General features: G+C 35.6%; 4 protein-coding genes and 5 long non-coding RNA genes across 9 annotated transcripts in view; 7 read left to right on the forward strand and 2 right to left on the reverse strand.

The window, feature by feature from the left end:
- Positions 1-3200: 3200 nt before the first annotated feature.
- On the forward strand, positions 3201-16631 carry hnf1bb (HNF1 homeobox Bb). The gene is made up of 9 exons (XM_046867491.1): positions 3201-3658; positions 8260-8459; positions 8668-8929; positions 9115-9329; positions 10684-10829; positions 12026-12146; positions 13846-13989; positions 14109-14206; positions 14919-16631. Exons 1-9 carry the CDS (start codon positions 3300-3302, stop codon positions 14937-14939), a joined length of 1566 nt encoding a protein of 521 aa, XP_046723447.1. The 5' UTR covers positions 3201-3299; the 3' UTR covers positions 14940-16631.
- Positions 16632-16810: 179 nt separating this feature from the next.
- Positions 16811-20734, reverse strand: tlr22 (toll-like receptor 22). Its single transcript, XM_046867489.1, has 2 exons — positions 20691-20734; positions 16811-20397 (listed from the first exon to the last, which is right to left on the reverse strand). The coding sequence occupies exon 2, from the start codon at positions 20283-20285 to the stop codon at positions 17412-17414; it is 2874 nt and encodes a 957-aa protein (XP_046723445.1). The 5' UTR covers positions 20286-20397; positions 20691-20734; the 3' UTR covers positions 16811-17411.
- Positions 20735-23490: 2756 nt separating this feature from the next.
- On the forward strand, positions 23491-32132 carry ddx52 (DEAD (Asp-Glu-Ala-Asp) box polypeptide 52). The gene is made up of 15 exons (XM_046867490.1): positions 23491-23640; positions 24798-25044; positions 25127-25269; positions 25585-25770; positions 26351-26494; positions 26598-26709; positions 26803-26875; positions 26952-27155; positions 27406-27496; positions 28555-28677; positions 29805-29955; positions 30582-30657; positions 30763-30834; positions 31059-31157; positions 32000-32132. The coding sequence occupies exons 1-15, from the start codon at positions 23554-23556 to the stop codon at positions 32067-32069; spliced, it is 1878 nt and encodes a 625-aa protein (XP_046723446.1). The 5' UTR covers positions 23491-23553; the 3' UTR covers positions 32070-32132.
- Positions 32133-32785: 653 nt separating this feature from the next.
- Positions 32786-38014, forward strand: LOC124397595. Its single transcript, XR_006927939.1, has 4 exons — positions 32786-33003; positions 34973-35050; positions 35212-35304; positions 36252-38014. It is a non-coding gene; the product is annotated as an uncharacterized LOC124397595 (long non-coding RNA).
- A 169-nt stretch (positions 38015-38183) lies between these two features.
- LOC124397640 lies at positions 38184-44286 on the forward strand. Its single transcript, XR_006927943.1, has 5 exons — positions 38184-38967; positions 39093-39900; positions 41498-41578; positions 41752-41841; positions 41954-44286. It is a non-coding gene; the product is annotated as an uncharacterized LOC124397640 (long non-coding RNA).
- A 4321-nt stretch (positions 44287-48607) lies between these two features.
- On the forward strand, positions 48608-52065 carry LOC124397657. The gene is made up of 3 exons (XR_006927945.1): positions 48608-49075; positions 51283-51574; positions 51890-52065. It is a non-coding gene; the product is annotated as an uncharacterized LOC124397657 (long non-coding RNA).
- A 3861-nt stretch (positions 52066-55926) lies between these two features.
- LOC124398096 lies at positions 55927-60405 on the forward strand. The gene is made up of 4 exons (XR_006928016.1): positions 55927-56379; positions 58691-58771; positions 58944-59033; positions 59753-60405. It is a non-coding gene; the product is annotated as an uncharacterized LOC124398096 (long non-coding RNA).
- Positions 60406-67362: 6957 nt separating this feature from the next.
- The window catches only part of traf4b (tnf receptor-associated factor 4b), a 19578-nt gene continuing 14851 nt past the window's right edge, over positions 67363-72089 (reverse strand). The window contains exon 8 of the mRNA XM_046868285.1: positions 67363-68658. The gene's annotated coding sequence lies outside the window, so the exon portion shown is untranslated. The remainder of the gene's footprint in view (positions 68659-72089) is intronic.
- The window catches only part of LOC124398204, a 3602-nt gene continuing 53 nt past the window's right edge, over positions 68541-72089 (forward strand). The window contains exons 1-4 of the long non-coding RNA XR_006928031.1: positions 68541-68676; positions 70612-70692; positions 70809-70898; positions 71234-72089. The exon at positions 71234-72089 is cut by the window's right edge and continues 53 nt beyond it. This is a non-coding gene — a long non-coding RNA (uncharacterized LOC124398204). The remainder of the gene's footprint in view (positions 68677-70611; positions 70693-70808; positions 70899-71233) is intronic.

Genomic DNA, 72089 nt, shown 5'->3' on the forward strand with positions numbered 1-72089 from the left:
GAAGTGTGCACCCATTTTGAAGTTAAATATTTCTGGCCAATTATGTCAACCATAATGAATGAATGACCAGGACAGCTCCATCCAGCCAGATTATGCATTAAATGAACCAGCGTTCACTCCAATCGAACGTTTGCTCAGTATATCCATTATAACTCGGACAGGAAGATTTGTTTAGGGACACAACCATAGGTTTTTTTCCCCATTATACCATCTTATTTACCTCATGTACCTGAAGTGAAAAAAGAACCTTAACAAATCATTGATCCAGGACCGCTACGCTTCGCCGGGCCCTTTCACAATCAGCTTAGTTTCACATCCTGGAAAAAAAAAATATGTAATTTTGTTGAGTTTGTTATTAACTACTGTTAATCATTGAGCATTAGCATCTCATTGCCAGAATATGTGAGAAAGGTACGTTCGGATGAGCGGTCTGAGCTGCAAGATCACAGCAAGATGGTTTTCAGTAAGTGATCGATCTAAAGGAGCTAAGATGACACTTCTGTACGGATTTCCTTAAAAAATATTCCGCTGTGTTCACGCAGAATCGAAGCAAAAGGAGATTTTGGTTTTGTGGTGCCTTAATACCATAGTAGATCATTATTGTGGTCTAATAGTTACTATAAAACTTGTGTTGTTAATACTAGATCACTCACTTATTACTAAATAGAAATAAAATTGAGTTGTTGAGTAACAAATAATTTCGGTTCTCTGTTAGAATTTGTAAATTTTGTAAAATTTGTAAACGTTTACGGTTTACAGTTTACGGTTTATGGTTTACGGTGTAACTAATTCTTATCAATGAATGTGTCTAAGCGACACAATTAAATCCGAACAGACTGTGCCTGTAAGTTCACATTCGTTAACTCGCATAATTTTCATATTATACATTAAACTGGTGTTAGTATTATTTCTGATGTCTATTTAATGTAATTATGTACGGCTGAAAAAAACGCAAAATAAATGTAAAAAAAAAAAGTGCAATTTAATATTAGTACAAAAGTACAATATTAGTATTACTGCTGTTATGGTTTTTATGACATATTTGACTTAAAAAATTTATGGTTCAAGATGTAAGTATGTCCAATTGATTAAAAATGCTCTTTTTATTTGGAATGAAAAAGCCATGTAGATCGGGCAGTATAAGGCTTTTTGCATCCAGGACCCATTTAAATGTAAGAAAAAAAAATTGTATAGTACTGACCATAAAGATTTATGAACCTAAATCTCAAAATCCCAAATCATTATTGTAGCCAATCCAACTACTACTACTAGGAGGTTGGAGGAAACCAGAGATCCTGGAGGAAAGCCCACACTGACTTGGGGAGAACATACAAAACCATACACTGGAATTAACCTGAGCTTATCATCAAACCCAGAGTGATTTTCAGAACAATTAACTAAACAAAAGAATGCTTCACTTATTGTTCTAAAAAACCTGAATCTTATTTAGTGCTTGGTGAACGGATATGTCCTGACTTGCTAAATATTCAGAACATGGAACGGTACACACTCACCCCTCACAACTATATAAGCTTATTGAACATCCCATTCTAGATGTAGTCCCCGTTGTTCTTATAATAAGTTCCATAGGTTTTGGAGTGTGACGTTCACGATTTGGGATCATTAAGCTACAAGATAACTAGTAAAATGTAGGGAAGAGGTAGCTCACTGGTAAAGATGTTGAACTCCTGCTCAGAAGGTCATGAGTCCAAATCCCAGCACCACCACGCTGCAACTGCTGGGCATTTGAGCAACCCTCAACTGCTCAGTTCTGTTAATATGGCAATTGTAAACACATCTGTCAGACGCAGTAAACGTAATGCCATGCGATCATGCACTGATACTGGGTGAGAATTGAATGGAAGCTCTGTGGAAAACTCTTCTTCAAGGGGCTCACTTTGTGCACAGGTGCATTGTCATGCTGGAACAGGTTTTCTGTTCATGTCCCAGTGCATACGCATATAATTTATAAATTTCTAGGCTTATTTTTATATCTCATTCTTAGTCTGAGACTAGACCTTTGTAAGGGTAAATTTGTTGGCCAAATGTCGTACATGTCACACAAAGGGATTGAGAAGTTCTTTGGTTTAAGCTCTGGTTTACTACTATGGATGGTCAGGGGTTCAAGCCACAGCTTTGCCAAACTGCCATTCCTGGGCCCTTGACCAAGTCCCTAAACCTTCTGTGCAGGCACTCAATCTGTTTCCTAACTCTGCTGGATATGAGAAGAAAGGTTTTCACTGTACTGTAATGTACAAGTGAGAAGTATAAAAAGAAACACCCCACATGTAAATGTATTGTGTGATGTTAATGTTATTGTATAAACTTTGCAGGTTTTAATGTCTGTGTAGTGTTTTGTGATTACTGTAGGACTGGAGTATGAAATTTGCGCCTTTGTGCAGACATGGCAAAAGTACAAATATCCTTCACTCAAGTAGAAGTACAGATGTAGAAGCTAAAGTACTGACTACAATTTTTTATTCAAGTTAAAGTAAAGAAGTTTGGGCTTTGAACTTCACAGAAGTACAAACGATGGTAACTGGACCTCATATATAGAGAATATCAAAGGTTGTTATCTAATGAATGTTTCCAGGCTGAAGATCTGCCATATAGAACACAAGCAGAGAAAAGATCATGATGATTGAGGTGATCAGGAATGTCTCTGCTCTCAGTTATGTTTACAGCTGTTTCCCTCTGTCTCATCCACGTTAACCCCAGACTTCTTGTTGCCTTCTGCCGCGCTCGTTGTTAGCTTCGTAAACTAACCTACTTCTGTGGTGCGTGTTAGGCAGAAAATAATAAACTTGTGGATGGTTAAAAAAGATGCGTAATGACAGGGATCAGTTTGAGATGCTGAAAATAATAAAAAAAAGGAAAAAGAAAAAAATATTGATGATGTCACCAAATAGATCAAAATTAAAGTAACGAGGTTTAAAAATGTAAGAAGTAGAAAGTACAGATAGTCATATTAAAAAATGCAATAAGTAAAAGTAAAAAAAGTCCGAAAAAATAAATAGTCAAGTAAAATACAGAAAACAGAAAATCTACTTAAGTACATTAACCGAGTATTTGTACATTACTTTCAATCTCTGTCTGTGCGTAAGCCCCGCCCACCACACCAGCCACCCCGCCCACCACACCAGCTGCCCCGCCCCCTCGACAGGTGCGTTATGACTTTACAGTGCTGTTCCTCCTGAGAAGTTGATAACACAGTCCACAGCAGTGTGATCAGAGGAACCAGCTACAACTCTAGCCACATTTCCACCAGAGCTGCGAGGACCCTCCTCGCCACCGGCTTCATGTTTGCTGACATGGTGTCGCAGTTGACGTCTCTTCAGCAGGAGTTACTGAGCGCCTTGTTGGACTCGGGACTGACCAAGGATGAGCTCGTGCAGGCGCTACACGAGCTAGAGCCGCGTCCATCAGGCTTCGCGATCAAAACCGAGAAACCCTTATCCCCGGCCAGTGCGAACGGGGCCAGCGATACGGATTCCAAACCGGTCTACATGACCCTGCAAGCCAGAGGGAGTAAAGCGTCCGGGGATGAAGGCTCAGAGTCCGGGGAGGACTTCGACACACCGCCCATCCTCAGAGAACTGCAGGCGCTGAACACCGAGGAGGCGAACGAGCAGCGCGCCATCGTGGAGCGCATGCTGGCGTGAGCGCGCATTCATTAACTTCAACACACTTACAGCTCACCTCACATCAGCTACCAACACTAAACTACACTACAAACTCCAACAAATAAACTCCTCTACCTCTTATTTACTTACCAAACACTTCAAAGTGAATAAATATAGGTGCTAAATAATGTCCGGTTTTTTGCGTAATTTGTTTATTTATCACGTATCGCTGCAGGTCTACACACCAGTCAATGTTTAATTAGTTATTAGTTAGGAAATAATAATAAGGTAAAATTAAATTTATAATATTTAACAATTTATTATATAATATTATATTATATGAATTACCTAATTTAATGCTTAATAATTTAATAAACTCCGCTTACTGACAGTGTAGAGGTTTATATGTCCTCCTCGTGTCTGTAGGAGTTTTCAGCAGGTTTTCTGGTTTCCTCCATCAGCATAGCAATAGAAAGAAATGATGAACAAAGAAAATGTAATGGAAGTCAAGCTATTATTATACTCGTTATAATTATTTAATTAAGGGTAATAATTTATATTTTCAGTGCAAAACATTTCCATTATAATGACACTAAGAAGAAAAGTTTTTCTTTTAAAAAGAATTTGCTGAAAGCTTCTTTTGGGGAATCAGATTTTCGTCTTTGAGTAAAGAAAAGTTTAATAAATCACTAATATTTGAATGTTTTGTTCTGAATTAGAATTATAGTTATTACTAAACTACCCCCCCCCCAAACAAACAAACAAACAAACAAACAAACAAACATTTATAATTCTGAGTAATAAGATGCAAATGTATATTATTCGTAACTTGTTTTATAATAAAGTGTTTATTTGGTAGGATAACAGTTAATAATGCAGTAATTCATTGTAACCTGTGTAGCAATTCATAGTCGTTATGTTTAAAGTGTATAAAAAATACACATAATAATAAATGGTTTACAAATGTCCAATAACAATTTAATACTATTTCAGTTAACCCCTTATGTATGTTCATCAAAGTAAAATGTTACCCATAATTAGCCTAAAAAACACACATTTGTTTGAACACATAGAAAACAATACATTTAGAATGAATACTGAATAAAATAAACATTTTAATATTATAGCCCATAATCAAGGGTTATATTGTTGTTAATACATGCATCTGGCATATATTATCTATCTATCTATCTATCTATCTATCTATCTATCTATCTATCTATCTATCTATCTATCTATCTATCTACAGACAGACAGAAAGGTATACAGCTGAAGTGACCTCAGATTAGCAGATCTAATTAAAGCAGGAAGGTAGTAGTCTAATTACGTCTGAATATGTATTCTACATGAAGCAAGTAATAAACATAAACCATAAAGTAGTAGAGTAATATAATTGTAGTATCATGGTCCAGACTTTGATTACCGTTTATGTGTCATATAAAAGAAAATGGTAGTAACACGCTAAAGCAAAATAGATCAGTGTAGAGTTTTCAGAAATGTTGTAATGAATCCTATTATTATTATTATTGTTAGTAGTAGTAGTATTAGTATTTAAAACAAATTTTAATTAATGTTAGTGTATGAGTGATTAACAACCATATACCAAGTTTATCTTGTGTATTTATTACCTATGAATAATACATACATTTATTAATTAATTTAACTTAAATAACTAAAGGTGAGCGAGTTGCAAGGCGCTTTTTACTGTTGGATATATGCCTGTAATCATTTTACCAGCCCAACGGTCGACTCATTAGAAGTTTATTTTAGGATGCTTTAATGCTTTTTTGAAGATAAAACAAACAAACAAACAAACAAATAAATAAATAAAGCAAATCCACACAATTTTACTTACAAAAATAATAGTTCACAGTATTCTATCTAAATCACTATTCTGTAATTTTTTTAAATTTTTATTTATTTATTTATTTATTTATTTTTACAAAAGTAGCTAACAAAAATATTAAAATTTGTTATGGATCAAAACATTTTAAATAAACTAATAATAATAATAATAACAATAATAATAATAATAATAATATTTATATATATATATATATATATATATATATATATATATATATATATATATATATATATATATATATATATAAAATTTCGTTTTTATCAATTTAATAAAAATACACAATTTTAACATCGCATCAACTGCTTCCAGTCAGTTTGTATATAGAAATATAATATTGTTTTTAAATATGATTACATCATCAAATTATGTCACAAAACACTTATACTCCAAATATATGAATTATCGTGAAAATTAAATGATGAATTATTAAATTATAACTTAAAATGATAAAAATGTTTTAATTTTAATAGAAGACTTGATGATACAAAAAGTAATCTAATAAAAGTTTATGTATTTTAATTTCATGAGTAAGGATGACATAATATTGCTGTGATTATTTTATTGAAAAAAAAATCTTTATTTCTAGAAACAATGACCTAAAACCACTGTGACCCATATCAAATCATTCACTAAAGATAAATGAGCGAGTGTACTACACGTGGCCCCTGTGCCTGTGTATCACCATGGCCTTTCTTCATCCTGTGAGTTTCATCTGCCCACCCGCCCCTGCGCATAAAAATAAAAACACTCTGCTCATGGGATGTTTTCACTTTGATTTCTGCAGGATTTAAGTCTCGAAGCCACTCTGTAGAAAAGGCTGTCAGTGTAACTGCAGTCTGTGGCTCCAAGAAGCACCACGTGCAGTTGTTTCTATAAAAAAACATAAACATCCTTCTGATTAGAGAGAAAAGACGTCTAGTTATTCATTATATGAAGCTATTGACGTTAATCAGGATTCTTTGAAGCGTGATTCCTTAAACAAATAAACGTCTGAGTCGAAGTGAAGTGTCCATACTGACCCTCCAGATTTCAGATTCCATTATAAATGTCACCATCACAATACTTTCCACACACACACACACACACACACACACACACACACACTTGAAATATTAGTAGGTGTGTTTTTCAGTAACAGCGAATCTGAGAAAAATAGATTTCCAGAAAGTGGACTGAGTAACCAGGAAACCAGATGAATTTAATTTAATGATTGCAAAAGGTCTGTTTTTGATTATTATATCCATTCCCATTATTTAAGGTTTTATTTTTGTTTTAGTTTTTTTTCAACATGAACAGTAAGTAAGTTTTTATAGAGTTTTAGCCTTTCCCTTATTGTACTGTACGCCCCCCCAAAAGAATGAATGTATTATTAAACGAAAAACAATATAAGCTACAAAATAAACAATAAAAAATCTATTAATTAATTTAACATGCAAATAAATAAACAACAAGTACGTAAGTCAATAAACGTCAAAATCGGGGAGAAGAACACAGAGATGTCAATCAGAGCGTCTCATTCTTCTTTTTATAATACGTTCTCAAAAAGGGACACTCACGTCTTTATATACCGATCATGATGTCCTGAAGTGTTGGATATAACACATTTATATTAAGGAATACTCGACATGAGTTCTGTCTCTTCATTATATGAGGAAGGCTTGTCTGAAATCCACTGTCTCAAAATGAATTTACCTGCAAAAAGCTTAGCTAGAAGCCACCGTAGCATTTGCTGCCGAGCTTTACACACATACTGGGGTATAATCCATTGGCATTATTTTTAATAAAAAATTTTATTGAACGCTCCTAGTTCTAGAGATGATGTGGAACGTTGTGACCATATATTGTGTAAATATTGTGTTATAAATGTACTTTACACAGATATTTTTTTAAGTTTTTATACCAATTTACATGATAGTGAACAAATATGCTTGCTTACTGCAAATATGTTTATTACAGCAATGCAGCATATGCTGAAAGCATAAGATTGCAAACTCAAACAAAAACAAATGGCCATATTCACCTGAATGTCACATCACTTAGTATTACTAATACAGTATAGTGTCAAACTTTACACCTGTAAGCATTAACTAATCATCTCTTGTATTATAAAGCAGCTCAACAACAAAATGATGCATCACAACATTAGGCACATTGTAGAAGTGCATTGGTCAACTAAAGATTATTCCCTGGATCATTCACACTTAAAGCAAATAATCTCACACTATGAAATTGTGTCTACAAGGTAGAAAATAAAGGCTCAGAAAACATATGACCTTCTGCTAAGTGAGATCAAAACAGGATGATACAAAATAAATCTATATATATATAAAATCCTCTTATATAATAGCATATATTATATATATATTTATGTATATTGGTATATTGTGACTTAAGTTTATCACTGTAGCTTAAATATCATATATATCTTATAATAATAAGAAATGTTAAGAAGCTTGTTCAACATTATTTATGCAAAATATATAATGAACAGTGTGGAGGATACAATCAGAAACCACCAGCCATTGTGTAAAACACCCTTTATCCTCTTATAGACTATGGGTACTGTATCATATTTTTTTACATTAACACACAAATTTGTAATAATTATGTAGACACGTGTTTGCAATAATGTGCTCTGAAAATACTTCTACTACGAATTATAAAAATTGTTATCACACATAATCAATGTAATATTATTATTATTATTAGTAGTAGTAGCAGTAGTGTATCGTTTATGACTGATATCTTGTGCTCTGTGTTTGATGGCAGTGAGGATCCGTGGCGTTCAGCTCGCACTATTAAAAGCTACATGCAGCAGCACAACATTCCTCAGCGTGAGGTGGTGGACGTGACAGGACTAAATCAGTCTCACCTCTCGCAGCACCTGAACAAAGGAACACCCATGAAAACGACTAAACGAGCCTCACTGTATGCCTGGTACGTCCAGAAACAGCGAGAGATAGACCGGCGTAAGTCAGTCATTATTATTATTATTATATGTGATATATATATATATATATATATATATATATATATATATATATATAATTATTATATTTATTTATAAATATATGTACATATACATATTAATGTGTATATATTCATAATGCGTATATACTAGAATGTGCTGTTTTATTTTTTTCTACCATATGATATCTTATTTACTTATTTTCACAGAATTTGACCGTGTTCAGGGATCCAGTGACTCAAGCAGTCAGGATCAGGTCCTGTTTTTTTTCCCAGAATTCCACCACAGTGGGCAGAACACCAGCTCTGCGTCTGGGACGGTCGCCGACGAAGGTGCGTCGTGCTCAAAAAGACTGAGGCGGAACCGCTTCAAATGGGGCCCGGCGTCTCAGGAGATCTTGTACAAGGCCTACGATAGACAAAAGAACCCGAGTAAAGAGGAGAGAGAAGCGCTGGTGGAGGAATGCAACAGGTACGAATCTGTTTCATGTCAAATATATTTGAAGTGTCCAAGAGGATGTAATTGCATGATATGTAGGTAGGTAATTTTTCAGTTTGAAAGATCTAGCTTTGATAGAAAGAATTGAATTAATATAAATGATAGAAATTAGGTATTAAGATGCTGTTGAGATTTGATGGTTTGTTTTCTCTACTCAGGGCTGAGTGTGTACAGAGAGGTGTGTCCCCCTCTAAAGCTCACGGTCTCGGCTCCAACCTGGTCACAGAAGTCCGTGTCTATAACTGGTTCGCTAACCGACGCAAAGAAGAGGCTTTTCGACAGAAGCTGGCTATGGACACGTATCCCGTTCACAGCTTGAACCCTTTACTGCCCCCGACACACAGTCAGCACCACCACAGCAGCCCAGATACCAGTAAGGTTCACCAACACGGTCAGCTTGTTGTAAAAGCAGAGCGCACACACAGGACATTCATAATACCATGATATCAATAAAAATTATACAAAATACACATTTTTTTAAATAATAAATTTTATCTTTTCACATTGGTTGAATATTATAGTGAGTTTTAAGAAGGGTGAGATTTCATATTCTTATTATTATATTACACCTTATAAACAGCTGGAATTTAATCCAGGAATATGGCATCCTCCGTATGGCATTTGAACTCAAACACACATGTATTTGACATGTAATATTCAACAACACATCGGTTGAATATTTACTCAGCTCCAGATTTTTTAGAATTATTTGCATCCTTAGTAAGAATATCTCTACATATATACACTGTATAAACCCTAGGGGTATATGTATGATTTTGTACACGCACACACACACACACACACACACACACACACACACACACACACACACATACATACACACACACACACACACACACACACTGTGACATTAATTCTTCCCCTCTGGGTCAACTTCACACAGCAAGTTCACCTGGAGAAGATTTTTCAGTTTGAGTCCATGAACCACCAAGACGTTTTTACCCTTGTCAAGGGTGCAAATAATTCTCGAGCCGAATGCATGACCTAATGCAGGGTAAACTTAAAAATGCGAAAAGGGGAAGGAAAGACGAGCCTGAGAGCTGACTGAATGGCGCATGTGTATCAGTGTGTATTCTTAAAAATTCCTCTCTTTGTTAACACACAAAGCCACACCTTTATGCACCTTTAAGTGCGGAACACATAAAAGTCTTGCCTCATGCTTGGGGTCAGACTTCGGTTAACTCGGGAATCAGGGCTTGGCTGATACGAGTCAACACACACACACACACACACACACACACACACAGTTCAACTCTCAGCGTTCAGACTCTACAGCTCTGATATATGGCGAATTTTGTTTAATGTTTGAAGTTGGATTGTGTGTTACGTCAGAAGTGTGTAAGTCAGAGGGATCAGTATTTATTTACACTGTGCATTCAGCAGTTTTTTGGATCGCATGTTTTGCATGGCCAACTGATCAGAGTAACGGAAGTAACGTTTCTCCGAGAAATGAAATTGAGAATGAGAGAACGTTTATATGAAAGAACAGAAAGAAACTGAAAGTAGGTGGAACGTTGGAACAGACACAGCGGTGTGTTTGTTTAGTGCTGGCTCTGATTGATTAGCTGATAGTAAGGCATGCCACAAGCAAAAGGTAAAGTACATCAGATCATGAGTCCGTGTGTGAAGACTTTGCCGTATTCTTGTTGACTCCTATTTTTGTTTTCGTCTCAGTACAGCAACTGACTTTACCTCTCTTAATGTAGAATTTAGATACAGCCATCAGGGATCCAGTGATGTCACTTCCTCAACGGGGATCGTTCACCATGGAAACAGCCAGTCCATGTTACAGCAAGTGTCTCCGCCTGGCCTGGACCCCTGCCACAGCCTGTTGTCCCCTGAAGCCAAGATGGTGAATATAGTTTTATAATTCAAACGCCAAAATACACTCAGGTCTCCACTCAGGTTTATCTAGCTGATCAGGAAAAAATAGGTGAGAGGAATTTTTTTGGAGTCATGTACTATATAATTTAAACTCCACAAATGTCAGCGTGAGCTCACCTGCAGAAAAACCTTCGTTTAGGCCTTTCAAATGAACCTGTTATTATCGTAGCTCGTTTTTTGTCCATCCCTAAAAATAAAACAAAAACAATGGCATATTGTTTGCAGTTATTTTGTAACAAAACTCAATTCGATGTCCACAGTGAATCGTAAAAAGTCATAGCTAACAGATGTAACAGTAGAGTGTTAATGGAATAATATTTACATTGAAATTTACAGAATCTGGCAGACGCCCTTATCCAGAGCGACTATTATCTCATTCATACAACTGAGCAGTTAAGAGTTAAGGTCCTTGCTCAAGGGCCCAGCAGTGGTCGCTTAGTGGTGGTGAAATTTGAACTGAAAAAATCCAACATCTTGACCAGTGAGCCACCCCTTCCTCATAAAATGATGTAGTAACTCCAAATATACACGTTTCAATAGCTGGTTTTTAGCCTCAGACGCTGCAAGCTGACTAATAACACTTGTGATTGGTCTAAATCTGTGACATCACTATTTATACTTCACTTTTCCTACATAAATTGTATGTATGCAGTAAAAGTCTTCCTGCTCAGTCAGGACACCCTTACAGAGGTAAAAAAAAAAAGTATGTATAAGCCACGCTATGCCCGCTATTGAACCACACCCACGTCTAGCAAATGATTAGGCTTGCGAGCCGTGCTGTAACGCGATATATTAACTCAGGTGTTTTTTCATATGTATATGACTGACAAGCACAATCATATGATCAGTCAATTTTATTTCTTAGACAATGCCATGCGTCTCGTTTAATGCACCGCAGGTTGAACTGTAATACTGAGAATAGAACAAAATGCGTGGGCAGAGACTATAATGCCATAATATCATTACTCAGCTTTATGGCTGTTGTATGGTCCCTGTAATAAACATGACTCACTGCTCAGCTCCTACTTCCTCAACTATGCACATAAGCCCTGCGCTTGAAGATACATACACCGTTTGTTGGGAACCCAAGCATTATTCTTGCTTTATATGTATTTAATTTTTCATTTTATATATATATATGTGTGTGTGTGTGTTTGTTTTCAGATTTCAGCCTCAGGTGGAGTCCTGCCTCCTGTGAGCACTCTGACTAACATCCACAGTTTGTCGCATTCGTCTCATCATCACCAGCAGGCTCAGAGTCTCATCATGACCCTCGCTGCTCAGAGTCAGTATTACACCATTTCACCTCTTGTTCATTATTGTTTATTCATCTTTTTATTTCTAAATAAGCTTTGGCTCTTGTTGAGCTATTAATAGACAGATTCCTTTGCAATGTAGATTAAAGATGAAAGTGTCTGTGCGATGAAGTTGTTCATTTCATTTGAGAATCTACTAAACTATCTCTACTAGAGCAACAGGAAGTAGCTCTGTAACCTTAATGACATTATAAATGGCAGAATCTATACATATGTTGTTGTGCAAAGTACAGAGCCAGCTAAATGTAAATTGTGGCAAAACAGGACTTGAACCAGAAGTACAATAGCAATTTTTAATATGCATGTATACAAATTATGACCCGATTTCGATTTGATTCAACACAATGCAATTCAAAGCAATATGGTACAGATGGTTCACTTTTATTTCTATGGTTCAGACAGGCAGCAAATCAATTTACTGAAGTGCCTTCTGACTTCTAACGCATGGCCCTTTCACAAACACGCCTTTGTAGTGCAAAAAAAAAGAAGGATTAAATAAAAATCCTTTTGTGTCTCTATGGAGATGCAGATCTACCTCTGCCATGTTAACCTATAGTCTATGTGACTGTCAGGACACGCCTCGGTCTCCATAGTGTTGCGATACGCCATAATCATGCAGCAGCAGTGCTGAGAAAAGATGCTTGGAAAGTTTATTTACCAGAATTTAATCTACTAATAATATATTGGTCACAAATTATTGCCCATGTTATAAATAATCGAAGTAAAGTAAAAAGATTTATAAATAAATCTTTTTAATTTTTTTTTTTTTTACTGATGCACATATGTTAAGAACGATAAATCATGATACAAATGCCAACTTGTACCCGATGCACACTTTTTTAAATCAGTGTATCATATCATTAACTTTTATGCTGATGCACCGATGCAGTGAATCTTATCATCCCTAATGTACAGTATACAAAGAATATTCTGTTGTGTAAAAAGTGCAGGTATGCAGTAGTGAGTAGAGACCATCCCAGTGCATATGACAGTGTGCAAATATAGAAGTGTATTATGCAGGGAAAATAGGTAAAAAAGTCCAGCGAACATTTTTATATATACATGCATGGATATACACTTGGGAAATACCCCGTGTCAACCTTGATATTTGCAGCACTTTCTATCAAATGCCTAGAAATGTTCTGTTTCTGTACCACTATGCTTTTTGAATACAATATAAAAATCTAAAAATATTTTAACCATGATTTTTTTTTTTGCAACATATTGCCTATTTCAAGTGTCAAGTTTGTGCTTTCCAGAACATGAAATAAATCCTGAATTTTCAACACAAGCCGTCAGCTGTTTAATAATAAACAGATTGTGCGTGTGGTTCGTATTTACAAAAGTATAATCACTGATTTTTTCTGAAAGAAGATGTTTGTTTCATTTTAATGGAAGATATGCAGTTGAAGAAATGTGTGATTATAGCTGTTGGAGCTGTTGGAGTAAACACTTAAACACGTAAAAGGAGTAAACACTTCATCAAATAATAATCCAATAATTAACGTAAAACACTTCACAATGTCCGATCTTCAAAAACCACCAACAACCATCCAGGAGAAGATTTATTTTAACTTAAAAGAGCACAGTTTTCAGACGCTACATAATAATACTGTGCACACTGTCTTTCTATCTTTCTACTATCTTACACTATCTTTCTCTCCACAGGCCTGAGCGCTCCTCAATCTCAGAACGTACCCATCATTAACAGCGTGTCTGGCCTGACAGCGTTGCAGCCCATGCAGTTCTCACACAGCCCCAGCCTCACTCCATTAACTACTGCACACTCCTCTCAGCAGGCCTACACACACAGTACGTACACTACACTCAAGTAGCTTGAATCACTAATACGCTGATGAAGGTTATAAATTCCCAGTGATGATGATTATGCTGGTGATAATGACACGTTTTTTTTTTGGTGCCTTCCCCAGTGTACTCTTCCAAGCAGGAGCCTCCTCAGTACTCTCATCCTCCTCGATTCTCCTCCATGGACACAAGTGCTCTCTCTCATCTGGGTTCCAGCAAGCAGGTAATTATTTATACACTCGCTGCTAAAAAAACATACCTCTCCAAACTTCTAAATAAGCTGAAACAAAACAGCTGGATCATCTGCTTAAATACATGAAAGACAATACAACTGAGCTGTCAAAGGGATTTGAACTCACAATCTTCTGATCTCGTAAGTGTAAATGAATGCTGATCCAGCAGTTGCACAATATTGGTTATGATTCGACCACTTTTACTGTTACAATCTCACTGAAAGACAGATTTAAGTGTTTACTAGTATGTACATTTACTTTAGCGAGGGTTTGTGTTCAATGCTGGCAGAACCCAAGGAAGTAAAATAAATTAAAGTAAAGTAAAGTAAAGTAAAGTAAAGTAAAGTAAAGTAAAGTAAAGTAAAGTAAAGTAAAGTAAAGACGTATTTATGCTTACCTAAAATAGTCACTAAATTAAATGCCACTAAATGTTTTTCTGATATTCACACTGACTTTTAACACACTTCTGTCTAAAATGTTGACTATTATTCTATGTGTCGCATTTTTATTTATTTATCAATTTTCTGGTTATCCTGTGCTCTACGGCGCTTTTAATGTAATGCTATTAACTATATTGTCACAAGGCAACTTTACAGAAATTTTTAAATGCAATAAAAATATATGCCAATATTTCTGGATTCATTATGTTTTAATGCAACACATTCTCTAGATTGTTCTAATACATGCTTTTCCTTACTTTAGTGCCCTTTGCAGGCTTGGTGAGGTTCTACAGGAGGGAAAACTAGCTACTTCCTCGGCAGCTAAGCGACAAGAGTGCCTTATCCCAACAGCCTTGATGACTTCGAAAGCCAAAGAACCACTAAGAAGAGCTCTGTGACCACAATAAACCACTAAAGAACACCGAATCGTTGTTTCAAATGACATGAGAGTGATGCCGGATGTTTGGAGGACTGTCTCTGTGGCGTAATAAACGCTGGTAACGAGCTCCCAACGCAGCATCAAAGCATTTCCTGTCCATAATGTGAACACCAGAATGAGCAACCTCTGCACTGATTCGTTGTCTGCTGAACTACTGAACGTATACCTACACCTGGTTTCAACGGGTTTCCGGCAAAATCCTTTCACTTAACCAATGCTGCATCAGTCACCTCAGTGTAAATAGTGTAAAATGTTCCAATAATTTCAGGTCGAAGGTGAAATATGGACTGAGATGGAGCATGAGCTCATGCAGAAGAGATTAATAGCAGTAAGACTGTGTGGTAGTACAAATTTAACACTGTCGAGACGATGAGTTCTGTATACTGAAATTTTGTTTATTTTATTGCAGTGGATCAGTTTATTTTTCAGTCAGTCCTTTTGCATATAGTGAACATCAGAAGGAAAAACAAAGTGACACTCAGGGAATGATTTTCTATACGGTATATATATAAACACTATATGGAATAATGTTTCTGAATCCCTGACCATAAATTGGTATGTATACCTTTTTGAACATCCCATTCCACATTTAGTAAACCTTTACTCTTCTTCCACTCTTCTGGGAAAACTTCCACTCTTCTGGGAAGATGCTTGTGGAGATCAGCATTCACATTCACCCCAAAGGTCTCCAGTGGGGCTGAGGTCAGAGTTCTATAGCATGAGATCTTCCACTCCCCACCATGTACACCATACGGTAAAGATGGTGGCTCAGCGGTTAAGGAATTAGACTCTGAATCTGAAGGTCACAAGTTCATATTCCAGTACCACCAAGCTGCCACTGCTGGAACCTTTAACAAGGTCCTTATCCCTCAAGTTGGTGTAAAGGTAATATGTAAATACTGGCTTTGCGCACAGGGGCATTGCTGGAAGAGGTTTGGGTCTCCTAGTACAACTAAAGGGAAAATTTGATGCTCCAAAGACAGTTTGCTAACAGTTTGGGGGAGAAGAACATATGGCTGGAAAATTTAGTTGTCCCAATACTTTTTTTTCCCATATAGAATGTATATATGTACATTACCCATCCTACTGGAGTGATTCGATTTCCCAGGATTTCCAGCCTGGGGCCATTTGTGAGAAAGTGTGAAGTGTAGGGAGGGATGTTTGTTTTAGATTCACCCCATTAATTCTATTTCCCGCGACTCTGACCCGGCTCTCTGCTCAACCGGTGTGAAAAATCACTTGAGCGGTCACTCCAAGGAAATGAGCAAATTAAGTCATTATACTTTTTTTCTCTCTTTTGACCTTTCCAGACTGTGATTAAAATAATAAGGTAACCTGGAAAAAACCATCCACTGCAGGTATAAAAGGATATGGACTGAATATGATGACTTTGATCATTTTTTATAGAAAATGACACATTTTAGTGTTTTATTTTCACTGAAACAATTGTAGTATGTTCATTAGACACAAGGACAAGCGAATGATGTGTGTAATATAAAAGCTTTAATAAGATTATTTTTTTTCTTTTTACAAATGATTTTTGAGAAGGTACATTTTACAATTATTTCACAATATGCATTAAATTGTATTTAAGTTTTTTTTTTTATAAATTCTCCTTTTTTATTCATTACTTATTATTAATTTATACATTACATATAAAAAAAACTGGTTTAAGACCACAATGGGTATTCACACAGTCACCAGTAAGGGGCACACTCAGTGTGTGTGTGTGTGTGTGTGTGTGTGTGTTTATTCTTCTAATGCTATATAACCGTCAGTGGCTTTTCTCATGACAGGATCGAGGTAAGTAAGATGGGACATGGGGTTACATGGGGTTTTCTGTACAATCAGAAGAAAAAGTCTTCAGGATTATTTATACGTATTTGAGTAATTCTGCTTTACATCTCCAACCCAGCTGTTGGATATTTTTCCATAAAAGCTCACAGCTCACCTCGGCTGTTCTCTATAAAGAGTATGAGGTCATAACAGTCTCCTGTGCATAGGGCAGGACTCCTGCTGGGGGTACAGAAGGGGACAAAGTGGAGACAGAAGCCACAGAAACGTGACGTTCAGCACTACTCTGAATAATGAGTACTAAGTCAGCACGTACTGTGCCCACTTTAGGTGCAAAGGTCAGATGTAGAGGAGCTGCTGACATGGTTCCTGTATTTTGTCACTGCTTTAATCACCATTCCTTTATATCTAAAACAATGAGACAGTGTTTGAAAATGGAAAGCAATGAAGTTAAATTTAATTCATGGAACAAAAAAATAAGACAATGCATAAATGATGAACTATAGAGTTTTCTTCAAAATGTTATCCCTCTTGTCCACTGAGAAGAGCTTTCTCCTCTTCTGGACCTTCTTTCGTTTCTAAAGCCATTCTGAGTTTCTGCCAGAAGACCCTCGTGTCTTCTCCACGTTTAGGCCATTTAAGATAAGTCTTCTTCTTTACCAGCTTACGTATCCGATAATACGGAGACAGCTGGTGGGTAGGAATGTCCTCCAGGAAAATGAGGATTAAGACATCTTTCTGCTCATCGAATAGTCTGAAGTTAGCCATCTGGATTTCTTTGGAACACCAAGTGCTCTTTAAATAATTATACGTGATCAAGCAAATGGTCTTACGGCTGCTGTATATTCCGTCCATTATGTTGTCTATGATGGATCTTCCTGGCTCAAAGTCCCTATGATGAAGACAAAGTCTCCAACCCTGCTCATCTTCCAAATTAGGGAGCAGCTCTTTTACAACCCAAGGTTCATCTTGGGCATTGTAGGAAATGAAGGCATCGTATGTGAATCCGTGTTGCTGTTTCTTTTTGCTGTCGTACAGGAAGGCGATGAATAGGTAGTACGCATATAAAACATGCCAGTGCAAGAACTGATAAACGAATGAGACCAGAAGGGTAAGCATCACAACGATTAAGCTGCACAGAAACATGATGAAGTCTAGGTTCACGTTACATGATTCTGTATTAAGGTCTAAAATACTTTTGCTTCTCAGTGACAGTGGGTAGCTGCAGGTATATGTGTTCAGGTAAATAACCTGAGTGTAGTTACTTTGCAGAGCCCAGTTAATAAAAAACCAATTGTTGCAGTCACAAGTGAAAGTGTTTTTCTTCAAGTCAAAGAATTTCAGCCGAGGGAGAGACTGAATCAACGTCTGGTTGATGACATCTAGGGTATTCTCAGATGCTCTCAAGACCGACAGCCTGGTGAGGTTTGCATTGATTAAGAAATTCAGAGAATGAATCTGAGATCTGGAGATGATAAGCTTGGATAGCTTTGGGATCGGATGGAAAACCTCTGCGGTTATGGATCCGTCGTCTGCGAACGCGTTCTTCGAGAGTTCCAGAAACCAGAGTTTCGGAGTGGATGTGAACGTATCAGGATGGAGATAATTCAGATTCATGCTTCCACCGTAAAACATTTTCAGTGAGGTTAAACCTTGAAGCAGGTTTGAGGGCATTTTTTCAATCCCTCGTCTTTGACTATGAATTGTCAAAATCTCCAGTGAACCTAAATTTCCAAAAGGGGGCATTTGTAGCACATCTTCAACAAAGGAAATGACGTTGCTGTATAGTTCTAGTGATTTAAGATTAGGCATTCCCGAGAACACTGCTGGGTCTCTTATAGTTTTGTCAGTGATCCTATTTGAGGAAAGCTTTAACTCAGTTAGATTCTGCAGTTCTGAAAATGCATATGCTTCAATCTCAAAGATCTGGTTGTCTCCAAGGTCGAGGGTCCTTAGATTAGACAAACCACTGAAGCTCTTTTTGTAAATTTTGCTTAACTTATTATAAGTCAATTGCAAAACCTTCAAAGAAGGAAGTTTGTTTTTAAAAGCCATGCCTAGTGTCAATATTTTATTCGACCCCAGCCTTAAATTTTCCAGATTATTCAAATCTTTGAATATGCATGGAGGAAGTTTGGAAATTGTGTTGCTGTACAAATACAGCGAAATCAATTGCGTCAAATTGGCAAAATCTGAACAGGTTAGCGTGCTAATCCTGTTTCTACTGAGGTCTAAAAATTCAAGCATCGGAAGATCCCGGAACGCATTTTCCACTTTGGTCAGTTTATTTATTTGTAGGTGGAGAACTCTCAGCTGTGTTAATTCTTTGAGTGCAGAAATCTGAGATATTTCGTTATCTCCAAAGTCCAGCTCTGTCAAGTTCGAGCATGGAGCGAGCATTTGAGCTGTCACATTGGAGATTTTGTTGCGCTGCAGACGAAGCACCTTGAGCCCAGGCAAGCATGCGTACTGTGTAAGAGTCTCTGCCTTTATCCATTTCAATTCACTTATTCTGAGTTTATTCAAGGAATCCCAGGAGGTGTTGTGAAGCACAGTGGTGATGCTCTCCTCAGGAATCTGCACTGCGGTCAAATTCAGTGCTGTTACTGAATTCAAAAAAGCCTTATCTGTAATATTCCATAGCATTCTCCTGTTTTGGCCACAATGCGATATATCAAGAAATGTTAGATTTGGGAATATGTTTTCACTTATTTCGAACTTGGTCAAGGGATTCTGTGAGAAAACTATTTTTTTCAGTGACAAGGCTGTCCTTGACAGGTCGGACGAGGTAAAAACGTCCAAGTTGTTTTTTCCGATGAACAGTTCCTCCAACCCGGCTGACAAAAGCACCGGTTTAACGTTTGCAATCTGTTGGAGGTTATTTTTCGAAAGGTTCAGCACCTTAATTTTCTGTAGACTGTCAAAAGCATACGTGTCGATGCTTTCAATTCGATTTCCATCAAGACGCAACACTTGCAGGTTGACCAGACCATTCAGTAGCCCCTCCGACACTCTTTTCAACTTATTGTTGGCCAGATTGAAGTTGATCAAGTTGGGAAAATGCTCAGCCGTACCTTCTTGTATCCATGAGACGTTGCTGTTAGATAGGTTGAGATATCTTAAGTTCCACAGGTCCTCGAAATCTTCAACTTTGATGTTTGAAATTAAGTTGAAGGAGATGTCTAGATATCTGACCTTCCTGGGTATGGGTGACGGAACTGTACGGAAGCCCATCTTGTAGCAAAAAACTTTCAGGTTCTGCATGGAATTCAGAGCACCAGAAACGGTACAGTTTGTTAATGAAAATGTACTCACTTCGAAAACCGAGATGCACATGCAGAGAAGAGCCAGTGACATGGATGCCTTTGAGCAGAGTTTTTTCAGATTTGAAGTCATTCTTAAATAAAATGGATCAGTCAATATCACATGACTTCCTCTTTCGCAAGAGCTGTGGCGCTCAATCACACCAATCCCTCAGATTTATTTCAGTGGGAAGAGATTTTACCTGCTTTAAAAAAGAAATCAAGTGTTGTACAAAGTTATACAAGAATAATAGTTGTTTTGTAAATCAGGTAGACATGCAAACACAGTTTTGTTTTGGCTTCACAGGATGAAGCTGACAAATGATCGGAAATATATCACAAAATGAAACCGTGTGCAAATGTTCAATTATTTATTTCGGAATAAAACAGATAATCTAATAATAATTCTGCTCTGAAAACATTTAGTTTAATAAGATTGTTTACTTTTTAAAATCTACAGTCTTAAAAATATCGCTTGTCATATGAAAAAATCACATACCTCTCATACAAAATTTTCATGCTTCTGACAACACGTGATTAACAATGAGGAAGTATGTAAAAACAGAAGTATGACGGATTTTACCAAAGACAGAAGTGACGTAGTCTGTTCTCATGCCTGATCATATTTTCAAACCGAAAATAAATATTCGGTATAGATCTTTAATAATATCACTAATTACACACACACACACACACACACACACACACACACACACACACACACACACTTTGGACAGCCACTTGAGGTTCTCTTAAAGATAACATGTGCATGGTGAGCTGTTTTCCTCGCTGAAGTGATCATTCAAGGTAGTTTTTTCAAGGTAACAATTTGTCTTGAAATGGACAAACAGGAGGAATCAGACACTCTTGCCAGACTCTTGAAAAATGATGGCAGATTGTGGTGGCCTGTATTTTTGAACCCCTGCAAGGAAGCTACCCATAGAGACCAACACATTCAATGAGGACTTGCTGCCATCTAGCAGTCCAAGAAGTAAGGTACATATTTTAGAAACACTGTGGATCTAGTTTTTTATCATTCACTGAACAGCTTTAATGGAAAAGCCTTAGTTTGCTATTTGCTCTAATAAAGAGGATTAGTCTCCAAAGGACCAATATATACATTTGAATTGGACGGAGACGCATCTCTATTTGTGGCACTTGTGGTCCAGCTAGTCATGGGTTGTAGCGAGACATTTCACAAGAGAGTAAAATGCAATCTAGCGAGTGAAATACTAAACTATATAATCCATTAAAATTATTTACACAATATGGCGCCCCCTATCGGTGTACATAAGTATAAATTATTTGTTGTCTAGCACATAAACCCAAAACATTATGCTACATCATAATGTATCGTAGTGCTACAGGTTCAGTGTCATTAATTAAATGTAGTTAATAAGCAAATACAATCATATAACGCAGAAAATATAATATTTTTTACTCAACTTCCTGCACAATGTTACACCAATAAACAATGATCTCAGTATTATAATCATTCAAGCTAGATTTTCTTTCAGTAAAATATTTAGAATTTCATGCAGCAAGACAATCTATAAACAATCCATAAAATTAATATAATCCTGTGATAACAAGTAATAACCTCTAAGAGTTAAGAGTTAATTTGTGACATATCTTGCCTACTTAATGTGCTTCAACCCATCAGATGTCTTGTGCAAAAGGAAGGTTACTTTAAGAAATGAAGGTCATAAATAAAAAGTCAAAAGTGAAGTCACCAAGGGCGCTAATTTGAAATCCCCATGAAAACCAAAAATGCAGAGAGAAAATGCACAAAGATGTATGGAAAACCCCAGGTTCATTTTATCAGTTAAATATCGAGGCTTCTGCTAGAAATGTATGCGAGTGGTGCAGCTGTGGCTGCAGTGAAAGGAGAATTGTAGCATTGTGTTCATTGGGTTTCTTGCTTTATTAATGCCATTCATTCTCACTGCATGTGATTCCTGTCTGTGATGCAGTGCTCTGTTAGACTGCAATTCTGTATAGTATTGATGGTCTCCATATCCATGGTGTCATAACGATGGTATTAAGAGATGGATTGATTCAGGCAGGACAGCACTGAAGGTCTAGGTGTGAAATGCATTGCCCTCTGGTGACAGATAGTTCATGAACTATTCGTTCATTTTGAACAAATCTTTAATGTGACTCAGAAGAACGAGTTGTCTCAAAGAGGGATTCATTCATTTTATAATGAGCAAGGCATCGTAAAATCTCTGTAGGTTATGTACAGGAAACATAATTGAGTAGTTCATCTCACGAGTCCTCTGGTCCAAGTTGTTTGTTCTTTTGTCACGTGACTTTTATAGACACTACATAATAGATCAGGGTTTTCTTGGTCCGAATCTTGACATGATTGAGACAATAATTATGGGAGTCATGTAACAAAAGAACTAATGACACGGACTAAAATATATGAGAGGTGAAGCTACTCATTCTGTTGATCATAATTTGTTTTTAGCTGCATTTTCAGATTTTTATTATTGGCCCTATAGGCAAAGTTTGTGTATGTAGACGTGTTGGTTATCTGCTTATAGTAAATGTAACATTTTATTTTCATTCTGATCAAAGGAACTAATGAATGAATGTACTCAATATAGATTTGTTTATTTTGATAAATGAGATTCAAAGAACCGAGTCCATAAAATCCTCCTCTCCACTGCTTCTACTTCACTACCCATCCTGAGACATCCTGGGGTTGCACCAGCTCCAGTTTTGTCCCACTATATGGAGATTATGGACCTTCAAAGAAGTAGATGCCGACTCAGCGAACACCCCGAACCATCTAGGGACGTACCAGCGTTATTTGTATTCAACTTTATGTAGAGTTTGGACATTGGACCTTTTTAAATGTTTAAAGGCTCTTGCATGGAGGAGTTGGTGTTGGACCTATGATCTAAAATGTTGAGCTATTTTATGAGTTGCTCAGTAGCTCCTAGTTCTGTAATCTTAAATGACTGTAAACGACTGTAGAAAGATCATTACTCATAATCTCACACTCTTGATAAAATGAACTCCGGAGTGATAAACCACAGTTTTAATAAGGGGGCAAACACTTTTTCACACAGGGCTATGTAGTTTTGGATTTTGTTTTCCCTCAATAATAAAAACCATTTAAAAACTGCACTTGTGTTATCTTTTACTAATATTTATATATATGATCTGAAACATTAAAGTGTGACAAACATGCAAAAAAAAAGAAGAAATCAGGAAGGGGGGCCAACACTTTTTCACACCACTGTAGTGATAGTGTGAACACCCGCTCAATCGATCGCCGAGCTGCTCACCATCGAAAGCTCTGTATTCGATTAGTAATCCTCTCCTCTACAGCTCTGTGCTCGACTCCAGTAATGGACTCTGTGGAGTTGTTCCGGAGGCTTGGTGCCGGCGCAAAGTTCGACTGGAAACGATTCGGCAGAGATGCGGAAAGGTTTAAGGTGATGCCTGGATATATTTTACAGAAGCGCTGGTATTTAACCGGTGTTTTTCCCCTTTTCTGTTAGCCAAGCCGTTTAGCCGCGGCTAATTAGCCCATGTGACTGCGTGGTGTTTACATGCCCACATGGCTAGCATGCTAACACAGCTGCACAGGGAGGAGTGAATCATAGGTTCTGCAGTTCATATGCAAAACGAATATCAGTTATATTTAGAAATATTGCTCAAATATTATGTTTATTCTCTCTCTCTCTCTCTCTCTCTCTCTCTCTCTCTTTGTGTATATAGCTATATCTATATTCAATTTAGTTTTATTTATATAGCACTTTTTTTTACATTTTTATAAGCAGCATTACAGACATAATAAAGAGGTAATAAAATTGGAATGTATATGTTACTGCCTATAAGTTTCTCTTTAATGAACAATCCAGTGGAGACTGTGGCAAGAAAAAATTCCAATGATGGCATTAGGAGGAAAACCTTGAGCGGAACCAGACACTAAAAGGCATCGAATGTCCATTCATTACAGTTTAATCAGTGTTGAGGTGTTTGGTGATAAGCGCTTAAATGCAGAAATCTTAATGCAAACTGTGGTCCTGAGCCTTTGTATCAGGCTGATATTAATTACAGTCCAAATCCATCCTCATGGTTTTTGAGTTGCTCAGTAGAGCAGATCCGAGGAGAAGAAAAAGGAACAGGAACACTGGCCACTGGGACCTCAGGAGAATGTTTAACTTGAGGTGGAGGAAGGAGAGTAGAGGGGTGACAGGGAGAGAGAAATAAGATGATCAGGTATTCTTATTGTTACATGAAAATTAAAGACACTATACAATATATATCAGTATCTATCTATCTATCTATCTATCTATCTATCTATCTATCTATCTATCCAGCAACAAGTCTAAAGCCTGTATAGATCTGAGCTGAGTTCTCATTTTATAAAGTCTTTATTTTTGTTTTAAATATATGGTTATAAATGAAAATTCTCAGACCTTAAATCCTCTTATTTCTATCTACCCAGGTTTATAGAAGGAAAAGGAACCTTAGTTTTCTTCTTCAGCTTCTCTGTGATACTCCTGTACATGCTCTTTACTGGCAGTAAAGTCTTCGTCTCAGATCTCTCAACCATCTCTCTCTTTTTCCTGCTTCTGTGAAACAGGTGGTGAGGTCTCAGAACAAAGAGATCTCAAAACCTTTGAATGAAATAAGTTTCTTTGGGAAAACCAGAGAGGAGCCAGGTGAAGAGTCCAGATGTGCTGCTGATGACGATGATGATGATGCTGATGCTGATGATGGTGATGATGGTGGTAAAGAACAGGAGTCGGAGGAAGATCAACCCCCTACTCTGGATGAACCCTTGAGCAAGCTGAAGAAAAAAAAGAAAGGGAACAAAAGAAAAACTCAGGGTAAAGACAAATTCGAACAGTTTCTTTATACTTTTATGAACGAAGTCATTAAAGTCCGCGCTCCTTTTTTATTAATGCACAGGTTCAGAAAATGAAAGCGATGATGATTCAGAGCAGACGGGGATACAGTGGATGTCTTCGCAAGACAAGACGGTGAAAAAACAGAAGAAGGCGGCTGCAGAAGGACCATCGATAAAGAGATTAAAGCAGCTTCACAAAGAGAAGGTTGGAGAAGAATCTAACGTTGTACTGTTCTCTGCAAGCTAAATATTTGTGAAAGGTTTTTCAATGCAAAACAGAAGTACTGTGTGTGTGTGTGTGTGTGTGTGTATGTATATATATGTGTGTGTGTGTGTGTATATATATATATATATATATATACACACACACACAAACAATGTACTTCTGTTTTGCTTTGAAAAACCTTATTTAGCTTGGACATATTTAGAATGGACATCTGCCTATGTTACAGAAATAAGTATCGCATTAACAATATTAACACTCAGAATCTCAAGCACGTGTTTTGTCTGAATGTCTCAGCTCAATCGGATCCGGCATCAGAACAGGATTAACGTGCACGGCACAGACGTCCCCGACCCTCTCGGCACGTTTGAAGAGCTACAACAGGAATATGAGCTGGATTCCCGAATCATTCAGAACATCAGAGCAGCGGGCTTTCAGACCCCTACGCCTATTCAGATGCAGTCCATCCCTCTGATGATGCACGTAAGTCAGCGTCAGCATCTTCTGTATGCACTGGATGGGTCTTGAGGCAGAGTGACTTATATTTTATTGTATTTAACACGCATTAATTAACGTTCACATGTTGAGGTTTATCGATTATAGTCTATAAAAATAGACAAGCGAAAGTTTTTTCTATTTTAGGATTAATGATAGTAAGGGAGGGTATAATAATAGTAGCTGTGCAGACAGGAACTGCTTGCTGGCAGAGCCAGTAGTAAAAATAAGAAGGTACATTTCTTACATTTAATGTACCTTCAGATACATTACATCAGATACATTTCATTATATAAAATTCTGCACTTTGGTTGATATCCACAAATGTTGCTGCTATTATGCTGCTTTAATGCTTGAAGGCATCTGAATGAATTTTTGGAATCAATGATAAATATGGTTAATTTGGGAATTCGTAACCGGAAAACGATCTTATGATTGTAAGTGACAAAACGCTGGACAAGTGTAAAAAAAATAGTAATAGTAGTAGTTTTTAGAAAGCTTGGAGAGATTTTCCATTTTATACACTAAACTGTACTTTTTACATTTTTGCTATTTTTGTACTTCTCAGCGACGAGAAATCCTGGCGTGTGCTCCTACAGGATCGGGTAAAACCATAGCCTTTTGCCTGCCCGTCCTGGCACATCTCCAACAGCCGCTCAACAAGGGTTTCCGAGCGCTCATCGTAGCACCTACAAGAGAGCTGGCCAGCCAGGTGAAACCTCGACACATCAGAACAGTCATAACGTACTGTATATAAAACCTCCCATGTGAATGCAAGATCGAATATAAACCTCTCCCCATTTGATCGATTGTAGACACACAGAGAGCTGCTGAAGCTGTCTGAGGGTCTGGGCTTCAGGGTTCACATGATTAACAAAGGAGGGGATGCAGCCAAAAAATACGGACCAAAGTCGGCCAAGAAGTTCGGTAATTGAATTTTGAATTGGGTTTTTACTTTTCTTTCTTTCATTCATTTTAAAGCTTGAACGAGTAAATATCATTTTGATTTTCCTTTCTCAGACATCCTGGTGACGACACCAAACAGGCTGATCTACCTTCTCAACCAGGACCCTCCAGCTGTTGATCTGAGCAGGTCAGCTTACTTCAGATCTTTCTCAATCCAGACCAACGTAGAGTATCTAGTAATTATGATCTGTGCTCTGTCGCAGTGTGGAGTGGTTGGTAGTGGACGAGTCCGATAAGCTGTTTGAGGACGGTAAGACCGGTTTCAGGGAGCAGCTGGCCACCATCTTCCTGGCCTGCTCCTCTCCTAAAGTACGCCGTGCTCTCTTCAGTGCCACGTTCACCACGGAGGTTGAGCAGTGGTGCAAACTCAACCTGGACAATCTTGTGTGTGTGAACATCGGACCGAGGTATAAAAGATGTTTGCGTCTCTTTTCATTTATAAAGACTGGATTGTTTGAGTTAACGTTTTCTCATCTTCTCAAAGGATAAACAGACGTTGTGTTGTGCATGTCGCCTATCTTTATACAGAAATTTCCAGATTTATAACCAACACGGGAATCTGGGAGGAACTATAGAATTCTGACATATTCTTTGACATATAATTTCAAGGCCCAGGCTTATCGATGTTACTTATAAACGTCTTGTTTTTGTCCACAGGAACTCTGCAGCTGAAACGGTAGAGCAGGAGCTGCTGTTTGTTGGTGCAGAAAACGGCAAGCTGCTGGCTTTAAGGGACCTGATAAAGAAGGTGGGTGAGAAATTGGATGTTATAAAAAGCCACAGATGGAGAAGTAAATACATCTTACCGTAAAGCATGGCATCACATACCTAACCATGTAGAGTACAACATGCAGTGAAAAAGGATTGAAAACCAAATAAACAGAAAAAAAGAAATCGAGAAATAAAGAATTCACAATGTGGTCAAATCACATATTGTTGCAGCAAAATAATTAATAAAAAAAGAGAAGCTGAAAAAGAAATATATAGTGATAAAAATAGAAATCGCAATAGAATAGAAAATGGTTATAGCTAAAGAAAAAATAATAGAATTTAAAGAATAAAAATAGTAGTCGCAATAATATAGAATAGAATACGGTTGCATTGAAATGAATTGGATTTTGAAGAATAAAATTGGAGAAATTACAATAGAATGCACAATATGATAAAATAGAATTATAAAAAATATAAATAGAAGAGAGGAAGAAAAATAGTTGCGATATACTTCAATAGAATATGATTGCAGTGAAATAAAATGAAATGTGAAGAATAATTAAAAAAATTGGAATAAAAATATATTTCACAATATAATCAAATAGAATGTTTTTGTAGTGAAAGAAAAAAATTGTAGTGATTTAAAGAATAAAAATGGGATATACGACATGAAATAAAATAGAATGTGGTCGCATGGGAAATGTAAAAAATATTAAAAATTAAAATATAAGTTGCAATATAATATAATAAAATATGGTTGCATTGAAATAAAATCGATTTTGAAAAAAATAAAAAATTGAAATAGAATTCAGGATTTAGTAATTTAGAGTATGGAAACTTGTCCTTGACTGGTTTCTGTTTCAGGGATAAAGTACAGCAAATGGGCAGAATTTTGTAAAAGCTTTGTAGAATGAATACTGCATTAGGTTAGGAATTATAATGCCAGATCTGGGTTTTGATTTGTGATTTTATTAAAACTATAAGAAATAAAAGGCAGCCTCTGTGATTTTCAGGTGTTTGTCACTGAGATGAAAGAATTTGTCATGTATGCTATAGACTAGCTTTCTCATGCATCTTCTCAACTCTTCAATACAGGGGTTTATGCCTCCTGTGTTGGTGTTTGTACAGTCTATAACACGAGCTCGGGAGTTGTTTCATGAGCTGGTGTACGAGGGCATCAATGTGGACGTGATTCATGCTGAGCGTACACAACAGCAGGTACGTGAAAGGCAGAAGAGAGTGATGCAAAAATTAAAAACACATTATTGTAGGAAACGCCGTTGATGTAGATAAAGAGCAACATCAGCATGAAAGACCTTGATCTATATCTATATTTTTAGCCCATGCTGGAAATGGTGTGAAATGAAAGCAGATGATGTGGTTATTCCTCCAAGCAAAGTGTTTGTCAAACTGTGCACACAAAAGGATCAAAAACCTGTTCCTAGTAAGGATTATTAACAATCCACTGAACTAAGTGCGCTTCTCCAATTCTCATGCATATAAGTTCCTTACTGGTTTTTCTGTTTTTGTCGCAAACGATTTCCCTTCTGCTTTCGGCTTATTGTGGCATATCTGGCTTTGCATATTATTCCAGGTGCATCCTCTCACACTGAGAACCAAAGCTCTTTTTTTGGTTCTGTAATGTGTAAAAAAAATTTCCTGTATGTAAAGAATGTTTTCGCTTTTTGGAGTCTACTTGTACAAAAGATTTTATATATATATATATATATATATATATATATATATACACACACACACACACACACACACAATTGTAACTTCGATTGTGTTTATATGCACACAGGACTGAAGAAACATCATTTTTGGGACCAGTAAGATCACATCCTTTGGTGCAAGTGTTTTTTTCAGATAACGTTTAGTGGAAGAATGCTGAATCATTCTGCATCGAAAAATTTATCAGCACAGTGTGACTCAATGGAAACTAAATGTCATGTGAAAGTGTCCAAATGAATAAAACGGCACTAAATTTAATGCGACTGCGTGGGGGATTTGCCATTTTTATTACATTTATTTGTAGGACACATGCAATATATTCATGTACTTTACTTGTCTTAAATCATATAAATTTCAGATTCAAGACTGAAATAAATGTACAACTATATTAAAGCATTACAGTTTAGAGATTGGAGGTGTCTTTATGTGGGTAGAAGGAGCTTAAAAGCAATAGCTGCATCATAAGACCATAAGGGAATGCCTTAGAATTAGAATTGTAGCGTTTATTGCCTAAACCCAGATTTTCCTTTGTATCTGACAGACTTCTGCATTCTTCATAGTACATGTTCATTTCTGTAACTGTTAAAGTGTTTTGTTCTGTTTGTGATCAGAGAGATAACGTGGTGAGCTGTTTTCGTTCCGGGAAGATCTGGGTGCTCATCTGTACGGCGCTCATGGCCCGAGGGATCGACTTCAAAGGCGTGAATCTGGTCATAAATTACGACTTTCCTACGAGTGCTGTGGAATATATCCACCGTATAGGTTAGCTTTTTCTGCTCTTTTTTTTTCCCTGCTCATCTATGCAGATGTGTGGAAAAGTTTGCAACCCCCGTGCTTAAGGGAAACTTCAACATAGAGTGTCAGTAAGGGACTGAGGCACCAGAACATCTTCACCGTCCCGATATGATCGTACGCTCTTTAGAATAGAAACACTCCAGTGTAGGTAAAAGGTAATCAGTTTGAAGAACTTTGAAATTTCCTCTTCCTCATCCCAATGTACAAACAGAAGAATTCGGAAATTATTGTAATGATTGTTTTCAAAATAAACAACAATGCAAAACAAAATGTAAACTACTTGTTTAGCTATTATTTTGCTTGTAGGGACTCAAACAACATAATATTGTATACATATTTGCCATAATAATCAGGGTTTAAAAGCTCTTCAAAGAGGTTAAAGGTGGTTATAAAAGCTAATAACATCAGCTATTAGTGAATACATTTAAAAATGAACATTTCTAAAATTAAATATGTATTTCCATTATTTGGTCCAATTGCACTTGACTATATAACATGGTTTGTGGAAAAAATTTAGTTGCAATGTTCTGGATGCAAAAATTAATTAAAATAACTATTTATGCCTCTGTGGGATCTCGTCTCTCTCTCTCCAGGTCGTACAGGAAGAGCAGGTCATAAAGGGAAAGCCGTTACATTTTTTACCGAAGCCGACAAACGGCTCCTGCGCAGGTATCAGTGAGAGATGATTCATTTCTCATAATTGAAAAGTCTGACAAATAGTCTGGTTATTTTCTACGAATATTTACCACAATTTTTATGACTATTTCTCCTCAGCATTGCAACAGTAATAAAACAAGCTGGATGTCCTGTTCCTGATTACATGATTGGATTCAAGAAATTAAAAAGGTATGTTTGTGATTATTAGGATTTGATCAAATTCCTGTTTAATCCTGTACTACTTATTTTAAATATGCCCCTGTAAAAGTTAGTCTTTTTTTTTTCCTCGATTTTCCTGTTTAGAAAAAAAACCCTCAATATTTCTATATGATCGTTTAGTAAAGATTTTTTTGACTATCAACAGCAAATATATTTGCATGTGGGATGTTTAAAGATTTTTTCTTTCTCCACAGCAAAGTGAAGCGCCATCTTGAGAAGAAACCCCCAAGGAGGTCAACGATTAGCACAACGCCTCGTTTTCTCATGCAAAGGAATCCTGCCAAAGTAAATAGGTAGTGGTCTAAGTGTTTCCTCAATTTTCCTCATTTTTCAGGAATTTCTTAGTATATGCAGTTGAAATTGAGCTCAGGATTCTGATCCCTGAGATGTGTCTTCATGGAGGTCCACAAAAATCAAGCCAAGAGGAGTTCTCTGTGAATCCTCAGGAATGTCCAATCACCTGGCCCATTCCCATTACCCGTCCTGTACCTCATTAGCTTGGTGTAGACACTCAGAGCCTTAGATTGGGATGAGGATTCACCTTCTATGCAGACCATGAGCCACTCTGACATGCAGGGTGAAGATCTTACTCCAAAGCTGTAGGGTCATACCCAATAATATAAAACTTTCCTTAGGTGTTTGCAAAAGATATCAAATACACTTTTGTAGTATTTGTCTGTCTGTTTGTCTTTCTAATGTAATATCATTAAGCCAAAGCTGTGGGTTGAACTTGTTTCATTTAGAAGGATGTTTGGAACAAGATGAATAAAATAGATTAAAATCTTGGGAAAAAATTGGAAAACACTGAGGGCAGGTTGGAATTTTAGATAGGAAATCTTTACTAAAGAATAAGGCACTGAGTAAAAGCAACTTTGTTTTGCCAGACTTTATCTGATTGTCTGATACAGTCAGATAAAATCTCCCTGTTCTGAAAGTCCTTCATCAGTATGAAATGAGTACTCAGTTATAACATGTACAGATGAGAGCTTTGATGACTCAAACAGAAACAGGATGTAATTTAGTTGTGAGTTAAAAATCCCCATGTTTGCTTTACTCTATACTTTAAATGTGTTTAAACAGTAAATGTCATAAAGTTTGAGTCCTCTATCATATTTTTGTTTTTTTTGTTTTACAGGAAAAAGGGAAAACCTGAGGCAAGAGCAAATGGAGGTGAAACAGATGAGTGTAAAAAAAAAAATAGCTGAGAGTTTGATCAAATAAAACATTGTAAAGAAATTGTCTAATAAAACCATTTCGTCTTTCGAGTATTTGTTGTGTTTCTCTTTTTTTTTATGTTACAAAAAAATTCATATTCAAAAGAGACAACAGAAATTGATTTTTAAAATTTTTTTTTAATGATCTGAGACAATCTTTACTGTAGGGACTTACTGCAAAATATGTGAATGATGATAACGGAGAAGGATTATTAAAAAAAGTATTAGATATGTCAAAATCTTATATCAAACCTTGTCATACTTGAAATAAATAAATAAAATTCTTTATCCCTGTAATTGTTTCCTTGGTTTACTGATTCATATTTTGCAACCTGCTCACTCCCTTATAATCATCAAACTAATAACTTTTAAATTGGTTTTAAGTTTTAAATGACTGGAGAGCTTTAGTATAAAACGCATGCTTTTACTTCCTATGTAATTCTATTTTATGATTTGTTTTATTTTATTTATATTATTCCTACCTATGTTTCTGAAGCTGTTTTATCGTATGTGCTTGATCTTTATGATAAACAAAAAAAACCCAAAAAACCCACAGAGTAAGACACATGAGTCTCAAAATAAACCACAATGCAAAACAAGTTTTCGGTTGAAAGTTTCATTATGAACAATATATCTTGATTCTTTATAAGGGGGTGGGGTTTACACATGCAACACGCACTTAAATAACCCAACCCTCCAACCTTTTATTTCACCCATACACCCAGAGTGATATAAAATGATTTGGAAATTGATTTTTAAAACTTTTGACTTGGTACTTCTCCCAGACAGGGGAACTGATTTTAAAATGATTTTTATTATCAAAAAAGCTTAAAAATGGGGGAATCTGCAGTTGCTGATTGGAGTTCAAGGATTATATCAATCAATTCTGCTGCGGCGGCCAGGATGATACCCAACAAAATGATAGGTAAAATATTTTTTCAATATTAATACAAAAGATTTGTATTCAATATTAATACATGAACAGTTTAAAGTTAACTGATGTAAAAGTAGATTTAACCAAAATACTTCTGATCAATGTGATAATATCCAAACATTCATACTAGTAATTAATTAATATTATATTTAATTATTTATAATTTCTTGGTGATTAATAATAATTAATTCTCAGCCTAAAATATTGAAAAAAACTTTTACTATTTTAGTGACTTTCGGACCTTGTTTTTGTTTGTTTGGTGATCGAGTTCGTAATATCTCATGAAAAAAATCATCATTGCATAAGAATGACTTTTCAGTATGTTTTTGCGGTCACATCATGGTTTAGTTTATTTCTGTGTGCGTTTTAAAGCTGATGTATGTATGAACAGATGTCAAAAACCGGATGTTTGTCAAACTTCTGAAATATAACTGAAGTGTGTTATCAGTCAGCGTGCAAGTTTCATATGCGTATAGGTTATGAACCCCCCAATTTTGTATTTTTTTTTAGATTAGTTCCCCCCAACCTGCTCATGACAGGCATCTGTAAGCCTCAGACTAACAATTAAAAAGATTCAAAATGTGCTGTGGAAAGAAGTTTGTCTCCTGGACAATGTTCATGAACTGGTATTAAATGAATTCTGTAAATATGACTACAATGTAATTGTAAGTTTGAGTTAAACATCTTAAATATGTTGTGGATGGATGCAGTAAAATTTTCTCACAACAACACAAACCTGTTCCAGCATTTCAATACTCCTATGCATAAAGTCAGCTCCATGAAGATAAGATTTACATGGGTTTCAGTAGAAAATCTTGAGTTTCCTGCTATAGAGCACTGACCTGAACCCTACTAAACAGCTTTGGGATGAATTTCAACACTGACTGCACCCCAGGCCTCCTCACCTCACCTACTTCAGTACCTGACTTTACTAACACCCTTGTGGCTGAATGAGCACAAATCTCCATGAACACGCTTTAAAATCTAGTGAAACATCTCAGAAGAGTGGCGGTTAAATATAAGCGCAAATGTGGAATAAATGTAAAAAGCGACGTTCAAAAAACACAAATGAAGATTCTGATAATCTGTAAACTTTTGTCCATGTATTGTAGATATATTCGTTACAGTCATTATAACATATACTGTTTTTAAAATCTGACGTAATACGTTAACAGTCAGCTCTGCATACGTCGTGTGTTTTGTACGCCATTTTCTGTTTCTCTGCAAACTGCTGGTCAGCTAAGAACATGGTAAGCTATCGAATACAGATTTTATTATGCTTATATAAAGTGTGTACCTCACATTCAATGTGAAAAAAAAATCAAAACAATTCGAAATCAAGGCCTATTTTAGTACCTAACATTCGCAACCATTTTTGTAGCAGCTTTGATAGGACGGCGTTTATCAGTCGATCGGCTTTAGCTTTGGCTAAATCACCGACTTCCTGCTTCGTAAAATAGCCAATAAACCTCAACCTAAATTTTTGTGAATATTAAGTACCAAAGAACTAATAAGTCCTGAAAACTTTCTTTAACGAACAGTAAATCAAGTGAAAAAAACCCAAAACAATAAAAGCACAGTGTAAATTTGAGTTGTTTATGTTAAATGCTATGCTAACAATTCTACGTTAGCATCGGAGGCATTTGCTAGCATAGCATGTTTTGCATCATAGCCCTTGTTTACAATAAATAAAGTAAAAACAATAGATGTTAGCCATCATAATGAACCGTTATTTATTGAACTATAAATAACTTTTATATATCTTTATCTATTGTACATGTTCTGTAGGATCAACATGTAACTGCAAACATCTGAACAAACGTCACCCAAAATAAAGATAGTTGAGATGTGAATTCATTGATATTACTGATTAATGAGACAAAATAATGTAAATAATGAGAATAATGATGAATATTTAAACTAATGTGATCTGCTGCTAATGATTATAATGATGATTTAGGGGTCGTGTTTATCTGGAAGAAGCAGGAAAGAGAGCGATCTTGTGCACTCGTCTTCAGATGAACCTGAAGAGAAGAAGGTAATCATTCATCAGCTTTCCGAAGTTTTCCACAGAGTCTATTAGTTAATAATGTCCTTGTTCAGTTCATAGATTTTATTCATCATTAACAAACTGATTCTGATTTAATCCCACATGGGAATTTAAACATATTTCTTTCTTCTTTCCTCCATGTTTAATAGATTTCGGTGCAGTGTGTAGACGACCCGGTGCCTTTAAAGCCCATGGTGTATTATGATGATGATGAGATCTTCAGAATGATGCATCAGTCACCAGTGAGTTTCTTTCTATAATCTCTACTTTCTTAAAACTAAATAAATCTGCCTCTCATTTCTCTCTCTCTCTCTCTCTCTCTCTCTCTCTCTCTCTCTCTCTCTCTCTATTTCTCTCTTTCTCTCTCTCTCTCTCTATTTCTCTCTCTCTCTATTTCTCTCTCTCTCTATTTCTCTCTTTCTCTCTCTCTCTGTTTCTCTCTCTCTCTGTTTCTCTCTCTCTCTCTCTCTCTCTCTCTCTCTCTCTCTCCTTCTCTGTTTCTCTCTCTCTCTCTCTCTCTCTCTCTCTCTCTCTCTCTCTCTCTCTCTCTCTCTCTCTCTCTCTCTGTTTCTCTCTCTCTCTCTCTCTCTCTCTCTCTGTTTCTCTCTCTCTCTCTCTCTCTCTCTCTCTCTCTCTCTCTCTGTTTCTCTCTCTCTCTCTCTTTCTCTCTCTCTCTCTCTCTCTCTCTCTCTCTCTCTCTCTCTCTCTCTCTCTCTCCCTTTTCTTTGGTTTATAATGTTCTTGTTAACTTATTCCAACAAGTTAAAAGTTTTACTAATAAGTTTTAACAGCATATATATATATATATATATATATATATATATATATATATATATATATATATATATATATATACTACATACACATGCATTTGGAAGTATTCAGACTCTCAAGACAAATACATTATCTATCTATCTATCTATCTATCTATCTATCTATCTATCTATCTATCTATCTATCTATCTATCTATCTATCTATCTATCTATCTATCTATCTATCTATCTATATGATAACTAAAAAATCTAACAGCATTAAAGCAAATAACACTGTTTTATTCCTACGTATAGAAATTGTAACTCTTCTCCATAATGTTGTTATCTGTTGGAATAAACATGTTTGATGTGTTTAGTGGGATTGTGTTAGTTGGCGTAAACGTGTCTGTATTGACTTTAATTGTTTTTTATTCAGGTGGACGCTGGAGGAGACGACTGAATTTGCAGTTCTGAATATATTAAAAACTTAAAATGTGATCATGTGTTCATGTAGTCTTTAGACTGGTTGAAACAAACGAACATACAAACCTACAAGGCCTCATCAATGGCATCATCAATGATAAAAAAATGATATTGAAATTCCCAACATGTCTGTTAGGAGCGCCCTCTTGTGGCTGGTGGTGATATCGTTAAGTATATTTAATTACTTGTACTTTTATTACATAAATTAAATCAATCATTGTATAACATGCTAATAAATATGTCATACATTAAAGCACATAGAGGGGACTTCAACAAGAGAAAGTAGAAGCATTTAAACTTAAAAAAGGGGGATTTATTTTACAGAATACTTTATTAATAACTCTTTTAAACAAGTTTACTAGAGAGAGCACGCATGTAGGACGTTTTGGAGACAAGGTGAAGGGAGGATTGAGATAGTTTGGACATGTGCAGAGAAGGGAAATTTGGTATATTTCGGGCTAAGAGCAAAAGAGGAAGACCAAGAAGGAGGTTTATGGATGTGGTGAGGGAAGACATGCAGGTAGTTGGTTTTAAAGAGGCAGATGTAGAGAAAAGGGGGGTATGGAGACGGATGATCCATAATGAGAGAAGCCAGAAGAAGAAGAAGAAGAAAAAGAAGAGGACTTTATGAATAACTTTGGGAATTTTTCCTGGGCTAGCAGCAGTTGCTCAGATAATAAACTAATTGTTTACTAAGGTAGTTAGCTTCAAGGTTACACAACATACATTTTTAGTGTGATTGTTTGCTTTCAATTGTTTGTTTACCATTATTGTACATTTGATTTGATAATCAGTACCTTTTCAACTTGAAATAAACAACAACAACAACAACATGGATTTGCTGGTAGAGAAAAGCAGAACACTTTTGACAAAACAATTGTGAACGTGTAGTTTTGGGCTGTAGTTTGTCTCTGCAGGTTCTTCTTCTCTACAGTGTTTACACTCAACACTTTATACACTTTTGTTTCTTGCATTTGGAGTAACGTGACTTTGTAGTTTGGTAAATCATGTCTTATGTCTTTTTTCCTTATGTCCTTAAATTATGTCATAAGCTGAGTAAGAATTTCACTGTATGGTGTAGACTTAACAATAAACCCTTGAATCTTCATTTTCAGAACATGCATATACAGTTATAAAGAGCCTGTTGGGCATCTGTAAAATAAATTGTTTAATAATTAAATAATTGTATAATAATATCATTGTAATCTTATAATATTTTGACTAATTATAAACTTTTAAAATAAACTTGTTATAAATGTATAGCAGTTGAATTCGGGACACAATCTGATCAAATTAAGTGCCAACCGCGCCCTCTTGTGGCCATATGTAATTAAAAAAGTTTCATATATTTTATTTGCCACAAGAGAGCGCTGTTATCACTTAATTTAATTAGGTTAATTGCACAAACGTTAAATTAAAAGTACTCAATAAGATTTTCAGGATTTAAAATGGTTCCCAGGATAGAGAGTCTTGAAGCGACCATTAGTAAATCATGTTATTTTTTAAAAATTATGATCACCATTATTGTATTTAACTGGAAAGTGTGTAGGCATTTGAAGATAATGGTGGCAGACCAGGGAATAATTGGGAAAAAAAGAGCAGTACACAGAGAGCAGAAGAAGGTATATAAAGCCTGTGTTGACTGTTTTTGGGTGTTTTGATGGAATTGCCTGGATTTATTTCTGCTAAATAAAGGCTTCTTCTTTGACACCACAACCCTGGACAGTCTCCATCACTTCATCTAACTCACTCCAGAATTGTTCTTTCTCCTCCATCTCACAGTCCATTTGTGGAGCATAAGCACTGATGACATTAATCATCACCCCTTTAACTTCACGTTCATCACCCTATCAGAAACTCTCTTCACCTCCACTACACTCTTACTGTACTTCAGAATTAACCCTACACCATTTCTTTTTCCATCTACACCATGATAAAACAGTTTAAACACCACCAATGTTCCTGGCGTTACTCCTTTTCCCTCCCAGGTTGTTGAAGATGGTGACGGAGGTGAGGTGTGTTGAGGGTGGTGAGGGTTGAGATGTGAAGAACTTGCAGGATGTGCAGTCAAAACATTAGTAGCTACATTTACATTGCAAACACACATGACTCGACTTTATGAAAAGAAGAAACCAATAGCTGTGGCTTTTATTACATAAAATCTTGATATGTAATTATAGCTGTGTAATATCTGTGTACATTTGTGTATTTTTTTGTTCATTTGATTTGTCAGTAACTGGAAGGCTAAAATGTGTGAAAAGATTTTGAGGTTGGCTTGACAGAGTCCCCTAAACAATAAAGGAGGGTGTTTCTAGGTGGTTGCTTTACAGTTCCAGCTGGTTGATTGGGTGATGTTTAGTGGTTTGTATGATATTCCTGACAGCTGCTGGGTGATTTGATATTCCACATGTTGGTTGATATGTTTCTCTGTGGTCCTACCCATCGGAATCTAAAGCAGTCGTTTTTTGTTTTGCATCTGAGAGGAGGAATTTACTATTCAGAGCAGAAGCAAATGCTGGTGGTGGTGGATTGTTGTGTTGTTGGTGCAGTGTGTCTCAGGTGATTGTTGTGTTGTTGGTGCAGTGTGTCTCAGGTGATTCATCGCCACTTCAAGATCTTGCGATTTCTGTAGACAACTCGCAGATCCCACCTCCGGTCCCTAACTTGGGGTAACTATAGACAATCAACTGTCCTTTTTTTTTTATCAGATTACTAATCTTACACACTTTTGTTGAACACACTGTGCATGTTCCTTTACAATATCAGGATAATTTGCTAATTTTAATCCTCACAGGTTGCTCAGGTGCTTGTTTGGTCCCTGGTCATCTCGAGACTGGACGACTACAACTCACTCCTGTAAGCTCTGCCTCTGAGGGACATTCGACCTCTGCAACTGATCCAGAATGCAGCTGCACAAACGTATTTTTAACTTTTCCATTTTCTGCCACACCACCACATTGCTACGATTCCTCTGCTGGCTTTCTCTAGCTGCCCACATTAGTTTGAAAACATTAAAGCTTTCTTACAAAGCCCAAAATAGACCAGCACATCTCTGTATTTATCTTGCCCCAAACTGCACCACTGGCCACACCATTTCTCTGGGTACAGGGAAAAAATGCTTCAAGACTTTTCTGTTCTGGCACTGAGGTGGTGGAACAAAAATCCATTTGATGTCCAAATCTCAAGTCTCTTGCAGCCTTCAAACAACGTCTAAAGACCAACATTTGGCTATTCTAAGTATTTTCAGTATATAGCATCAGAGTTTTTTAGACTGATAGTATTATTTATTTATGTCTTAATAAACCAGTATCCGGATGTATTCACTGATAGACACGTGAAAGTAAGTAACTCTGGATAAGGATGTCTGCCAAACTCCGTAAATAAAAGTGTTTTTATAAATATGCCTGGAATTCACCTTTAAATGAGTTTTCAAGACCATGGGTTGAGGATGGCTATCTTCACATACAAAAGATCCTCAGGTAGAGACTTTGAAGAAGCTTGAGGATGCAGACGCTCCAGTTGTTCATCAAAGTTTTAGGATCAGCTTCAAAAGACTGTTTTTTTGGCAAGAAAATCACAGCCTGGACAATGTTCATGAGCTCGTAAGTAATGATTTCTGTAAATATGATTACAATATAACGCTGCTGGTTTGAGTTTAACAACATAAAAGTGGTTAGGATTATAATATTCCTACACTATATGGACACCTGACCTTTCCAGCCATATGCACTTCTTCTCCAAACTGTTACCACAGTGTTGGAGACACAGTTGTATTGGATGTATTTGGATGCGATAGAATTTCATTTTCCCTTCGCTTGAACTAGGAGACACAAACCTGTTCCAGCATGCCAATGCCCCGTGAACAAAGCCTGCTCAGTCTAGATATGATTTACATGAACTTACTATACACTCTTTTGGGATAAACTGGGTCACTACATCAGCACCCTCGTGTCTGAAGGAGCACAAATCTCCACAAACACACTCCAAAATCATGTTGAACATTTTCCCAGAAGAGTGGAGGTTATTATTACAGCAAATAGGGACTAAATGTGGAACTGACATTCACAAAACACAATTGGTGATTGTCAGTTTTCCACAAATGTATGTCTATATAGTGTAGATATAGTCATCAATACAGTCGTTATGATAGAATATTGTTTTTTAATTCTGATGTAATGAGTACGCGTACGCATCCTGTCCAGCATGCGTAATCACGTTGTACGTCAATGGGAGGTGCATTATATATTTCCGCATTTAGAAGAATTCAACCGGTAGAATGGTAAGCCATCGAATTAATACAGAAAATAATTCCTATACGTTTTTATATTTATATACAGTGTGTACCTCAAATTCAATGTGTAAAGTCTAAACAATTTCATAAATGTCTATTACAATACCTAACATTCGCACAGCTACTTTATAAGGACAGCGTTTATTTGTTTAGCGATCGTAGAGTAGGTCCGGCCTCGCTCATAGTGAGCTGTATATTTATTTTAATTTTTATGTAAACAGATTTGACATAGGAGCTTTATATAGGAGTTAATTATCCACATTCAATAATTTAACATTTGCTGTTCAGGATGCAAAATAAACACGTCGATAAGATCAAACTTAGGCTTCATAACTCAGTCTTCCTGCTTCGTATATATATATAGTGTGTCCTAAAAATGAAACAGTAGAGCCCTAACTGACAATAAATAGGGTAAAAAACAGTAAAAAGTGAAACACAGTTAGACTTTTTGCTGTGTGTGTTAAACATGCTATGCTAACTAATGCTAATGTAGATGTTCGCACCGGAGACATTTCAGCAACCTGCGTTTGGTGCTAAAAGTCTCAGTTAGCATAGCATGTTTAGCAGTATAACCCTGTAAACAATAGCCACTATAATTAACCTTTATTTGTTGATAATAAGTTACATTTAATAAAAAGTCTGTAATATAACAAGTATAAAGCAGATAGAATGAAACTACATTTATGATTTAGTTTCCTTCATAACTTTAAACTTTTTGTACAACCTTTAATAATGTTTATATGTAGCTTTATTATAACTGCTTTCTACTTTATAGCTATTTTGATCGTATTGCTGTACTGATCCTACTGTAGGATCAACATGCAACAAGTAAATAATGTGTTCAGGAAAACCTAATCAAAAGTTTTAATCAATTGGCGACACTACTGATGATTATAATGGTGTTTCAGGGGTTGTGTTTTTCCGGAGAAAGTAATGATGAAGAGAGGGAACCGTTGCTCACTGCTTCAGTTGAACATGAACAACAGAAGGTAATCATGCAGTTTTCCATTAATTCTATTAGATAATAATATCCTTTTTAGATAATAGATTTTATTAATCAAATTATAAAATAATTAATCTAATATTAAAGGAGACAGATTCTAATTTAATCCCACATGGGAATTTAAACATATTTCTTTCTCCTTTCCTCCATGTTTTATAGATTTCAGTGCAGTGTGTCGACGACCCAGAGCCTATGAAGCCCATGGTGCATTATGAAGATGAGACCTTCCCAATGTACCATCATCCACCAGTGAGTTTCTTTCTTTATTTGCCAATCTCTTAAAACTACATTGGGCTGCCTCTCTCTTTGTTTCTCTCTCTCTCTGCATAGATTTGTATTGACTGTATTTGTTTTTATTCAGGTGGAAGCTGAAGGAGAAAACCTGAAGTCAAAATTTTTACTTCTGAATAAAGTTTAATAATAAAAATGTAGTCTTAAGACTGGTTGAAACAAACAAACATACTGTACATTGTGCATACACTGGCATTCCTGTCATTTCATCAGGGATGTGAATGCAAAGGGCCACAGCATCATTACTTACCCAAATCATTACTCAACTGCAGAGATGGCAAATGTACACACATCCTTCACTCAAATAGAAGTACAGATACTCGTGTTTTAAAAGACTCTGGTCAAAGTTCTGACTACACTTTTTTTACTCAAGTTAAAGTAAAAAAGTTTGGGCTCTGACATGTAGTTCAGTAAAATGTAGTCATTATTACTACGCGTTATGGTGTCATGTTGGTAACTGAACCTCACATCATATTAATATATAATAGAAAATAAATTCAAATGTTTTTATCTAATGAATGTATTCAGGCTGAACAACATAGCAGAGAAAAGATGATGATGATCAGGTGATCAGGAATGTCTCTGTTATCAGTCATGTTTATATCGCTGACACCCTCTGTCTCATCCACGTCAACCCCATACTTCTTGTTGCCTTCTGCCACGCTCGTTGTTAGATTTGTAAACTTGTCTACATCTATGGTGCGTGTGAGCCAGTAAATTATAATCCAGTGGTAGATTGAAAAAGCCACGCAATGACAAGAAACGTGTTAAAAACGGCACGCAATGAGAAGAAAAAATATTGATGATGTCACTAAATAGATTAAAACTAAGGTAACGAGTCTGGTTTGAAAATGTAAGAAGTAGAAAGTACAGATGTTTGTGTAACATATGTATCGAGTGAAAGTAAAACGTTGTCAGAAAATAAATAATGAAGAAAGCATTGATACCAGAGAAATCTACTTAAAAAAACGATTAGAAAATTCCCAAAATTTTTACACCAAGACATGCTTTACCCAGGACAAGTGTGGGAAATTGGCATAGCTGTTTTTAAATAAAACACCATGCACATCAAAAAAATCAATAAAATGGAAATAAAATAAAAATGTAAAAAGTAATTTTTTTTCTGTGCAGCCCAGTACTAGTCCACAGCCTGGTGTATGGGGCCTGGTTTATGCCTGGTGTATGTGGACCCCTGATTTAACAAATCACAATTTAATTTTTGCATAATGAAAAGCCTGATAGTGGTATAGAAATGAACCCTATTGATCCTAGATAACTGGCAAACATTTCCTGTGCACCATAAAAAAAAAAAAAAAAAAACCTAATTGACAGAGTCATTCTTAAGAGAACTGACAGATTTTATTTGCAAGACTGAACAGTGTTTCCAAAATACATGTGGAATAAACAACTTTTGTTTCAAAATGCATAGAACACAATTTATATGAATCGTTTTGCACAAGTGACTGAAAAAATACTGACTTGTAAACTAATGATCTAAGAAAAGAGGGATACACGTCTAATGTGTTCATTAGGGCTGTAAAAAAAATACACATTCGATTCCTTCCAAAAAGTTAAATGTGTTAAATTAAACACATGAATTTCTTTCTGAAGAATTTCTGAAAATCTTAATAGATTAGTGTAAATTTGGGTTAAAATTGTAGGTGAATGAATTCCAATGATTTATTTCATTACACTAATCCGCCGTCCGGGAAAAATCCGGTCTAAAAATAACCTCTTGTACCCAGAGCTGATATTGTTGAGTAAAATTTAATTCCATGTACAATTATTACATAAAAGATATAATCAATCATTGTATCGCATGCTAATAAACATGATATACAATAAAGCACATAGAGGGGACTTCTTTACAGAAAACATAATTTTTCTTGTTTGAATTTTTTATTTTATTCTATTTTTGAAGTTTTCTATTTGTATTGGTTTAAATAAGATTTTCAGCCCGTGGTGGTATCAACATTTCACAGCTCAATATCCAACCTATTATATGTAGATAGAAAGGATTTAAAATGGTTCCCAGGATAGAGAGTCATGAAGAGAGCATTAGTAAATCACATGTAACTTTTTAAAAATTGTGATGGATGGGCTCAACCACCGTTATTGTATTTAACTGGAAAGAATGTAGGCATTTAAAGATAATGGTGGCAGATGAGGGAATGATTGAAAAAAAAGTTGAGCATTACACAGAGGGCAGAAGAAGGTATATAAAGTCCTTGTGTTGACTGTTTTTGGGTGTTTTGATGGAATTGCCTGGTTTTATTTCTGCTAAATAAAGGCTTCTTCTTTGACACCACAACCCTGGACACTCTCCATCACTTCATCTAACTCACTCCAGAATTTTTCTTTCTCCTCTAACTCACAGCCTATTTGTGGAGCATAAGCACTGATAACATTTATCATCACCCCTTCAACTTCCAGCTTCACGTTCATCACTCTATCAGAAACTCTCTTCACCTCCACTACACTCTTACTGTACTCTTCCTTCAGAATCACCCCTACACCATTTCTCTTTCCATCTACACCATGATAGAACAGTTTAAACACCTCCAATGTTTCTGGCCTTACTCGCTTTCCACTTGGTCTCCTGAACACACAACATATCTACCTTTCTCCTTTCCATCATATCAGCTATCTCTCTTCCTTTAACCATCATAGTACCAACATTTAAAGTACCAACCCGAACCTCTACTCTCCTCCACTTCTTCTTTCCCTTCACTTCTCTGTAGACATCTTCCTCCTCTTCTTCTCCTCCTTCAGCCAACAGTAGCCCAATTTCCCCTGGTACCTGTTGGCAAAAAATACCTGTGGCGGTCGTTGGTAACCAGGCGAGGTGGAACAAACATCCACTGGCTTGTTCAGCCCTAATGGCTGGTTCGTTATTGAATTTGTTAGTTTTGGTTATAATTGCCCACAGCAGTTTTGCTGCCAAGGCAAATTCTAATGACCATTTTTTTAGAATCCCTTTAATTTAATCTAGCTCCATTTTTAAGACCTTTTAAGAAACTGGAGATTTGTGCTTGAGTCTTTTCCCCACACTATGCTATGAAAAATAAATCAGAGTTATGAAAACAGGAAGGTTGTAGGCGAGAGTATGAGAATTGATAATTGCTGTGACAGTGGTAAGGGTGGTGACAACTGTGATGACGGTGAGGTGTGTTGAGGATGGTGATGATAGTAAGTTGTGTTTAGGGTGGTGATGGATGTGTGGTTTGAGGTGTGTAGGACTTGCAGGATGTGCAGTCAAAACACAAGTAGTTGCATTTACATGATTTGACTTTATGACAAACAAGAAACCAGAAGCTGTGTTTTTATTTCTGTTAAACATTTTGATATGTAATTATGGCTGTGTAATATCTGTGTACATTTGTGTATTTTTTGTTCAATTGCTTTGCCAGTAACAAGTGAAACTGGAAGGCTGTAATTTGTAAACTAATTTTAAGTTTGGCTTGACAAAGTCCCCTGAACAATAAAGGAGGGTGTTTCTAGGTGGTTTCTGCTTCTCTTTTTTGTCTGGTTCCTCTCAATGTTTTATCCTCATACCATCTAAGGGAGTTTTTCCCTGCCACAGTCACCCCAGGCTGCTCATTGGGGATAAACACACATAGTTTCCTTTAATTCCTAAGTTCTATAAAGCTGCTTTGAGACAATGTCCATTGTGAAAAACGCTATAGAAATAAACTTGATTTTGAACTTTATTTATCTTACCCCCATCAGCGCCACTGGCCCCACCATCTCTCAGAGTACGAGGAAAATATTCTTCAAGACTCTTCTCTTCTGGCACAGAGGAGGTGGAACAAACATCTATTTGATGTCCAATAGCTGAGTCTCTAGCAGCCTTTAAAAACATCTAAAGAGCAACCTCTTCCAACATTTTGTTCTTTTAAGTATATTCTTCCACAACAGAATTTATTTCGGCCTTCAATGAACCATCATCCACCAGTTTCCTCTACTTTTTAAAAACTATATAGGGCTGCCTTTTCCCCAATTTTAGTTTTCTCTCTTTCTCTTTTATTTTAATGTAAAATGTGCTTAATAACTTATTCCACCAGGTTGATAGATTTCCCTAATAAGCTAAAACAGCATATGTACTACATATACATATACACTATACTGCATTTAAACATTTCTTATCAATTTAGTTTGAAGCCATTTACGCTCCTGTTTAAAGGTACGTGTATTTTCATGCTACAGTACCAAGGAAATAATCTTTTCTCTATAATCATTTTTATTTTAAAGGGAACCGCATTATCTCGAGTGTAGTGGAAAGTTGATTCTAGACATTCCATAGTCCAGTTGAGCCCTGTGTTGATAACAGTTTTTAACTGATAAAACTTGTTGCAGTAGCTAACGTGCATGCACGTGTTTAACACAATAACATGGTGAGGTATGCATGCGTTGACTGAGTTAGATTAAAAAAGATGAGGTAATGATCTGAAATAACTTCAGACTGTGGAACTATGACAATATTTTAGATATTTTATCCAAATGTTAATATTAAATAGTCTGTCAACCATTATTATTTATTCCTACTGTATCTAAAATAGACACACTGTTTTTAGAAGGTCATCCTTAATATCAAAGTTAATATTGAAATCACAGTCAATTAATTACGTGTCTAAAGTAGCAGCTGCAGTAGGTTTGAAATTATATTTGGAAAAACCAGAATTGGCTTTTTGGGGTCTATAAATAATAATAAATGGAATTGACTGGACATTTATGTTTAGTTTTTTGTGTGACGTTTAGATTAGCATTTTAAATCACTGTGACACCGCCTCTTCTGACATTTAGATAGGGCTGGTGTGTGTAAAACTATACTCGGACTAGCCCAATTTAATGCTGGATAGATGCTAAGCTGGAAAAACTGTAAAAGTAGATTAACGCATTTTAGTTTCAGGTTTAGTTTAGTTTTAGAGCATCTTTATGTGGGCAGAAGGAGCTTAACCACAATACCTGCTTTTTAACAAGACAGTCTTTTTGTGCCTGAAATAATGTTCTTATAGGACTTATTACATAAACCCCAATTTCCCTCTGTATCTGAGAAAGTTCTGCGTTCTTCACAGTAGAAAATAAATATTTATGTAATTGTTAAAGGAAAGACGTGTTGTTTATGTGTTTTTGTTCTGAGAAAAAATCCTGGCAAAGTGAAAAGGTCTACATTTTTCCTAAATGTTGTTATGTTACTAGTCTTACTATAGAACTAATACATTTTTTCAGGAACATTGTAGTTTATGCAGAGCTTGTGCTTAAAATTGAGCTCAGGTTTCATGTCATCGGTCCCTGAGATGTGTCATCATGAATGTCCACATGCCTTAATTAGCCATGTCTATGACATGAAGCTTCACAGCTGGCTGTGTTCAAGGATCTAAGATTCTGTTCTGATCTACTTAAAAGCTGACTACATTTTAACCTGTCCAAAATTCCCCTGTCCAGTCACCTGTCCCCCATTCTCAATTCCCATTCACTCATCCCAATCACCTGGCCCATTCCCATTACCTGAAATATTCTCATTAACCTGGTGTAGACACTCAGAACCTTAGTTTGGGATGAAGATTCACCTTCTATTCAGACAATGAGCCAGACACTCAGACATGCAAAGACAAGGACCTCCAAAGCTGTAGTGTCATACCCAACAATATAAAACTTCCCTTGGGTGTTTGTAAAAGGTATTAAGTGTACGTTTTTGTAAGATTTACAGTCTGTCTTTCCCGTGTAATATCATTAAGAAAGGCTGGGGTTTGAACCTGGCTTATTACGTCTTGAAGAATGTTTGAACAAGATGAATAAAAAAGACAGACACATTCCTCTGAGCTTGATGCAGCTTGAAGAATTTTGTCTGATGCCTTTTTTAGATCAGCTCTGTCCAGACAGCAAGGGCTGTGAGAGACATCTGACTGATCTGACATCTGACAAAAATCTTGGCACCAACAAGCATAACCGTAGTCAAAATAAGTGAGATGGCTAAGTCCTCTGTCAGTAAAAAAATATTATGTATTACTGTTTATGAGTAATCAAGGCTCTGAGCTAGACATAATTCATTTGTGAGTTAAAATCTAAAGATTGACAAAAAAAGTGTCATATGTTTGATTAATACTGTACTTCATCTGGAAAATGGACAAATGAACATTTTTAAACAATGAGTGTCCTAAGGTTTGATGAGTCCTCTGAACAAGTGTTATCAAGGGGAAAAACGGAGGCAAGAACAATGGAGGTGAATCAGCTGAGAGAAAAAAAAATCGGTGAGTTTGATCAAATGTTGTAGAGAAATGTATCGGTATTAATAAAACATGATTTCTGCCTTGAAATATTTATGGTTCTTGTTTCTCTAAATGTTACAGAATAATACATATTTAACGATGTTTTACGATGTGATATTATTTAATTTCTTTAGTGATCTGTGACCATGTTTATTCAGAATCCGGGAAAGACCTACTGCTAATTTGTGAATAACGATTAACAGCAAAGGATCATTTAAAAAGTAAAAGTTATGTCAAAATCTTACACCAAATCCGTATCACACTAATGAATAGTTAAATAATTATAATGAATAAAATAATTGTAATTAAATTTTTTTTTTACTTGTAATTGTTACCTAGATTTACTGATGCAAATCTTCCCCTATTATCATTAAACTAATGACTATGAATTGGTCTCATATTTAAGGTTACTATAGAGCTTAAGTATGAAAGGCATGCCCATACTTTTTACAGCAAATTTTTTTAAAGGGGTGTGGTTTATACATGTGGCTTAAATACAGACTCCCACCTTCAACCTTTTAGTTGTTATTTATCCAGAGAGGAAATGGAAATGACTTGGAAAATCATTTTAAAAGCGTTTGACTTGCTTCCCCTTCCAGACAGGGAGCGGATTTTCAGTGTCAAAGGAGACTCTTCAGCTGCTGATTGGAGTTCAAGGATTATAACAATAAACTCTGCTGTGGAAGCGGCGGCCAGTATGCTGTTCAAGAAACAATAGCTGAATTTAAAAAAAATATATGATTACATATAGTTATAGTTATAATTAAAATAACAGCATGAATTAATTGTTCAAATTAATAATATCCAAACAAATTATTATTGGATGGAGATAATTAATTCTAAGCCTAATGTAGTGACAGATTGTTTATATTAATGATTTATTGACTGATTTTCCAATCCATCAGAGAACTAGCTGGCGCTAGGTAGGTTGTAAAACATTTCTAAGTGATTTTTTTTTCTTTTAATAAAAAGCTATTCCTGTATTTACGTTCTTAAAGCTTTAGAGTTTCATTAGGACACTTTTCATGACGTTGTTTTTTTTTGTCCATTTGTTTAATGATTGAATTTGAGAAGTGGCAAGTTTTGTCTTTCTTTTAAAGTTGCGAGCAGATCTGATGCAGACGATTGACATCATTGTCACTTAAAAAAAAAAGGTCACAATGATTAAAAAAATAATTTAATCATCACTGGTTTATTTCTATAGGTGCTGTAATTTGTGCTTGTGTGTGTGTGTGTGTGTGTGTGTGTGTGTGTATGCTTTTTTTTTCTTTTTTTTTAAGCTGATATATCATCACACATTGTTTTATTGTAAGTTTGTGAACAGATGTGTCAAAAACTGCATAATTATTGAATTTCTTTAATAGATGTGAACTGAATTAACAGTTGCTTTTCAGCATGCAAGTTGCCTTTATTTATTTAATTTGCTTATTTTTTCCCCAACCACATTTATGACAAGAATCAGCCTAAAAATTTAAAAGATTTAAAAGAATGTGCTGTGGCAAGTAAATGGCAGACTGGACAATGTTCATGCTGTTGTGGTGCTGGTGTGGAGTGAATTCTGTAAATTTGTCTAAAATATAATTGTAGATTAAAATCAAACAACTTAAATGTGTTCAAAATCATAATATACAGAATTGGGCCACCTGATATTTCCAGCCATATGTACTTCTTCCCCAAACTGCTTCCAGAAAGTTGGAAGCACACAACTGTATAGGACGTATTTGGATGTTGTCAAATACGGATTTCTCTTCACTTGTAAAAATGTAAACCTGTTCCAGCATGACAATGCCCCTGGTTCATAGTCAGCTTCATGAAGATAAGATTTATAGGGGTTTCTGTAGGATATCGTGATTGACCTGCTATAGAGCTCTGACCTCAACCTTATTGAACACCTTTGGGATGAATGTGAATGCTGAGTGAACCCCAGACGTCCTCACATCACCTACATCAGTATCTTTACCTTTACTAACACCATTGTGGCTGAATGAGTACAAATGTTCACAAGCACATTCAAAAACATTGCTGAACATCTTCCCAAAGGAGTAAAGTTTATAATAACAGCAAATGGGGACTAAATGTAGAATGCAACTTAAAAAAACACACAAATGTGATTACAATCAGACTTAATACGTAAGCATACGCATACAGTCCAGCATACGTAATCACGTCGTGTACGTCAGTGGGCAGAACTTAGTAAGTTGTGGACGTCGACGGATAAAATGGTAAGCCATTTGTAAAGTCGGTTCGTAAAGTCAAAACTATTTAACATAAATGTCTAAGTATATGCACGTAACATTCATGCAGACGCTTCATTAGGACATCCTTTATCTTTTTTAGCAAACGCAGAGAAGGTGCAGCCTCGCTCATAGCGTACATAGCGTAACTACAGATTTGACATAGTAGTTTAAATAGGAGTTAAATTCCTAGTTATTATCCATCATCTTATAATATAAGTGAAAATGAACATTTTCTGTTCAGGATGCAAGTTAAATACGCAGACAAATTATGATGCAATCCTAAGTGGGAATTTCAACATAGCACGTTTCATAGCTTCCGGTACAATATGTAAACAACCCAATGCCTTTGAACGCCATGTTGTATTATGACTATGAAGCCCTTCTATTATCTCTCTACTTTTATAAATAAATTAGGCTGCCTCACACTCTCTTTTACCTAATCAAGTCATTATTGTGGACTTTCCTAATGAATAGACATGAATCAGTGCAGGTGTGTCTGGTTAGTAAATTTTAAAATTACATTTCAACAAAGTAATTTAGTAAAAAAAATAAAATTGAGCCCTGGAGATATCAGCATTTCACAGCTAATCATCCTCGTCATGTTCAGCAGTAATAATCTTATATCCAGGTTAATGTAAGTGCTGCTCCAGCGTATAGGAGCATTGCGGGATACTGTAGTTTTTTCAATCAACCAACCAGATAGCTATCAATGTACTAACCAGATTTTGTTTCCTGAAACACTGTTGGAAATGTAGATGGTGTTCACTTCAGTTCATTTGTTTAGTATCTGCAAACATCTGAACAAACCTCACTGAAGTAAAGACAGTTGAGATGTGAATTATTTGATGTTACTGAATAATAATTATAATATAATAATTATAATGATGATTCAGGGGTCATGTTTGTCCCGAAGAAGCAGTGATGAAGAGAGGGAACATTTGTTATCTGCTTCAGGTGAACATGAAAAGGAGAAGGTAATTGTGCAGTTTTCCACAGATTCAATTAGTTAATAATAAAAAAAATAATCTAATGTTAAAGGTGAAAGATTCTGATTTAATCCTACATGGGAATTTATTTTTCCTCCGTGTTTTATAGTTTTCGTTGCAGTGTGTAGACGACCCAACACCTTTGGATGCTATTGTGTATTATGGAGATAAAGCCTTCCTAATGCACCATCATCCACCTGTGAGTTTCTTTCAATAATCTCTGCTCTCTCTATTTCTCTCTCCTTTTCTCTTTCTCTTTTCTTTTTTTAAATTTGCTTCCTAATTATTCCACCACGCAAGCAGGTTTTACTAATACAGTATGTTACAACAGCAAATATGTATACTACATATATATTATACTGCATATAAATACTTTAATATAAAAATAAATTATAACAGAATTAAGACAAATACTGTTTTACTCCTACATATAAAATGTAACTCTCTTAGAGTTTAGTGTGATTGTATTAGTCATCGTAAATATCATATTGACTGCTTTTTTGTTTTAATTCAGGTGGAAGTTGGAGAAGATGTCTGAATAGAGTTTTATAATAAAAACACATATACAACCTCCTGTTTAACTTTTATTCAGCATCACTTCATCCATATGTCATGTAGTTCTAAGACTGCTTGGTGTGTCTATGTGGAGTCAGCTGTAAAAATATAAAAAAAAATAAAAAAATAAAAACATTTAAGCCCTATTTGGATTGGATTAGTTTTACACAGAAATATGGACTTATGTAAATATTAACGGTGCATCTATTAGATTTTAGTTTGGTCTGAAATGATCATGGGAGTATTACAGTAATCAAATGGACCTGTAGAAATTACCAGAGGCAATATATTCATAAAAATGTAGGAATTTTTATGTAGAATTAACATGTGGGGTTAGATCTAATTTTTTCTTTAGTATCAATAGTTTTTGGGGACCCCTGATTGAACAAATCACAAAAGCAAAAGGTTTTATTTTTGCCTAATGTAAATCCCGAAGGTGGAACAGAAATTAACCCTAAAGACCCAATGACACTCAAGAACCACAGAGATACTGTGACTGAAACAATACTGAATTTTGATTTACTGGTTCAAAACACATCTAATCTGTTAATTGGCGCTGTAAAAACACACACATTAACATGTACTCAAATCATTTCACGAATAATAAATGGAATAAATAAAAACACAAATTGTGCTATAATTATATATTGAAAAAGAATTCTAAATAGATGATTGCGTGTAAATTTGGGTTAAAAATATATGGTGATCAATTCCAATGATTTTTTCTATTATTACACTCATATGCCATCTGGGTAAACTCGCGCCCTCTTGTGACCAGAGAATATATTACTGAGTCCCATTTAATTCCACCTACTTTTACAACTTTAAAAGTTTTAATCATTGTATGGCATGCTAATAAACATAAAATACCACCAAGCACATAAAGGGGACTTGAACAAAACAAGAGAAAGTAGAAGCATTTAAACTATTTCGTGGTATTAAAGAGAATACTTCATTAATATCTTTAGTTTTAATAGTTTTTATAGCAGCGGTTGTTCAGGTAGCTAATTGTTTAGCTAGGTAGTTAGCTTGCAAGCCATACAATTTTTAGTGTGAAAGCTTGCTCCCAATTGTTTGTTTGCCATGATCGTACATTTGATTTGAAGATCAGGGCCTTTTTAAAAAAATACATCTATAAGGAATGTTAGAAATGAACATATGGAAGACATGGCTAATACAAGCTAAGCATGACTGTTGAGCTCTGTGGTAATAACCAGGAGATTTTTTGATAAAACTGGCTGCAGTGGTTGACAGGAATGCACAAATGTGATAAGAAAATGTTATTACTGAGTTAGATTTGAAAGGAGATGAGATAATGATCTGAAATAACTTCAGGCTGTGAAACAACAGCAACATTTTCTATATTTAATCCAAATGTTATTATTAAATTTCGGGTATCCACGATTATGAGTCAGTGAGGGGTTTCCTAATGATCAAAGTAAATATTAAAGTCAGAGATAATTAATACTTTGTCTAAAGAAGTAGCTAGTTATTTTGAAATGAAATCTGCATATGAATAGGCTTCTGGGGGTCTATAAAGAATAATAAATGAAATTGACTGGAAAAGCTACATACATTATTTTGGTTTAAACAACTTTGTGTTACATTTATGTTTAGATTTTTTGTGTGAAATTTTGTTTATTATTAAAAATAACTGCAACACCTCTTTCCCTGCCATTTAGACGGGGTTGGAGTATATAACTACCCCAGGAGGACAAGCTTCATTTAATGCTTATTATGCAATTGTTCAAGGAAAGAGGTGTTTGTGTTTATGTTCTCCTTTGAATAAGATATAAATGTAGTGAGCATTTTCCAAGATCTGTGTGCTCATCTCTTTAGGGAAATAGATTCATTGCATAGGTTAGTCAGATACATTGTGTGCTCGTTTCCTTTGTTTGTGGTTTGTGTTGCAAAAGTTTGCAACTACAACAAAGCAAGGGAAACTCCAACATAGAGAGATCATGCACCTTTAGAAAATAAACTCTTCATTACAGGTTAAATGTGATCAGTTTTAAGAAATTTCACTTGGCAAACTGTAGAATTCCAATATTATATTAATGATGTATCTCAAAACAATGCATAAGAGTCATGCATTTTTTATCATATCATGTTTCTGTGTATAAAAGATTCAGACTCATTTATTCAGCTATTATTTTGCTTGTAGAGACACAAACAATATAAAATCTTCCAGACACTATATTTGCCGTAATAATCAGGGCTCAGAAGCTTTTCAAATAGGTTAGAGGTGTTTATAAAAGCTAATAACATGCCTATATTTTAATCATTAGACTATTAGAGAATACAAAAAACTGTTCGATAAAACAAGCTGGCTGTCCTGTTCCTGATTACATGATTGGATTCAAGAAATTAAAAAAGTAGATTTATGTTAAAAAGTCTGAAATCCTGAATTTAATAGGATTTGATAAAATGGCTGTTTATTTCTGTACAATTTATTATAAATATGTGAAACTAAAACTACCGCTGTGGCAGTTAGTCAAGTTTTTTTTTTCCCCCACACCAGTTAAAATACCAGGAAGCTTTTGAATCACTTTTTCCTTCAGAAGCGATTGTTTATGTTTAGAAAAAAAAGTGATATTTCTACAATATTGTTCAGTATTGATTTTTTTTACCTCCAGCAGCAAATTTTGTTGCACGTGACATGTTTAAAGATGTTTTCTGTCTCCACAACAAAGTGAAGCGGCATCTTGAGAGGAAACCATGATGAGGTCAACAATTAGCACTACACCTCGTTTTCTCATGAAAAAGAACCGAAGAAAAGAGGTAGTGGTCTAATTGTTCCTCAATGTTATTACTTTTCTTCACTATTTATTTTCCTGACAACTTTTTACTTTCACTCATTACATTTTTCACACAAATATCTTTAAACATTTTCAAACCAGACTTGTTACTTTCATTTTAATCTATTTGGTGAGATGATCAATATCTTCTCATTTTGTGACATTTTCAGACCATCAATCTATTTCCTGTTTTTGCGCGGCTTTTTTAATCTTCCACTGGTGCATCATTTCCTGTCTGTCACACACCACAGGTAGTCTAGTTTATGAAGGTAACAATGAGCAGGCAGAAGGCAACAAGAAGTCTGGGGTTGATGTGGATGAGACAGGGAGTCTGTGAACATGGCTGAGAACAGAGACATTCCTGATCACCTGATCATCATCATCATCTTTTTTCTGCTTGTGTTCTATATGGTGGATGTTCAACGTGGATACATTCATTAGAGAACAACATTAGAAATTAATTTGTATTAATATATTAATATGATGTGAGGTTCAGTTTCCAGCGTGACACTAAAACAGGTAATACATGTCAGAGCCCAAACTTCTTTACTTTAACTTGAGTGAAAAAGTGTAGTCAGAACTTCAACTTCTACCAGAGTCTTTAAAAACATGAGTATCTGAACTTCTACTTGAGTGTACGTTTGCCGCCTCTGTATGCTACTGTACTTTCAATAAAATAATCTGAAAAATGAGCAAATTCACGTTTTTAAAATAATAAATGTCCTAAAGTTTGATTCACTTTTTTTAATGAAAAAGTGAGCAATTTAGAAGTTGTTAGTTTCGGGTGTGGTAAGTAATGGAAAGTGTGTTAGAGAAGTGAAGAAAAAAGTGCAGGCAGGGTGGAGTGGGTGGAGAAGAGTGAGAGCAGGAGTGATTTGTGATAGAAGAGTATCTGCAAGAGTGAAAGAGAAAGTTTATAGTACTGTGGTGAGACCTGAGATGTTGTATGGTTTAGAGACAGTGGCACTGAGTAAAAGACAGGAGGTGGAGCTGGAGGTAGCAGAGCTGAAGATGTTGAGATGTTCGTTGAGAGTGATGACGATGGACAGGATTAAAAATGAGTTTATTAGAGGGACAGAGCATGTAGGACGTTTTGGAGACAAGGTGAGGGAGGTGTGATTGAGATGGTTTGGACATGTGCAGAGGAGGGACATGGGGTATATCAGTAGGAGAATGCTGAGGATGGAGCCACCAGGAAGGAAGAAAAGAAGAAGGCCAAGGAGGAGGTTTATAGATGTGGTGGAGACGGATGATTTGCTGTGGCGACCCCTAATGGGAGAAGCCGAAAGAAGAAGTTTTGGGTGTGATGGATCTTTGTGATCACATGAAAACACAGGCTTTTTTGTGTGCACTAACAAGCCTTCTTGTGGAAAGAAGCATTATCATATAGCATGCTTCAGTTTTCACACTATGAGGGTGTGGCTTATACATGTGGCGCACACTTAAATACAGAAACTGATAACCAAATATGACTAACCAAAAGTGTATATCAAGAGAGAAAAGGAAAATGACTTGGAAAATAATTTTTAAGACTTTTGATCTAGTGCCCTCCCAGAGGGGGGAACGGTCTTTAAACAGATATTTTCAATCTCAAAGAAGCTTAAAAATAGAAGAATCTTCAGAGTTCAAGGATTACATCAAGAAACAATAGGTAAAAGAGTTCTTAAATATTATTGCATATGATTTATCGATTGAATTGCTATAACAGTAAATTTAAACAACAACTGTGTTCAAATTAATAATATCCAAATAATCATACTAATAACAAATTATTATTGGATGGAAAAAGTCAATTTTAAGCCTAATGTGGAAGCTAATTTGTTATGTTATATATGATTTATTGACTTGATTTTTGTGTCTTTTAATAAAAAGCTACTTCTATATTTATGTACTCAAAGCCTTATAGTTTCAATAGGCCACTTTTCAGGACATAATTTTTGTTGGTCTATTTGTTAAGTGATTGAATTCGAGTGGCATAAAGTTTGATCTTTTTTTTGAAGTTTTGAGAAGATCTGATGCTGAAGATTGTTGTCACTAAAATAATGTCACTAAATTAGTTTTTTATTATAATTGCATGAGAATAATTTTGGAAACTTTGGAAATTGGTTTTTGCAGTCATGGTCATCGTCTGGTTTATTTCTTTAGGTGCTATAATTTGTGTTTGCGTGCATGCATGTGCATTTTTAATGTATAATTCACAGAAGTTTTATTTCGAGTTTGTGAAAAGATGTGTCAGAAACTACATAATTATCGAACTTCTAAACTATAACTAAACTATTTATAGTTTTTACTATTTACTATTTGCTTTTCAGCATGCAAGTTTTATATGCACAATTATATCCGCATAAGTTTCGACCTCTACGGAAGTTTTATTTAAATGAGCTTATTTCCCCCCATACTGGCATCCTGACAGCATCTATAAGCCTCTGCCTAGGAGAATTAGGAATGTCCTAATAAGAAAAATGGCAATGTGGTATGGAATGAATTCTGTAAATATGACTACAATATAATTGTAGGTTTGGGTAAACAACTCAAATATGTTCAAAATCATAATATTTTAGAGACACTACATTATAAGGACAAAAGTATTGGGACACCTGACTTTTCCAGCCATATGTGGCTCTTCATCCAAATTTGGAATTTTGCGATGAATTGGAAAGTTAACTGCACCCCAGGCGTCCGCACCTCACCTATAATCAGTACCTGAATTTACTAAAACTCTTGTGGCTGAATGAGCACGAATCTCCAAAAGCACAAAATCTCGATGTTATAATAATAAATTGGGACTAAATATGGAATGTAGTGTTCAAAAATCACAAATTAATATTATGGTCAGGTTTCCACAAATTTATGTCAATATAGTGTAGGTATAGTCATCATTACAGTCATTGTAACAATAGAATACTGTTTTTAAACTCTGATGTAATACGTAAGCGTACGCATTTAGTCCAGCGCGTTGTACGTCATTTCCATATTTTACGGAAGTAAACCGGTAGAATGGTAAGCAATCAAATTAATACCGGAAATAATTCTAATAGATTTTTATCTTTATATACAGCGCGTACATCAAATTCAGTGTGTAAAGTCTAAACAATTTAACATAAACGTCTACTATAGTAACAAACATTCGCAATCATTTTGTATAGACGATGTTTTTTTGTTTAACGAATGCAGAGTAGGTCCGGCCTCGCTCATAGTTAGCTGCATTAGTTTTTTTTTTTTTTTAATGTAAACTGATTTTAATTAGGAACTTTATATAGAAGTTAAATATCCACATTCAACAATACAGGTGAAATGTAACATGTGCTGTTTAGAATGCAAGTTAAATACGTCGATAGGCTCAAGCTTAGGCTTCATCATTCGGGCTTCCTGCTTTGTTTATACCCGATAGTCCTCAACAGAAATCTCGGTCAATATTAATAAACAAATAATAATTAGTCTTAGAAACTTTAACAGTAGAGCCCTAACTGACAGTTCGTAGAGTGAAAAAAATTAACAGTAAAAAGTGAAACACAGTTTGACTTTTTGCTGTAAATGTAAAACATCGCATGCTAACCGATGCTAAAGGAGATGTTCACACCGGAGACATTTCAGAAACCTGTGTTTCATGCTAACGTCTAGGCTACCATTAGATAGCATAGCAGGTTTAGCAGTATAGCCCTGACAATTAACAATAGCCATTATAATTAACTATTATTTATTGATAATAAGTTAGTTACATATAATAAAAAGTCTGTAATGTAACAAGTATAAAACAGATAGAATGAAACTACATTTATGAAGTTTCTTTCATAACTGTAAACTTTTTTATACAACCTTTGATAATGTTTATATCTTTATAGCTTTATTGTAACTGCTTCCTACTGTTGGATCAGCATGCAACAAGTAAATAATGTGTACATCTAATATTTAAACTAATGTCTGATCTACTGTTAATAATAATAATTATAATGATGATTCAGGGTTCGTGTTTGTCTCGAGGAAGTGATGATGAAGAGAGGGAACATTTGCTCTCTGCTTCAGTTGAACATGAACAACAGAAGGTAATCATGCAGCTTCACACAGATTCTATTAGTTGATAATATCCTGCTCAGATAATAGATTTTTTACACCAATAACAAAACGATTGATCTGAAATTTAAGGCGACAGATTCTGATTTAATCCCATGTAGGAATTTGAATATAGTTCTTTCTTCTTTCCTCCATGTTTTATAGATTTCGGTGCAGTGTGTAGACGACCCAGAGCCTACGAAATGCATGGTGTATTATAACAATGAGACTTTCACAATGACGCATCATCCACCAGTGAGTTTTTTCTTTAATCTGTATTAATCTATTGTAATGAATTAAATTGAATCGGTTCAGGTGTATTTAGTTTTAGTTAATGTTTTAGCAAATTTTAACAAAGTAGTAAATTAGTGGAAAAAAATGAACCCAGCATTTCACTGCTAAACTTCCTTGTCAAGTTTAGCAGCAATAATCTGAACTGCTGCTCTATTTTATAGGAGCATTGTTTGCTATCAATGTAGCTAAAAACATGAACTAGCTTGGTTTTGCTAAATTTTCCAGAACACTGTTGATAATGGAGACTAAGTTCACTTTAGTTAACTTGTTTCACATCTGTGAACATCTAAACAAACCTCACCGAAGTGAAGAAAGTCGAGGTGTATATACTGATTAATGCTAATAAATAAAGTAAATAATGAGTTCAGTGAAACTTCGTCTAATATTTCAATCAATTTGTGATCTACTACAACTAATAATTATAATGATGATATTGGGGTTGTCGCTGCTTCTCCTAAAGAAGCAATGATGAAGAGAGGGATCATTTGCTCTCTGCTTTGAACATAATCAGGAGAAGGTCATCACAGATTCTATTTGTTAATAATGTCCTTGTTCAGGTTATAAGATTTTATTTATCATTAACAAAATAGTTTAATCTGTCATTAAAGGTGACTGATTCTGATTTAATCCCACATATAAATTGTAAAATAGTTCTTTCTTCTTTCTTCCATGTTTTATAGATTTCGGTGCAGTGTGTAGACGACCCAGTGCCTTTGAAGCCAATGGTGTATAACGATGATGCGGCCTTCCCAATGTACCATCATCCACCAATGAGTTTCCTTCTATAATCCCTACAGTTTCAAAACTAAATGGGGCTATCTGTATATACACTATGCAGTAAACTTTAACATGAAATTCTAACAGCATTAATAGCAAAAACTACTGTTTTATTCCTATATCGAATTTGCAGCTCTTTTCCATTTCCTGTCGGAATTAAACGTGTTTAATGTATGTAGTGTGATTGTATTAGTCAGTGTAGATTTGTAATTTTTTTCATTTCTTCAGGAATGTGAATTAAAAGGCCACGACATCATTTTTTTAACAGCATGGACAAGACAATTTTTCCACAGGGCCCCGTATTAATATTAATTATTACATATATAATTCAACATTATAATGCATACATTTAACACAACGCATTATAACGCAGAATAACTAGAAGTGCTTAGCAACATATTATACACAACAGGCTTGAATCCAGAGAATCACACGATGCAATAAACCCATCACTACTCTTTGTATTTTCTTTGCAATAGAACTTTTTATTTTTGCACAAATTCTTCTGCTGGCTTATCATTTGAACCCTAATTTCCAATAAATCTTTCCTGAAATGTATGTTTTGTAGTCATCTTTTGTAGGACAAGCTTGCGGTCTTTATTTATTGATGCGTAGCAAAAAAAAAAACAACAGTATGGGAAATTGGCTGCCTAAATTTCATTTATTTTTATTTTTATATAAAACATCCTGCAGATTGCACAGGAAAATAAAATGGAAATAAATGTAAAACGTTTTTATTTGTATTTTTTTCAAAGCCCAATACAAAAAGTATGTTACCATAGCCTGGTAAAAAAAACAAAACAAGAGAAAGTAGAAGGATTTAAACTTCTTAAAAAAGTGTGGTTTCTTTTACAGAATACTTCATTAATTTCTCTGGGACGTTTTCATTAGCTAGCAACAGTTGTTAGCTAGGTAGCTAGCTTGCAAGCCACACAACGTCAAACTTTAGTGTGATCGCTTGCTTCCAATTGTTTGTTAACCTTGATTGTACATTTGATTCAGCACCTTTTTAACTGTCAATCAGGGAACAAAATGTAAAAAAAAATTTAGAAATTAAGTTATGGAAGACATGGCTAATACAAGCTAAGCAAGACTGGGTTAGCTAGCCAGCTAATGGTCACTTTTATCACATGTAGATCATGAAAGATGATTTCTGTTTTGTAATAGTCAGTAAATTCAGACAGAAATTTATTGTAATAAACTTAGCTCAGTATCTTAAGTTAATGTCTAAAAATGTACACACACACACACACACACACACACACACACACACACACACACACACACACACACACACACACGCACACGTTATAAAAGATGCCAAATACTAAGAGTTTAATCCTGTGCCGACTTAATCTCTTTCTTTTTGAAATAATGCAGTTTGTGTTCAGTTTTCCCTCTGCCACATAAATGTAAATTCAATATTCCTAATTTACTTTTCATTTGAATGAATTGTTTTAATTCGCAGTAATAAAAATAGAACATAAAGAATTTGAAATAAAACAATTGCTTACTTGTACTTTTGAGCTGTAATTTATCTCTGCATGACTTTCTACAAAGTTTACACTCCACACTTTATGCATGTACACACTTTTTCTTCATAACTTTGTACATTAGTAATTAATGCCTTGCATCTTTTTTTTTCTTCTTATGTCCTTAAATTATGTGATAGGCTGCTTGAAGGATTCACAAAGTATAAATTCCAATGTATTCCACTCCTTTGCAGTACACATGAAAATAAACTCTTGAATCTTGATTTTTAGAACATTTCCTGTCATGAAGAGCCTGTTGTGCATCTGTAAATTCAGATAATAAAAAAACGAAATATTTTTTATAATAATAAAATTATATGTTATAATATAATATTTTTGTCCAATTATAAACTTTATATTTTAATTACAAATGTATGGCAGTTTAATTCAGTATTTGTTATTACAATTCTACACAACTTGCTTTGATTAAGGATAACAGCGCCCCCTTGTGGCCACATGTGACACATATAATTATTCAAGGATCAAAAGTCAAGATTTTTGTCAAAAACTATTATTCGTACTGTGAAAACGTTTTACTTGTGTAAATTAATAATGCTTTTTAAAAAAAAAAGTGTTAATAATTTCCATGGAGAAATCCAAATCAAATTTTTATATATTATTTACAACCGTTTCCGAACATCATGGAGAACTAACTTCAAATCTTCTGTGGGTGTAAGCTGCCTCACATCCTTCTCAGCACTGAGGACACCATTCATCCTCACCAAATCTTCAACTCTGCTTTCAGAAATCCAGCCCCAAATTCGAAAGGAACCTCTATCCTGCTTCCTTGTTAAAGACCATCATTTACAGCCCTTTGGTGAACAAACTGCCTCCTGTTACAGTCCAGAGCACCTGCTGCTGTTTTTCTGCACCACAGTTCATATGATTTCATGAATAGTGGAGCTGTTTAGCCTTTTTTCAATGTTGGAGGTATATATTTTTGGCCACAATTCATGCATGAAGACCACTTCTGCCCAGACTTCTCCAGATAATACACTGGTGTACCTGGTTCCAACTGGTTTCTGCCAGTACTTTGCTTCTGATGTCGATGGAGGTATGAGGGTAGAAATATATGTTGATCTAACAGATCTAAAAGCTTTTCTATAATTCAGGAGGCTCTTCTTCTGTGCTGTTTGAGAAACTCTCAATTTAGTTCTAATTTACGCTCTAATTTCCGAGTGTTTTAAGGTGCGTGTATGTTCATTGTAGCACAATGATAATTTTTTATAACTTCAAACTGTGAAAATATAACAATATTTTCTATATTTAATCCAAATGTTTATATCGAATCTACACTGTATTCACCACTATGAGTCAGTCCTATAACATACTGATTTATTCCTACTGAATTTATAAACCATACTGTAGTCAAGTCAAGTCAAGTTTATTTCTATAGCGCTTTTTACAACAGACATTGTCTCAAAGCAGCTTTACAGAAATCAACAGTCAAGGTGAATGATGTGTATTTATCCCTGATGAGCAGCAGTGGTGACTGTGGCAAGAAAAAACTCCCTTAGATGTTATGAGGAAGAAACCTTGAGAGGAACCAGACTCAAAAGGGAACCCATCCTCATTTGGGTGACATCAAGAGTTTGATCATAAATCTTTCAACACTACAGAACACTGGAGAGTGAGAACTAACATGAGCACTGGAGTATAAGATTATAAGTAATGTTCTTTTTACAGTCTTATACAGTCTTTATAGTTATAAAACTAGGAGCTACTGAGCAACATATAGCTCAACATTTGTGATCATCACAGATCCAGCACCAGATTCTCCATGCCAGATCCTTTAAACACTCCAGGAGGTCCAATATCAAAACTCCACACATGAAGTGGGATCCAATTGTACTGTACCATAACTTCATACTGTCACGAAAACAAGATGACCATTACCCATGATCCACTCAGCACGACTGCCTCCGTCTGGCTCAGTCTCCATGGCAACTGAGGCAGTCGTGATGAGTGATACGAAAAAGAGGGAAATTCGTGTCTATGAGCTTTTCTTAGAGGATTTTTCCTGATTATTAAGGTGAATAAAATATAAAATTATAGACAATTAAAGCTTTGTCTAAAGAAGTAGCTAGGTTTTAAATGAAATCTGCACATTTTACAAGAAAATCTAAATATGCTCCTGGGGGTCTATAAATAATAATACATACATACATTAGGTTGGTGTTTTAACTTTGACTGTGTTACATTTATGTTTAGATTATTTGTGTGGCATTGAATTTATTATTATAAATAACTGCACCTCCTTCCCTGCCATTTAGAAGGGTTTGGTGTATAAAACTACAGCTACAAGCTGCATTTAATGCTAATCATGTAATTGTTAAAGGAAAAGAGGTGTTTGTGGTTTTATTCTTCTTGCGAGCAGAGGAATAATTGTCATGAGTAGTTTTCTTTCGGGGGAAAATCTGTGTGCTCCATCTGTACTGTAGAATTCACCGCATTGTTTAGTCAGACACAGTGTGTACTTATTTTTTTATTCGTGGTTTATGTGCAGACGCGTGCAAAAGTTTGCAACCCCGTGCTAAAGGGAATCTCCAAAAGAGAGATTGTGCCAGTAAGGGACTGAGCCACAGCTTCATCGCACGAATATGATTTTCTCGTCAAACTATTTAGTTACGTATTGTGTCCTGTTGAAAGGACCATGATGGAAACCACAGTGAAGACATCATGCCCTTTAGAATAGAAGCACTTCATTTTATTTGAAATGTAATCAGTTTGAATTCTGACTTCTCTTTTTTCATCTTAATGTAAAAATGGGCTCAGAAGCTATTCAGAGAGGTTATAGGTGGTTATAAAAGCTAATAACATGCCAACCTGTCGTTATGGTGACAAGGTGAGGAAGGAGAGATTGAGATGGTTTGGGCATGTGCAGAGGAGGGACATGGGGTATATCAGTAGGAGAATGCTGAGGATGGAGCCGCCAAGAAGGAGGAAAAGAGGACAAAGAGGAGGCTGATGGATGTGGTGAGGGAAGACATGCAGGTGGATGGTGTGAAAGAGGCAGATGTATAGGACAGGGGGGTATGGAGACAGATGATCCCTGTGGCGACCCCTAATGGAAGAAGCCGAAAGAAGAAGAACATGCCAACATGTGTTTGGTCTAAACGGTGTGTAAACATTTGCACATGTTTAGTCTGATTTGGGAAAATTTTCTGTAAATGTGAATGCACATCATGAATTATTGTTTGTCTGTTGTTTTTTTTTTTTTACATTCACTCCTCTGTGGGATGTCAATTCTGTGGCTGTACAGGATAGCTGGTCATAAAGGGAAAGCTTTTCACTGAGACTGACAAATTGCTCCTGTGCAGGTATGAGTGAGAGATCATTCATTTCTCATATTTATAAAGAGTGACAAAACGTCTGGCTATTTTCACACGATTTAGTACTATTTTCCCAACAGCATTTAAAATGCCAACAAACCTTTGACTTGAATCGAAATTTCCTTATATGCAATTTCGTCTGTTTGTGAGGCTGGAAGTATTTTATATTATCTGAGTGAGTTAGATGAAATGGAGAAGAGTGTAGAAAGAAAGATTGGTGATCGGAGCAGACTTCAGTGGGCATGTTGGTAAAGGTAACAGTGGTGATGAGAAGGAAATGGGTAGGTATGACCTCAAGGATAAAAATGTGGAAGAGCAGATTGTAGAAGTTAAAGTAGGAGCATAGGGTGATGCATAAGAGAGCAGAAAGGTGCACACAGGTGGACTATATTCTATGAAACCTGAAAGAGATTAGAGACTGTCAGCTGTTGGCACTGGATAGTGTAGCTAAACACTTTGGAGGTGATGAAGAAGAGGAGGACAATAAGGACTGAAAGAAGAATTAAATAGTGGAAACTGAATAGTGTGAGATTCAAGGAAGAGGTCAGACATGGACTCATGGTGGTGAAGAGGTGCTGGATGATTGGGCAACTACTGCAGAAGTGGATTAATCGGATTAATAATGAGGAATTGAGATCAGCTATAAAGAGGATGAAGAGTGTAAAGTCGGTTGGCCCAGATGACAGAGATTTGGAACAGATGACAGTGGAGTTTTTAACTAGATTGTTTAACAAAATTGAAGATTCCTGAGGAATGGAGAAGGAGTGTGCGATATCGATTTTTAAAAATAATGGAGATGTGCAGACTTGCAGTAACTACAGAGGAATAAAGTTGATTAGCCATACCATGAAGTTATAGAAAAGACTTGACCATCTGTGATGGTATTGTACAGATAATATAATGATTTGTGGTGGGAGTAGCGAGCAGGTTGAGACGAGTCTGGGGAGATGGAGGTTCATGCTGAAGAGAAGGGGAATGAAAGTCAGTAGGAGTAAGACAGAGCACGTGTATGTGAATGAGAGAGAGGGCAGTGAAGTGGTGCGGTTGGAAGGAGTAGAGGTGCTTAGTTTCAATACCTGGGGTCAGCTGTGCAAAGAAATGGAGAGTGTGTTAGAGAAGTGAAGAAAAGAGTGCAGGCAGGGTGGAGCGAGTGGAGAAGAGTGATAGCAGGAGTGATTTGTGATAGAAGGATATCTGCAAGAGGGAAAGTTTATAAAAGAGCTGGAGGTGGTAAAGTTGAAGATGTTGCCATTTTCATTGGGGTGACGAGGATGGACATGATCAGAAATCAGTTTATAAGAGGCAACATGCAGGTAGGACGTTTTGGAGACAAGGTGAGAGAGATGCGATTGAGACGGTTTGGACATGTGCAGAGAATGGACATGGGGTATATCGGTAGAAGAATGGTGAGGATGAAGCCACAATTCAGGAGGAAAAGAGAAAGGCCAAGAAGAAGGTTTATGAATGCGTTGAGGGAGGACATGAAGGTGGTTGGTTTGAAAGAGGCAGATGCACATGACAGAGTAATATAAAGACGGATGATCCACTGTGGTGAACCCTAATGGAAGCACCTGAAAGAATAATGATAAGAAGATTTAGTGCTTAAAATAAAGCTCAGGGTTCTTTCCATTGTTTCATAAAAATAAGTTTTTCTTGAAGGTCCACATGTGAGTCATTTGCCATATCTATGACAGAGCTTCGTAGCTGTATGTGTGTCACAAAACCTCAGAAAAACAAGCAGGCATGAGAACTAAGATTCTGGTCTGATCGACTTAAAAGCTGACATCTTTACTTAGTCAGTTGTACCCAGTTCCCCTCTCCAGTCACTTGTTCTCCATTCCTAGTCATCCATCTCCCAATAACCTGGCCCATTCCCATTACCCATTACTCCTCAGAAATTTTAAAGATGTGTAATTTGTCTTTCTTCCTTTATGCTCTACTTTCTCACTGAAGAGCTTACATTTACATTTACACATGCACATACATGTACAAAAGTGCTTTATTCTCTATCAATGAATAAATCTAAACTGGTACTCTAGATTACAAACTTAAGATAAATCAGCCACAACTCAGTTGAGAGGTTTTCATTTATTTATTTAAAGTGTTAGTTTAATGGCTTGTGTAATATGGGCTGGGATTTGAACCTGACTTGTCTTATTTAAAAGGCTAATGGAACAAGATGAATAAAAAAGACAGACAATTCCTCTGTGCTTCACTGGTCTGGCACAACTTGAGAAATCTTTTCTGAGGTCTATTTAGATACCAATATGAGAAATGATTTTTACCAAGTACACAGTCGGTATTAATGAAGCCAAAGAAAATGGCCCACATTATTATACCTACCTTTACCGGACTGTTATGCAGTTGGTGCTAAATCTGACTGTACCATATGACCGATCCAAGAAATCAAAACAGACCAGTGTCTTTTTAGAAATCTGCCTGTGTGACACCAAGAGCCATACCACAGTCATCATCAGTGAGATATCAAAATCCTATATAAAGCCTCATATGCCTGCTTTGCTCTTTACTTTGAATAAACTCATCTGAAAAATAAGCAAATATACAATTTGTACAATAAATATACAATGATTGAAAATGTAAAACTATTTATATTTGAGAGAGAAGGAGGGAGTGAGAGACAGGGAGAACAGAAAAGAGGTGTGAGGAGATTAAAAAAAAATTATAAAATAAGTGAAGTGTTTGCAATAAAAAAATGTTTTGGAGTTAATAACCAAAATTTTTGAAAAATCGATCTTCTGCGATGTGATGTAATATGATTAGATTTTTTTTATGATCTGGGACCATCTTTATTGTAGCGAAAGACCTTCTGCTAATATGTGGATGATGATAATAGAGGATATAGTAAAGGATAACTGGAAAAATATTAGTTATGTTAAAATCTTACATCGAACTTTATCACACAAATGAATAATTAAAGAATTACAATAAATAAATAAATAGAATCCTTTCTATCACACCCCTATAATGATAATAACCTCCTTCAGTGTTAGATCAGTATTGAGCTTTAGAATTAAAAGCATGCCTATACTTCACGACTAAATTGTAGTCTTATTTTATGTGATTTATTTAATTTTGTTTTATTTATTTTACTTGCCCTGGTAAATCCTCCTTTCCTCTTTTCTTTGCCTTGTCTGGAATCACTTCTATTTTTTTCCCGTCTACTATTACTTATGTTTCTGAAGCTGTTCTGTTGCGTGCGCTATGATCATAGATCACACGAAGGCGCGTGGTTTAACTAAGAAAACCACACCAAAGATCAAAAAACACTGTGCAAAGCAGTTTGACTGAAGTAACAATGTTGTAGTCTGTTGAAACTCCTGAAGTATTTGTGCATTATATAATAGCACATGAAGTGCATTCAGATAGAATTGGCAACCCTTCGATTATTTTAGAATAAGTTTCTAATGTAACATGTAATGTAATAATCTAATTCTAATGTAATTGTGATGAACGTTCTGATGTTTGGTGTAACATCTAAACATGTTAATGGCTTCTGAAAAAAATACGTTATAAAATATGACAAAATCTTATTTTGATTGATCTGGATCAAAGAAACTATTGCTCTGATGCATAGTAGGTACCTACATTGAAAAAATGGGGACAGAAGCTGCCCTATGGTTTCTGTTTGAGAAGGCGGTAACAAAAAATATTGTGGTATGTAGTCAAATGATGTTTTTACCACATCCTTGCTGATTGAACTCAAGCACGCACTTAAACACACAGACTCCAATCACTAACCATTTAGTCGTTATACATCCAGAGCGAAAATGATTTTGAGACGTTTGACTTGGTACCCCTTCCAGACAGGGGAACGGACTTCAAATAGAGATTTTTTTAATATCCAAGGAAGCTCAAAAATGGGAGAATCTTCAGCTGCTGATTGCAGTTCAAGGATTACATCAAGAAATTTTGGGGGCCAGGATGCTGGTGAAGAACAAAAAGGTAAAAAATTTGTTAAATATTACTTACATAAAATGTGTTTAACTAATGTATTGGTCAATTTAAACCATAACTATGTTTAAATTAATAATATAAAAACATTCATACATGTAATGAATTACTACTGGATGAAAATGATTACTTTTAAATTTAATATAGTAACCTATAAATGTTATATAATGTAGTAACCTAATATAGAGGGATTTCATAAGCTTGGATTTATTGATAGATTTATTAATCGATTGATTTTTCTGCTCCATCATAACCCTATCTGTAGCTAGGTACATTTTAAAACCTTTCTAAATATATTTTTTTTTTAGCAAAAAGCTACTTTTATATTCATGTTTTTAAAATTTATGAGTTTCATTAGGCTTCTCTTCAGGACATTATTTTTGTTCGTTCATTTGCTTACTAATCAAATTCGAGAAGTGGTATGAAGTTTTGTCTTTATTCTGAAGTTGTAAGCTCTAATGAAGACGATTGACATTGTTGTCACTAAATCTGAATCCTTCGATCATCATTGCATCTAAATCATTTTTGAAACTTTGAACTTGAGAATCAGGAAGTCGGATTTTTGAGACATGCGCGTTGTCTGGTTTGTGCTAGCCGCTAGCCGGTGCTGTTTGCGCATGCGTGTTTGTATATGCATTGTTTCTTTGATCGATCACAATGGTGAGCATCAAGATACAAATTTTTCTCCATAAATCGTTTCCAAATTCTTTGTGTATATTTAACATAAATATCTATTTTCATTCCTAGCACTGGGGTAATTCTGCTTTGTCAGGACAGAACGTTATTTACTTGTACATATGCGTCATCTGACCCATAGTGTCGTCTTGTTTTATTGTGAGTTTGTCATAAACAGATGCATTAGGGCATTATTATCGAACATTGTGAAATATAACTGTTATCACTGTTACTATTTGCTATACTACAACATGTGCTCCTGAACATTTTGCGTTGAATATGTGCATTATCGGCTTTGGCCTGCACCTAAGCTGTTAGTTTAGTTCCCCCTCCAGTCATGACAGGCCTCAAGGAATCTTTGTCAACATTAAAGGAAAAAAAAAGGAAAATGAATGAAAGGATGAAAGTCCGAAATGCATAAAAAAGAGGCACAATACGTTCAACCAATCGGTTTGTGACTTTTTATTTTTTGTTACTGCGAAATATATATTCAGGTATGCTAACATGCTAAGCTGGGTTTATGCTAGTCAAGATGTTTTACTGTTTACGTTTTTATTTGACATTGATCGTTGCAGTGTCTTAAATACGCGTATATGATTAAACGTGTAATGCAAAGATATGAAGCAGATAAATATGTAGCTAGAAATTTGAATCGTTTCTCATTCTGATTCCTTGCATTTCGAAACATTCGATCAGCTAACAAATAGCTAACTAAGTTAGCACACTTAGCTTGAAAACTAAATGTAATTTTTGACTAATATTTTTAGGTAGAAATATTGCGTCATGTTCAAGTTCACCAAACGTGTTAAACTGAATTATGTAGACAGCTCGTGTAACGACTCGGGTGGTTTAGTTACATACGCATGGTGGAAAATGTTTTACATTGCGGCTCCTTTAAACGACATGACAATGCATTTATTAACATGGAAAAAAACACAAACTATGATATTGATTTACCTTTAGCAACAGTAAGAAAGTAACTCGAATGAATCCCATATTGAACAACATTACAGTATATATCACTAATAAAAAAAAAAAATAAACCTGACAAAATCCAAATTTCCAAAATAAAGTGATCTGTCAATCTATTATCATGCTAACGTTTATCCTAACTTATGTGGAATCATGCTGAGTCACACGTTTAGGCGTTAAAAGCATTAACATTAACTAAACCTAATTTCAAAGGTGTGTCATTTAGAAATACTACACATATAATTACTACTACTAATGATGATGATCATGATGATTCAGGGAATATCACTGGGATGTCTTCAAAGAAACTTCTCTGAAAATAGAGCGCCTTGTTGCCTTGCTCCTGATGAACAGGAAAAGGTAATGCTTGCTTTTTCCCACTTGTTCCATTAATTCTAGTCATTAAACCATTAAAGCATACAGATTCTGTTTTAATCCAACATTTTATCCAACATCTTTTCCCTCCACTTATCTAGAATCCTGTTCAGTGTGTTGAAGATCCCATGCCTTTAAACGCCATGGTTCTTTACGAAAACGATTCTTTTCCCATGTCATTTTAGCCAAAAGTAAGTTTCTGTATTGATTGTGCTCTTAAAAACAAATAGGTGCTGCTTATATGTGCCACCTTGTGCATTCTGGGTATTGGATGGTGAGAGAGATTATCAGATTGAAACTATATTTCATTGTTTGTTTTCTGCATTATTTAGGAAGGAAATCATAATTCATTATGCTGCTTTATTTAATGGAGTCTGACATGATCACAGAACACAGTAGAACAGATGCTGATTTTAGTTGTAAAATCTTTTAGACCCATGTTAAAGCTAGTTGAGTTGTAGTTGAACTGTATGTATGCGTAATGTGTGCTGACTAAATCTGACTTTGTTTCTTTGTTGTGTTTCAGGGTGAAAAAACCCTAACGATGCTGGAGAAGAATCAGCATGATTTAGTTTAAAATCGGATTGATAATTAAATTTCCGCAAATGAAACTGGTGTTAAATATGTCATTTATCAAGCGATGTAATCATCGGTATCACAGACCTGCATTTCTGTGCCTTAGATGAAAGTAGAGTTCCCTTTAATTGTTAAAATTCAGTGTGAGAGAATTTTAAGTGTGAGGAACTAAAAACAAAAACAGCTGAGACGAGATTTCACTTACAATATATAGCCTGTTATTCAGCAATTACATCCAATCAATCTGTAAAATCATTTAAATTCATAGTACAATGTATAGTATGCATTACATGAGTTACAACCAAAAAACTAAAACCTAAATATTCTAATCCTGGGAACCCTAAAAATGAGTGGGAAAAACACCCTTAAAACCCATCTCGGTCTATCTACTGTGATATTTTATTAGAGTCAGAAGGAAAATGAAGAACCCTGCAAAACCCCATAAATCCGAGCTCAGGATCAAACCAAGAATGCTGGAGCTATGCGACAGTGATGCTACATTCTGCCAGCCTGCCTCAGATATATGCCCACATTTCCACCTTATATTCAGTACTTAACAATTAATCAATGCATCTTTACATCTGCTTACGCAATTATCCAATCAGCAGCACAGTGCATCCAAACCTGCACCTACAAGTCAAAAGTTAATGTTCAAAATCAAACTCCAGAATTCCAGAAAATGCTTTTAGTGTGAGCAGAAACACCATGTTGGAAAGGTCAAAGGAGAATGCCAAGACTGGGTTGAACTGATAGGAATGCAATAGTAACTAAAAAAACACTCTTTACATTTACCAATAATTTTAATA

This window comes from Silurus meridionalis, chromosome 15, assembly GCF_014805685.1.
Source record: "Silurus meridionalis isolate SWU-2019-XX chromosome 15, ASM1480568v1, whole genome shotgun sequence".
NCBI classification, from domain to species: domain Eukaryota; kingdom Metazoa; phylum Chordata; class Actinopteri; order Siluriformes; family Siluridae; genus Silurus; species Silurus meridionalis.

What these genes read in the sequence shown, in the direction of transcription:
- tlr22 (XM_046867489.1), bottom strand. Translation starts at nt 20,285, where the DNA reads ATGACTTCAAATCTGAAAAAACTCTGCTCAAAGGCATCCATGTCACTG.
- ddx52 (XM_046867490.1), top strand. Translation starts at nt 23,554, where the DNA reads ATGGACTCTGTGGAGTTGTTCCGGAGGCTTGGTGCCGGCGCAAAGTTC. An exon ending in GAACAAAAGAAAAACTCAGG is followed by an intron (nt 25,045 to 25,126) that starts GTAAAGACAAAT and finishes ATTAATGCACAG; the next exon opens with GTTCAGAAAATGAAAGCGAT. An exon ending in TGTGTGAACATCGGACCGAG is followed by an intron (nt 27,156 to 27,405) that starts GTATAAAAGATG and finishes TTTTGTCCACAG; the next exon opens with GAACTCTGCAGCTGAAACGG.
- hnf1bb (XM_046867491.1), top strand. Translation starts at nt 3,300, where the DNA reads ATGTTTGCTGACATGGTGTCGCAGTTGACGTCTCTTCAGCAGGAGTTA. An exon ending in ATCGTGGAGCGCATGCTGGC is followed by an intron (nt 3,659 to 8,259) that starts GTGAGCGCGCAT and finishes GTTTGATGGCAG; the next exon opens with TGAGGATCCGTGGCGTTCAG. An exon ending in CATGACCCTCGCTGCTCAGA is followed by an intron (nt 12,147 to 13,845) that starts GTCAGTATTACA and finishes TTCTCTCCACAG; the next exon opens with GCCTGAGCGCTCCTCAATCT.